Raw genomic sequence first — 72,089 nt, forward strand, 5'->3', positions numbered from 1 at the left:
AAGCTCTGTCAGGGAAAAAGTAATACTTTATTTTTATTTCCTACAGTAACGAGCAGGGGAGGACTGCTGCTGCTGCTGCTGCTGCGTCGCTTCAGTCGTGTCCGACTCTGTGCGACCCCATAGACGGCAGCCCACCAGGCTCCCCCGTCCCTGGGATTCTCCAGGCAAGAACACTGGAGTGGGTTGCCATTTCCTTCTCCAATGCATGAAAGTGAAAAGTGAAAGTGAAGTCACTCAGTAGTGTCCAACCCTCAGCGACCCCATGGACTGCAGCCTTCCAGGCTCCTCCATCCATGGGACTTTCCAGGCAGGAGTACTGGAGTGGGGTGCCATTGCCTTCTCCGAACAGAGTGCCTAGGGGGCAAAATTTAAGAGCCAGGCATTCTCAGGTTCCTGTAATTACAGAGTTTGCACTTAAACTTTTATCACATTTGCCTCACCCTGGCCCTGCCCTGTAACTAGGGATGTCTCTTTGATACAGATTGAGAATAAAAGAATCTAAACTGATGAATCAATGAATGAATCAATGGTGTGTAAGAACTTTGGGTGATAACTATTCATCTTTGTTGGAAATGAGATTGGAGCTGATATATATATAGTGCAATCACGTGAGACAGGAAAAGAAGTTTGCTAAACAGTTTCTAGCAATATAATAACACCCAGGAAGATAGAGGCTCCCTAATTCTTACATAAATAAGATGCTGCTGTATCTGAATATAACACCCGGATTTATTTATTGCAGTCAAGCTGTGAGAAATCTGAGGATGAAGTCAATAGAAGAGAATAACAGAGCCAAGACAAGGGATGTAGAGCCCTGATCGGTCATACTTGGGGCCTGCACTTCTTGTGGAGATGATTAGTTATCTGATCCTTGAAGCCAGCTGAACTGGGGTTTTAAGTTATTTCAGCCAAAACAAGACTAATATGGCATCATTTCCCAGGATGGAGTAATGTGTGTGGAAGAATAGCCAGGTTACCTCTGCACCACCCTCCTCTCTTGCTTCTTCCAAGAGGAGGATGAGTGGGTCTGGTGTAAAGGCCCCAGGCCCACCTGGGACTTACAGCTCTTGCTCCTCAATGTCTTAGCCATCCAAACCAACCAAAGACCCTCTGTGCTTTCATCTCCCCCTGAGAAGCCAACAGACCTGGCTCTCCACCTGACACAGACAGAACTGCAGCTCCCCGGCTGCTTTTCTTGAGACTAACCAGGAAGAATGAAACACTCTGTTTTGGCCCGGTGTCCAGAGGGCACTCTGATGAAATTAACATCTGTGAAGTCGATTCTTTGGCCCCTTATGCCTGGTTTCAAACAGGATAAGAGAAATAAGTCATTAGGTACATTCAGGACCCCTAAAGTCCTCAGAAAATAATCACACTAAACTTCATAAAATTAAGAAAGATGAGTATAGCAAAGGAACAGTTTTTCATGAGAAAAAGTCTATAGGGTTTGATCTTTGGCTTCAAGCCAGACTGGCGTAAAAGGGACAGGTCTTGCACATGAAACAGAACCAGGACAAAATACCTGAAACAATACATTTCAAGACAGCGATGGCTGAGCAGCAAGGGACAGTAATCACTGAGAAATAAGGAAAAAGTATTCTCTACTACAGTGAGGGAGAGGGATGTATATGAAGCCTGGTGTCTCCTTGACTGAAGGAAAAGGAACTGAAAGCACAGGGGAACCTACAGAGGGTCCTCTTTGGGTCTTCAGCTGGGTAATAAATGCCTGTGTAAGAGGAAATGACACAAAGCTAAAGAAGGAACCCCCTGAAATGATTAGACAGCATGGCTCAAAAAGACTCAGGAAAAAGTTGTCTTCCTGTCAATCACACATCAATAAAATGGTTTTACTATATGCAAAAAGAATGTGAAAAAGAATGAATATATGTGTATGTAAAACTGAATCACTTGACTGTACACCTAAAACTAACACAAATTGTAAATCAACTATACTCCAATAAAATCGAGACTATTGCCTTAGCTGCAGGGCAAAATTAGACCAAGACTGAATGCTCCCTTGGTCCCAATTTACAAAGCTTCTTAAAACTAAGACCTGAAAAGATATCAAACTATTTCCAAGTAACTTAATTGTACCTAGGTAAAAAGCTCGAAAATATTTACTGTAGGAATAAAAATGCTCAACATTCAAGAAGACAAAATTCACATAAAATGTTACCAAGCAAAGAAGAAAAATAACCTATATAAGGAAAAAATAAATCAAAATTGTCCCAATGCAATGACAGAATTAGTAACATTAGTAACATTAATGCAATCATTCTAATTGTCTCCTATACATTTTAGAAGCTAGAGGAAAGAGTGAACATATTAAGTAGAGGATGGATGATATTATAAAAATAATAAATATAAATGCTAAATATACCAGACAGGATTAACAGTAGATATCGCAGAGAAAAAAAAAATCTTTAGCAACAGAAACTTTCAAAACTGAAACATGGAGAGGCAAAAAAACAGAAAGAAGGGAATTACAACATCAGTGAGCTCAGTTCACCCTTAGAAGATAGTGAAAGAATACTTAAGAAATAAAGACTAAAACTTTTTTCAAATTTAATAAAAACCTAAGCCAAGAAACTCAAATAAACCTAAGGCATACAAAACATGAAGGAAAGTACACCAAGGCACATCAAAATCAAATTGTTCAAAACCAGTAATAAAGATAAAATATTAAAATTAGAGAAAATAGACATATTACATAAGAACAGCTAAGGGTGATATTAGACCTCTTATCAAAAACAAAGCAAATGAGAAAAGAGCAAGAAATCATCCTTAAAATACTGAAAGAGAAAAAACTATCAACTAACAATTTTAAAAGCAGTGGGAAACTGTTTCAAAGACAAATGTTAAAATCCAGAAAACATTTATATACAAAATTCAAAGGCTTACATCTCATATCATTTACATGATAGATGATTATAGATTTCATTTAATGTTAGAAAGAAATGTACCATTTTGGCCTATCTCACTTGGATGCCTAAGAACAAAAATAAACAATTTTAAAATAAAGGTAAAATAAAGATCTCTAAAAATAAAGATCTCCAAAAATCCTCTTCTCCATAAAAACAGTAACAATACTGGTATAAACTGTCAAAACCAACTTTTCAGAACTCTTAAAATTAACCAAAGACTGGCAAAAATTCAGGGAATGTTCATTCAAGAAAAATAGCTGAATCTCAAGAATAGCATGAACCTTGTGGCTACTTACCTTTCTCTATTCCCATTCCCCTACTCCCAAGTCTATGGTAGTCTTGAAAACCAACAGAGCTTTCATGTTGAAACCATGGTGAAAATCAATGACCTATTAGCCAAAAAAAAGGCAGAATCAGGATGGAACTTATCTAAAGGCCAGTTCCCAGAAAATAGTCATTATTTGACTTGTTTGGAAGTTCCATGGAAAATCCCACTTGAAAAACTATATTTGACATGACTCAAAGTTCACCTATTGCAAACAAAAAATCAGCACCAACTTTTTTTAACATCATGGCTGACTGATACAGTGATAATGACTGGGACAAAGAACAAGATGATCAAAAACTTGAGTCAAAAAGCTTAAGAAAGAGATTCCATAGGGACTATTAAGAGTTCTGGGATATTGCTAGAAATTGAGAAGGCTACATGTTTGCTGGGTTGCATGCCTAAGGCTATATATACAGTTAAGAAAGACCCAAGAAGACCCTAAGCTCTCATCTCTGGCTGAACTGGAGGAGGCTCAACACAATCGGAAAGTGAAGGTTAAAGCAGAGCTGTAAACTACATACCTAAGCATTGAATGCACACCACAACAAAGTCTGGAAGATTTATCGGTTTCAAACATCTAAAGAAACCTCTGTCAAATCAAAGGCTGACTAAGCAACCCAACCAGACTTCAATGACCCCATATGACAAAACATACAGATATTATAAAATAAATTCAGAAAAGTTACCAAACAAAAAAATAACAAGAAGAAGAACAAACAGCAATAATAAATTCTGGGGAAAGGGTAGAATCTGTTTTCCAGAATTGTCAATACATATGTTTTGAAATACCCAATTTTCAAAAAATTGCAAGGTATTCAAAGAAACAAGAAAGTATGGCCCATATTCAGAAAAAGAAAGGATTATTAGAAATTGTCTCTAAAGAAAAGTCAAGCATAGGATTTATTAGACAAAACCTTAAATCAACTATTTTAAATATGTTCAAAGAGCTAAAATAAACCATAAAAACTAAAAAAAATATAGAAATTCTGGAGTTGAAAAATAGTGACTAGAATGAAAAATTCATATGAGGAATGCAATAGCAGAATTGAGCTGGCAGAAGAATAAATCAATATTGTGGAGATAGGTCAATTGACATTATTCACTCTGAGACAAAGAAAGAAAAAAAGTATAAAATAACAAAGCCTGAAAGACAAATAGAACACCATCAATTATACCAACATGTGCATAAAGGAATTACAGAAAGAAAAAGAAGCTAAAATAATATTTGAAGAAATAATGGTCCCAAACTTCCCAAATTTTATAGAAAAATATTAAACCACAAATCCAAGAAACCCCAGTGTACTCCAGGTAGGATAAACTCAAAGAGATGCATATTGAGGGAAATCATAACCAATCTATCCAAAGATAAGGACTGAATCTTGGGAGCAGCAACAGAGAAGCAACTTATCACATACAAGGGATGCTCAATGAAATTAACAGCTAATTCCTCATCAGAAACCTTGGAGGCTAGAAGGCAGTGGGATTACGTATTCAAAGTGCTAAAAGAAAACACTGATAATAACTCTATATCCAACAAAACCATCCTTCAGAAATCAATGAGAAATTAAAACAAAGCTAACAGAATTCATTGCTAGCAGACTTGCTCTGCAAGAAATACTAAAGAGAATTCTTCAGGCAGAAATGAAACTGGACAGTAATTTGAATTCCCATGAAGAAATAATGAACATTTATACCCATAATTATGTATTTTTTGTTTGTAACTTTTTCTCCTATATTATTTAAAAGCAACAATGAAAAATCTGTGTTAATGGGCATACAAATTTGAAAGTGTTATTTCTATGACAATGATAGTACAAAAGAGGAGGGAGAAAATAGAGCTATGTAGAAGCAGTTTCTGTAAATAAATAAAATTAAGCAGGCATTATTCTAAACCAGAGTATTATTCATTTACATATTTCTTTTAAAGGACAGTGTCTTCAATAAATGGTGTTGGAAAAACTGGATAGCCACATGCAAAAGAATGAAACCACTATCTTACACCACTTACAAAAATTAACTCAAAATTATTAAAGACCGTAAATCATAAAACTCCTAGAAGAGAACATAGGTGGTAAGCTCTTTGACATCATTCTAGGTGATTATTTTTTAAATTTGACATCCAACCAAAGGCAACAAAACCAGAAATAAACAAGTGAGACTATGTCAAACTAAAAAGCTTCTGCATGGCAAAAGAAACCATCAACAAAATGAAAAGGCAACCTACCAAATGGGAAAGAATATTTGAAAAATCACATATCTGCTAAGAATTCATACAATTCAATATCAAAAAAAATTTAAAAATAGGCAGGGGATCCAAATAGACATTTTTTCAAAGACGCACAGATGGCTAACATGAAAAGGTGCTCAACATTACTAATCATCATGGAATGCAAATAAAAACCACAAAGAGATAGCACTTCATACCCACTAGAATGACTTCTATCAAAAAACACAAGAAATAGCAAGTATTGGGGAGGATGTAAAGAAAATGAGTCCCCAGTACACTCTTTTGGGAATTGTAAATTGGTGTAGCCACTATGAAAAATAATATAGGATTCCTCAAAAAAATAAAGTAAAACTATATAATCCAGCAATTCCACTTCTGGGTATTTATCAAAGAAAATTAATACACTAACTCAAAAATATATATGCACCCCATAAAGGATTATAAGGATTGTATGTTAACTCTATGCCAAATTAGATAACTTAGGTGAAATGAACAGACTCCTAGAAAGACATAAACTATAAAAACTGACTCAAAAAGAAACAGAAATACTGGAAGTAAAGAGAATGAATTAGTAATCAATAGCTTCCAACAAAGAAAAGTATAGATCTAGAAGGCTTTATATGTGAATTCTATCAATTAAAAAAATTCTACCAATTAAAGAATAATTAATACCAATCTTTCATAAACTCTTCTGAGAACAAAAGAAAAAGGAATGCTTCCTTACTTATTTTCTGAAACCAGTATTAAACTGATACCAAAGCGAAGGACAACACAAGAAAACTATAGACCAGTATCTGTTTTGAATATGGATACAGATATCCTTAACTAATTCCCAGTAAATTGGCCCTAGAAAAACATAAAAAGGATCATATCATGATAAAAACATTTAACACATAATGAATACATGGAATTTTTCAATTGATAAAAAAAAAACTATAAAACACCCCAGTCACATAATACTTACTTGTGAAAGATGGAAAGCTTTTCCCCTAAAATCAGGAACAAAACAAGGATGCCTGCTTTCAACACTTCTATTTAGTGTTATACTGAAAGTTCTGGTCAGAGCAATTGAGGGAATAGAAAAAGAATAAAAAGGTACACAAATTGGAAAGGAAGAAGTAAAATTATCTCTCTTTGTAAATGACATGATCTTGTGCATAAAAAATTCTAAGCAATCACAAAAAGAAAAAACTACTAGAGCTAATACATAAATTCAACAAAATTTCAGGATATAAGACCAATAAACAAAACCAATTGCATTTCAGCACATAAGTAATGAACAATGTAAAAGAGAGATCAATAAAATAATTTCATTTATAATAGCATTAACAATACTTAGGAATAAATATAACCAAGAAGGCCTGTGTGCTGAAAAATACAAAACATTTTTGACAGAAATGAGGAAAACTTAAATAGAAAAACATCTTGTGTTTGTGAATTGGAAAACTTAACACTGTTAAGATGGCCATATATCCCAAACCTTTCTAAGGAGTCAATGAAATCCCCATCAAAATCCCAGTGTCCTCCCTTACAAAAATGAAAAAGACAATCCTCAAATTCATATGCAATGTCAAGGGGGCCTAATAGCCAAAACATTGAAAAAGAACAAAGTTGGAGGGCTCACACTTTTCGATTTCAAAACTCATAAAAATTACAAAGCTACAATAGTCAAAAGAGGGTATTACTGGGACAAAAACAGTAATATAGATTGATTGAATAGCATGGAGAGTCCATAATGTATGTATGTATGGAGAGTCCACAATGTATATAAACCCATACATATACATTATCTTAATTGATTTCAACAGAGTGCCAAGACCTTTCAATGGAGAAAGAACAGTCTCTTCAATGAATGGTGCTGGGATAACGGAATAGACAAATGCAAAAGAAGGAAGTCGGACCTTTACTTCATATTATGTATAAAATTAACTTGAAATGGATTAAAGATCCAAATAAAAGTTAAAATTATGAAACTTTTCAAAGAAACCATGGGTGTAAACCTTTATGACCTTGGATTTGGCAATAATTTCTTAGATATGACATCAAAAGCACAAGTAACAGAAGAAAAAATAGATGAACTGGACTTTTTGAAAATGAAATCTTTGGAGGATTAAAAGACACTATCAGGAGAGTGAGAGAATGGGAGAAAGTATTTGCAAATTATACAACCAATAAGGGTCTAGAATCCAGAAAATATATTTTTCTAAAAAAAAAAAACTTAAAACTACAAAAAAAATAATAAAAAAATAAAAACAGCCAAAGGACTTGAATGAACATCTCTCCAAAAACATAAATATGACCAACAAGCACGTCTAAAGATGCTTAGCTATTAAGTAATTAGGGAAATACAAACCAAACAACAATGACATATGACTTTACACCCATTAGGATAGCCACACACACAAAAAGAAAATGGTAAATATCAAGTGTAAGTGGGGATGATACATTGTTGGTAGGAATGTAAAATGGTGTAGCTGCAGTGGAAAGTAGCTTGGAGGTTCCTCAAAAACTTCAACATAGAATTACTGTATGACTCACTCCGAGGTATAGACTCAAAAGAACTGAAAACCCATGTCCAAATAAAAGTTTGAATATACAAGTTGATAGCAACATTATGCACAAGAGCCCAAAGGCAGAAATCATCCTAGTGTCCATGGATTGACAAATGGGTAAGTGTGGTATATATCAAAGCAGTAAGTTATCATTCGGTGACAAAAAATGTTCTGATATATGGTACAACTTAGATGAACTTTGAAGACATTATGGAGGCGACAGAAGCCAGGCCATGTATTGCATTTATTTGAAGTTTCCAGAACCGGTAAATTCATAGAAACCTACTCAGTGGTTGGGAGGGGTTGGGAGGGGGAGGAATGGGGAGGGATTACTTAATGGGTGTGTCGTCTCCAGCTTTGATAAGACATCCTGGAACCAGACAGCGAGGATGGCGGCATGATATCAAGTACAGCGATGGTTGACTTTATTTACGGCCACTGAACTATACACTTTAAAATGGTAAAATGGTAAATTTCATGTTATGTGCATCTTACCACAATAAAAAGTAAAACATATACTTAAAAAGTCTAATTCTTTATGAACATTGAGCTATACAAACAATTGTTTCAGATCTTTTTAAAAAAAAAAATTACTTTCAATTTTCTTGTCCCTATCCAGAATCCAAATAGTGAATTGACAGAAAATACTGACTTTGATAGAGAAGGAAATGGCAACCCACTACAGTATTCTTGCCTGGAAAATTCCATGGACAGAGGAACCTGGCGGGCTACAGTCCATGGGGTTGCAAAGAGTCAGCCACGACTGAGCACATCAGCAGCACTGACTTTGAGGCCCAACAAAGGCCCAGTCCAAGTCAGCTCTGTCACTTATCAACTGTTTAAAATGAGGCAAAGCCCCTCTCTTCGTGCCTCAGTTTCTTCATCTGCAGACTAGTGAATAAGATCAATTATGCAGGGTCCTGAGTAGTGGCAATACCATACATAAGGAATAAAGGAGCTTACTCACTTACCCAGGTGATGATAATGAAAAATAACTAATGGGTTGAAAGACACTGCTAAATCAAAGAAGTACCATGAGCCCATAATGATAATCAATTAAAAGAAATGCAGGAAAAAGTGCCACTATTCATAGCTACTTGAATTCCTTACTTTTAAGGTTAGTAATTAAGGGAAAAGAAACATTGATCTCTTTTTCGGAAAAATTACTTTTGGGGGTAACCGAATGATTCTCAGTAATTATGAAAAACTTTTCAGAAGAATGCTGGACATAAATGTAAAAGGAAAATAGAATTAACAATGAATTTCACAAACTCCAATGCAAAGTTTGATTTGGATAAAAATTAGCAACTCATATTAAAATGATTAGGATTGGATGGTCATATTGTAACCATACAAATTACTTCAGAGTTGCAAGAGGGGCCACAGAAGACTGGAGGCACAGACTATCATCACCCTAACCCAAAAGTTATTCTTAACTATACTGATGGTGGATCAGATGCTGTGTTTTCTGACATTATACAGAAAAATTAGATTCAGTTCAGTCGCTCAGTCGTGTCCGACTCTTTGCGACCCCATGAATCGCAGCACACCAGGCCTCCCTGTCCATCACCAACTCCCGGAGTTCACTCAGACTCCATCGAGTCAGTGATGCCATCCAGCCATCTCTTCCTCTGTCATCCCCTTCTCCTCCTGCCCCCAATCCCTCCCAGCATCAGGGTCTTTTCCAATGAGTCAACTCTTTGCATGAGGTGGCCAAAGTATTGGAGTTTCAGCTTCAGCATCAGTCCTTCCAATGAACACCCAGGCCTGATCTCCTTTAGGATGGGCTGGTTGGATCTCCTTGCAGTCCAAGGGATTCTCAAGAGATTAGTAGTTGCCTAGAGTCGAGGGGGAAGGATCTGGGTGTCATGACCACCAAACCAGACAGTTTCTTCTTGGGGTGATGAAAATGTTCTAAAACTGATTGTGGTGATGGTTGTACAGACCAGTGAATGCACTAAGAACCAACGAATTGTAAATTGTAAAACGGTGATTGTGAATTTTATCTCAATAAAGCTGTTATGTCCCAAAAATATATACAGCTGGATAAGTCATCTTCAATCCCAACAAAATTAAAAAATATAGCATCTACAAAGCAGAAAACTGAATTGGAGAAAAATTAGGTATCCAGAAGTATCAAACACAAATGAACAATAGAGAGCTTAAAGAAAAAACACATTGGGGGAAAAAGTACTGAAAAGTATCTTCTTTCTCTATTTTAGCTGAAAATAAACACTTACATAGTACCAAAATTGTGTGGCACAGTGACCACAAAAGTTCCAAGAATTTAAAAATGTTTAAAAATCACTGCTCAAGCATCATAATATTAAACCAAAATTTTAATAAAAGTGTAGTTTTAAAAACTGCTATGTCTCAGAAGTTAACCTGTAACTTCAGCCTTAAATTGAGCTGAACAGTGAACTTCATACTTGGCTATTCAAGATTCAGCCAAAACGTCTATTTAACTGCATGATGCCACTTACATGTGGAATCTAAAAAACTACAACAAACTAGTGAGTAAAGCAAAAAGAAGCAGAAACCTAGAGTTTATGTTTAGATCCTTTATGACTCTCCTTTCTTTCATTTCTTCCTTCTCTTTGCCTTCCACTAAGAACCAGATCAGGAGGAAAACCTAGAATACTTCAACCAAAACAGGATCTTATCTAGCTACTTAAAAGTACACCAGAACAGGAGGCGTCCCCACCCCACCCTTTCTTGTCACTGTTTAGCCTTTGCTACCCCATGAACTGTGAGGCCCACCAGGCTTCTCTGTCGATGCAGGAGATGCGGGCTTCATTCCTGGGTTGGGAAGATCCCTGAAGAACTGACAACCCACTCCAGTATTCTTGCCTGGGAAATCTAATGGACAGAGGACCCCATCCTTTGGGTAGGTCTAAAGTAAGTCTTGCTGCCATTAGCAAGAAACTCTGAGACTCAGATTCAAACTCAGCATAAGTGTCTGCCCGAGGATGACAGCCTTGCCCTAGTCCCAGTGGGCATCTGCTGTATCTGTGAGTCATCTCCTGATGGAGATGGAAGACTCTTCCCTTGCACCCTGATCACCAGCTGAATCCTCCTGAGGGCTCTCTCCCCAGACAAAGGTTGAACACCTTTCATCTCCTTTCTTATCCCATTCTACCTTCTTCCTCTTATGCCAAGCTCTAGCTGGGGACTCTTCACACAAGACCACCCCCTAGCCCAGAGCTACAAAGCTTCACCTTGTAACTAACACTCTTGAGTGTTGACTAACACTCAGAAACTCTTGCTGCCAAATCCCAGGGCCAGACTGCACTCTTTGGGGAGTGGCATGGGCTGACCGAGTCCAAGGTGCCCTCTGAGCCTGTCTTTCCACACCTAGCCCTCCTTGATGGTGCCACACTGGTTGAGGCCGAGGCTTGAAGGACACTCTCCTGCTGCCTTCAACACTTCTGCCTGGGTGCAGTGAACACAGGTCATTCATATGTGGGGGCAGAGTGCCTGGCAGCCTGATTGACAGAGAAGTTATCAATGGCTCCCGGGCACCTGGAACTTTTTTCTCAAAAAAAAAAAAAAAAGTACAGAACTGGACTTCCCTGGTGGTACAGTGGTTGAGAATTCACCTGCAGATGCAAAGGACACAGGTTTGATCTCTGGTCCAGGAAGATTCCACATGCTACAGGGCAGCTAAGCCCCTGCACCACAACTACCAAAGCCCGTTCACGTAGAACCTGCGCTCCTCCAGGAGCGCAGGAGAAACCACAGCAACGAGAAGCTCGAGCACCAGGATGGAAAGTGGCCCCGCTTACTACAACAGAAAGCCACCCGTGGGCAGCAGTGAACACCCAGCGCAGCCCCAAATTCTTTAAGTTTTTAAAAAAAGTACAGAACTGATATAACGTTTCTCTTCAATGAAATCTGTATTCTTTCCCATAATTTTTTTCCCTTTTTCTTTTCCCATTTAAGCCATTAGGTTGTTCTCTTCTCATTGTGTCAGAAAAGGTATATTATAATTAAAACTAGAATTTTTTTTTTTTTTAGAAGAAGCCTCTTCTTGGCATAAACATAGATCTGGAAAAATTTCTTATAAAAGCAAATTTCTCCCTAAAGTTCAAAGCCAGCCCTGAAACTTAAGAGGCCAAGAGTGCAGTCAGGGTCCACAGACTGCCCAGCACCCACTGAAGGAAGAGAGATCTTTCCTTCAACAGCAGCACATCGTCCCTCTGCCCAAAGATTGTTCCAAAAGAAACAAAGCTTCCCTATCCAGGGACTCGGCATCCCTCCCCACCCCAGCCACATCAATAAGCATGGCTTAAGTGGAACTGCAAAGCATCAGTTCCCAGCAAACTGGGGAAGTCTTTGCAGTGCACTCCCAGGAGGACATCATCATATCTAAAGCATGTTGAATGTTCCTGAGCCCTACAGAGTGGCAGCCTCTTTCACTTCTCACAGACCAGTAACTTTCACCTCAGGCAATCTTGTTACACTCTTTTCAGCTGGTCTCCCACTTGCTCCTTTTGGCTGCTTTGGGAAAAGTTCTCTCCTGTTCTCTCAATGACGTCATACACGTAGCCAGTTACATTAAGAAAGCAATATTTTAAGGCCACACTTGAAACTCATTTATAAAGCTGTGGTTAGAGGGAGGAAAAGCAGAGTACAAGTTTGGAGGGGAAAAAATACAACCGGAGACCTCCTATTTTGAAACTTGAAACAAGAAGAAAAATGTATTGTTCTTTGGTTGAGTCTACAAATCTTGATCAATGTTTAATGCAACCTAAAAACAAAATAAAAAGTAAATATGCTTTAATACAATTATAAATTTTAATTAATACAATTATTAATTATATGCTTTTGTATTAAAATTAATTAAAATTAATTGTAGCATATTATATTAAAATATGCTTTAATACAATTAGAAATTTTATTATTTTATTTTTACTTTAAATGTTTTTTTTTTGTTGTTTTTTTGTTTTTTACTTTACAATATTGTATTGGTTTTGCTGTACATCAACATGAATCCGCCACGGGTGTACACGTGTTTCCCATTCTGAACCCCCCCTCCCACCTCCCTCCCTGTACCATCCCTCTGGGTCATCCCAGTGCACCAGCCCCAAGCATCCTGTATCCTGCATCAATTAGAAATTGTAATTAATACAATTAGAAATACAATTTTCCTTGGAAGAAAAGCTATGACCAACCTGCTGCTGCTGCTGCTGCTGCTAAGTTGCTTCAGTCATGTCCGACTCTGTGCGACCCCATAGACGGCAGCCCACCAGCCTCCCCCGTCCCTGGGATTCTCCAGGCAAGAACACTGGAGTGGGTTGCCATTTCCTTCTCCAATGCATGAAAGTGAAAAGTGAAAGTGAAGCCACTCAGTCGTGTCCGACTCTTAGCGACCCCATGGACTGCAGCCTACCAGGCTCCTCTGTCCATGGGAGTTTCCAGGCAAGAGTAGTGGAGTGGGGGGCCATTGCCTTCTCCATGACCAACCTAGAGAGCATATTAAAAAACAGAGACATTACTTTGCCAACAAAGGTCCATCTAGTCAAAGCTATGGTTTTTCCAGTAGTCATGTATGGATGTGAGAGTGGGACTATAAAGAAAGCTGAGTGCTGAAGAATTGATGCTTTTGAACTGTGGTGTTGGAGAAGACTCTTCAGAGTCCCTTGGACTGCAAGGAGATCCAACCAGTCAATCCTAAAGAAAATCAGTCCTGAATATTCATTGGAAGGACTGACGCTGAAACTGAAACTCCAATACTCTGGCCACCTGATGCGAAGAACTGACTCATTAGAAAAGACCCTGAAGCTGGGAAAGATTGAAGGCAGGAGAAGGGGACAACAGAGGATGAGATGATTGGATGGCATCACTGACTCAATGGACATGAGTTTGAGCAAGCTCTGGGAGTTGGTGATGGACACACAAGCCTGGTGTGCTGCTGTCCATGGGGTCACAAAGAGTCGGACACAACTGAGTAAGTGAACCAACTAAATACAATTAGAACTGTGAAATGTACAAGCTACACAAACTTAGAGCTTAGGTAACATCTATGTGACTATGTAAATGAAGTTTTTTGATAGTTTTGGATTATTTCACATAAAATCCACATTCAACATAATAATAATATAATTGTATTCTCAATGTATTTATTAACCCATCCTTTCTTCTACTTCTCTTGCTATTCTCTTATTGTTGTCTGTATCCTTCTTGCAGATTCCTGTACCCATCCCTTAGATGTTGAAATTTCTCATGGTTTCACCTGAGAGGGTTTCCCAGGTGGTTCAATGGTAAATAATCCACCTGCCAATGCAAGAGATACAGCTTTGATTCCTGGGTTGGGAAGACCCCCTGGAGAAGGAAACAGCAGCCCACTCCAATAGTCTTGCCTGGGAAATCCCCTGGACAGAGGAACCTCGTGGGCTATGGTCCATGAAGTCAGAAAAGAATTGGACAAGACTTAGCAACTAAACACACACACATACACACACACACACTTCACTCTGAGACCCCTCCTTCACATTCTGCATTCTCTCTTGAGCATCTGACTCACTCTCCTAGCTTCACTCAGTATATATGACTCAAGTCCTCTTTCCTGCCTGGACTTCTCTCCTGTCCTCCAGACCCACCTGCATATCTCACAGTGACCTGGAACTCAACATGTCCACAATTGAAGCCACTGTTTTCACAAAACCTACTTTCTCTTCATATGTTCCTCAATTCAACAAACGGTAAAGTTCAAAAAATGGTGACGAGTCTAGTTGTCCAAGGCAGAAATCTGGGCTTCATCCTTGATTTCTTTCTCCCCCTTATCCTCCCAGCTAATAGTGAATCCACTCAGCTGTCCCCATCTGTGCTGTGTGCATCCTGGTCCTATTCACCTTGCACCTGAATGACTATGATAATTTCCTAAGTTGTCCGCTGTTCCCACTCCCACCCACTCAGATCTTCTCTCCACCTTCTAAAAACACATATCTAATCCTCACGTATACCCTTTTGATGACTTTTATTGCCCCTAAGTCCAAAATCCCTAACATGACACACAGAGCCTAGTATGATCTTGCCTGTACCCACATCTCCAACCTTCAAATCACTTCCTTCTAGCTCCATGCAACTCAAACCAAAATATTGGACTATTCCAGTTCCTTGAAAGCATCTTGCTCTATCTGCTAGACTTATCTCAGGTTAATTCTTTAAATGTCATTTCCTGCATAAGACTCACCCAGGCTAGGTCAGGTTTCCCTGCTCTGTCCTCTCAGTGAACTTTCCCCACCAGCCCATGGATCCCAAAGAGCAGAAACCCAATCTGTTTTGCTCTCTGGTATTTTCTAGCTCCCTGCATAGTACTGAACCAGAGCAGCCATTTAAGAAAAATGTATCCACTGACTGATTAGAACCAAATTCACCCAGCTGCACTTTCTGAACAGCTCTTAAAACACCATTTACTATTTTCAGTCATCAATGCTATCTCTCCGTAGATTACAATAGCCCCCTGGTGGGTCTTCTCAAACCTACCACTCCATTTTCTTCTACACGCTATAGCCAGATGGCCTTCCTAAGACGCAGCTCTGAGTATGTTGACCTCCACTGCCTTTAGGATAAAATATATATGTCTGAGCACAAATTCAGGTCCTTTAGTGGTCTGGCCCCTGATTTCTCCACTGTCCCAGCTCTGATCTCTCCCTGCCTCCCATTCCCTCTCTCTTCACCCTGAGCTGGGTCTTGATACTTTCTGTGCTCCCAGACTCCCACCTCACCACTGACTGACAAAGCTGACTTTCTCCACGAAGCTTTCCCTGATCCAGGGTCTTCAGCCAGGCAGCTGTTCTACTTTGTCAGTGCCCACTGATGCAGGTGACTCAGTGCAGCCTCTTTCAGGGCAGTCCTGGGTTACAGCTGCTGATGGCATCGGATATCAACAGCTCCTCCTCTCGCTCTCAAAGCATGCTGCTTTAGAGGACAAATTACCTGGCCACTCTAACACTGACAATTACTTGCTTGTCCAGTTGTTTGTTTCTTTCCTAGACAAGGTCAGAACGACCTGTTTTGGCCATAAAAGCACTGGGCACAATATGTGTGCACAGGAAACAAGGTATGATTATTAAATAAGCCAACGTACATAAATACTGTAAAAACACACACTTTCATCAGGTTATTCACTTGGCTCCATGGTTTACTACTGAGAACCAAAATATCAGCCCCCAAAATTTAAAGATTATGTATTTTATCACATGATTTTAAATATACGTTTTGAAAAGATTTTGAAATTTTCAAAGCCTCGCTTCCGAACAACCGTATCACGCTCTGCGCAGGAGGGCACACTGCTCACTCCACATTAACACCAGCTACCTCCCCATCGGCGCCCACACTTCTGTGTGGAGCCAGACAAGTGCCTGCCCTCACGCTCGGGCCCAGCAGCAGACTGCACAGAACACCAATTAGAAAACAGTTGGCACCCAGAAAACGGATTTCTTTCTGTGAAGCGAAAGACCGATTTTGCCATCCAACCCTGGCCTGAGAGACACTGGGCTTTCCCAAGTAAAACAAGAAACTCTGCTGTTCACAAAACACTTTCCTAAGGATACTCACGTCAGAGAGCATTGGCTCATCGAGTTCTTCCACTCTGCTCAAGTTTGGGGCCCCATATCGATCACTAATTTCAGCCAGCGTTTTGCCTGAGTCGGCTCCATCCTATAATCATACGATCATAAATGAATCATATAATTCATTTTCACTTTCAAATGACTCTGAGATTAATACATTAATTTGCTTTCAGTTCTGCTAAGGTATTTCTGAATTACAACATCAAAATTCAACACTGTCAGTTAATAGAATGAACCAATACCTATTAATGACAAGAGAATTCTAAAAACAAATGCTAAAATGTGTTTTTAAAAAAATACATCAGGAATTTAAAACGTATCACTGCATGTAATCATATGGTCAATAATCTCAGAATATTCTGGTTTTTAAAAATACAAAAACAAACTGAATATTCCAGTTTTACCCACTTAGAGATTTGGCTTTAAAGTACACCCTATTTGTGACTTGTTATTACTAGATTATGTATTTGAACTATCAGTTTTGATAATCTCCATATTAAAACTTTAGCTACTGGGCTTCCCTGGTGGCTCAGTGTTAAAGAAGTTGCCTATCAATGTAAGAGACATGGGCTCGGGAGGACCCAACACGCTGCAGGAGCAGTTAAGCCTGTGTGCACAACTATGGAGCCTGGGCTCTACAGTCTGGGAGCTGCAGCTACTGAGCCCATGTGCCCTACAGCTTGTGCTCCACAACAAGAGAAGCCGCCACAGTGAGAAGCCCGGGGACCTCAACTAGAGAATAGCACCCACTCACTGCACCTAGAGGAAAGCCTTGTGCAGCAAGAATACCCAACACAGCCAAACACAGATACATAAAATTGTTTTTAAAACGTATCTACTAATGCATCAAAATTTAGCGTCACACTCCAGGATACTTATTCGTATCCCATAACAGAGTAACTTTTTGTTCTCACCTCTCCATGTAAAATATCTTCCTTAGCCATATTTTCCATGCTCATTCTCAACTCCTATAATATATAAAAATGGAGAAAAATATTTTGAATATGCTCTTCATTTTTATTCCATGTTTAATTTTTAAGCATTTTATTTTTACATTATGACCCATTTAACAGCAAAAATGCTGACCTTCTTAAAGGAGAACTCTGAATACAAAACTACAGATACAGTCTCATTTAATACTCTATTATAGGTGACTACCATATTTTGTTTATAATTAAATAGAACGTTCCCTGGTGGCTCAGACAGTAAAGTGTCTGCCTACAGTACGGGAGACCTGGATTCAATCCCTGGGTCAAGAAGATCCTCTGGAGAAGGAAACGGCACCCCACTCCAGTACTCTTGCCTGGAAAATCCCATGGATGGAGGACCGTAGTAGGCTACAGTCCATGGGGTCGCAAAGAGTTGGACATGACTGAGCGACTTCACTTCAAGGAGAAGGCAATGGCAACCCACTCCAGTACTCTTGCCTGGAAAATCTTATGGACAGAGGAGCCTGGTAGGCTGCAGTCCATGGGGTTGTGAAGAGTCAGACACGACTGAGCAACTTCACTTTCACTTTTCACTTTCATGCATTGGAGAAGGAAATGGCAACCCACTCCAGTGTGCTTGCCTGGAGAATCCCAGGGACAGAGGAGCCTGGTAGGAGGCCATCTATGGGGTCGCACAGAGTTGGACACGACTGAAGTGACTTAGCAGCAGCAGCAGCAGCAGCAGCAGAATGTTTTAAAAAATGAAATAGGTTGAAACACTAACCCTGAAGCCAAATTACTAACAAAAGTGAAAAGTGACAAAATAAAAATCTTAATAAATGCTTAGCATAAGAGATTTTGAAAGAACTTTTAGTTAAGTAGAATTTTATACATAGTAGAAAAGAAGCAAATATTTCTAAAGCAATTAGTCTGGCCCAAGGCACTACCTAATACATGTGACCTCGCCACAGCACCTGGGCAATGCCCTCTATAAAGCACTCTGAACACATAGGACACTGCTTTCTGAATGTGAAAACCCAGAATCTTCTAACCAAACCAAACCTTGCTGTGGCCTCTATCTTTTCGTTCTAAGGCAGCAAGCTAACTTAACTGCTCTTGAGCTGATTCACTTCAGCTGTCCAAAGGTGAGTCATCTCGTGACTGTTTATATAATGGCCCTGATGATTAGGGACACATGTGGTACATGAGAGTCCCTTGGACTGCAAGGAGGTCCAACTAGTCAATCCTAAAGGAAATCAGGCCTGAATATTCATTGGAAGGACTGATGCTAAAGCTGAACTCCAATATTCTGGCCACCTGATGCGAAGAACTGACTCACTGGGAAAGACCCTGATGCTGGGAAAGATTGAAGGCAGGAGGAGAAGGGGACGACAGAGGATGAGATGATTAGATGGCATCACCAACTTGATGGACATGAGTTTGAGCAAGCTCTGGTAGTTGGTGATGGACACGGAAGCCTGGCATACTGCAGTCCATGGGGTTGCAAAGAGTCGGACAAGACTGAGCAACTGAACTGATGGGCTTCCCAGGTGGCGCTAGTGGTAAAAAACCCAACCTGCCAATGCAGGAGATGTAAGAGACATGTGTTTGATCCCTGGGTTGGGAAGATCACCTGCAGGAAGGCATGGCAACCCACTTCAGTGTTCTTGCTGGGATAATCCCATGGACAGAGAAGCCTCGTGGGCTACAGTCCATAGGGTTGCAAAGAGTCAGACACAACTGAAGCAACTTAGCACCATATGCTTTTCTCCAGATCACTCTCTTCTCCTGCACACATCTTTTCCCACAACTTCGTGGTTTTGATGGAAAAATCCATGTCTTCATAGGACTCTGTTCCCCAACCAAGGGATGGATACTTGACACAAATTCATCCAGTCAGAATCCTTCCCAAGATTCTTTTCTTAACTGAAACCTAAAAGAAGGGAATCCATTCCTTTCAGACGGTAGGAGCCACAGCATTATAAGACGCAGGAACCATTAAGGGCCATGATGATCCCCACCCATGTGCAGCAAACCAGGCCACAGTGAGAGGCAACAGCAGAGGTGTGAGCCCTGGCAGCACTGATTCTCTTGCTCCCAGAGGTCTAGAAGACCCAGCTCAACCAAAGCCCTTCACAGCTTAGTTGTAAAACCCTTGCTTCAACCCAGGGTCCTTCCAATAAATTTCCTTTTGCAAATGATAGTTTAAGTCATGTCTCTGAAGCCACAAGAAGGCCAGGACGAAAAGACTTGGATGAATCTGCCTCTGAGCAAGGCAGTATGTTGCAGGGAAGAAAGGGGTGATAAGCCAGTAGGAATGTGGATTATTAATGTTACTACAGCTCTGGACACTCAGTCTGATAATGCCCAGAAAGTAAGTAACATGAACTGGGACCCTTTGGAGCCAATCCCTCTTATGAAATCACAGACTTTCTATATCATTCAGCTGTAACTAACAGAGCATCTCAATAAAACACACTTTCAATTCTTTTATCATTTTGATCACTATCTTCTTGATGTATTCTGAGTTTTCTTCTTTTATTTGCGATCACTGAATCTTAACTGAAGTGGAAGGGTGTGTGCATTTACATGTGTGTGTGCATGCATGGATGTCCATGTGCCCTACCCTCATTCAGACAAAGATAACATCAGCATTTCTGTTTTTAAAACTCTGTATGGGTATTTGATTTTATCCTTTTAAAATCTCATCTTTTTGACTCACAAAAGTAGTCTTCCAACACTTGGACTACAATAGGACTAAATGATTTCACTTTGTAAAGAACAATTCTTATTCATCTCTTTTAGAATGATAAGCATTGTTCATTGATGGGAAAAAATAGTAAATTAATTAAATCTCATTTTTAAAAAATTTAACTTACCCTTTAACTTACTTTTTAAAATTGCTTTAAACAATGATACCCTCATCTGAGCCATTAATAAATATATTCTACAAAACCTGCTTTTATTTTAAATTTTTAAAATTTTAATCATGGAATAAGTAGAGGAATAACATTTGAGTAACAATTGATAGTTGTAAGCATACAATATGAAATATCCAGTTGAAAAGTATAACTCAGTCATGCAAAAGTTTGGTCTATACAACATACACTTTTTGGATACAAGGAAACATTGACCAAGCAGGAGGCTTCACATAAAACAGACACAGTCAAGGGAGATGGACTTTTTTGGCTTAAGTTACTGAAAAATTTAAAGACATGAAAAATCCAAATAAGAACATATTTTAAAATGTAAGTTATTGTTGACAATACATCCAGTGTGAAGAAAAGAGACAAACTATTGTCTCAGAGATCAGAATACCCCCAATACTACAAAGAACTTTGCCTTCAGTATCAGCTACCATAATTAGGAGGCACTATCTCTTGACTAAAATGTTGACCGTATCAATATTAGAGGATGCCACTGCTCACAAAGCAGTTGCACATACATAATCTTATTTGATCCTCACAACCGCCCAGTGAGATATTGCCAACAACATTATACTGTTATCCCTATTTTTCTAAAAGGTAAACTGAAACTGAAAAGGGACATAGGACTTGCTTAAGTCACACAAATAATGCGCGGCAGGCCTTTAGACTGTGACTCCCCTGCCATAACAACCGCAAGTAACAGTCAGCATTCTAAGAGGTTTTCAATAAAACAAACATTTATAAAACTTTAATTTACCTTCTCAGATTGTTCTTGAGCTCTCTGCAGTTCTTCTATTCTCTGTCTCTCCTTTTCTTGCTCTTCCAACTCCAGCTGGAATTCCAGCTGTTGCTGAATATTCAGATATAAATAAGTCATATTAGAGTTTAACGCAAGGAATTCACTCGATTACTCTGAAGTATCCCAGGATAATTAAGGTTACACCCACCTAAATTTCAGAAACGTAAGAGAATAAATGGTCACAGGCTCCCAGTACTTTAGCTTTTACAAATATTTCATGATGTACAAAATTTAAAAGGAAGCTTCCTTAATTGCTAATTTTAGAAAAGCAGTATTTGTACAGAATTAAATCATTTTCCCTATTCTTCTAGAAGCTACAAATGAGACTGCAGTGATTTTTCTCAGATAAAATTTCTTTAAAAACAGATAGATCTTCAGATAGCCAAAATCTGGTTGTAAAACAATAGAGGAGAACATTTTAAGTATATCACCTGAACCCAGAGATGATCAGCAACATATTTGGCCCCATCTCAACATATATCCTAGCTCCGGGAGAACAGAAGTCCACAGACTAAATTCCTCTGGCCAAGCCTGACCCAACTCCTGTTTTTTTATAGTCCACAAGTGAAGAAAGGTTCTTATACATTTTTATGGTTGAATAATACCAAATGAATAATATTTTATCACATGAAAATTATATGAAGTCCAACTGTCAGTGTCTATAAATAAAACTTTCTTGAAACACTGCCATGCTCACGCTTGCTCACTCATTCCCTGTGACTGCTTCTGCCCCATGACAGCAGAGCCGAGTATGTGCAGCAGAGGCGGCAGGCGGCGCTCTCACTGCCTTGCACCGCTGCTCAGCACAGTACATACAAGCTCACCGATACATCAGAACTCACAGAGCTTGGACTGCCATAGTATCACTGGGCTATTTTTTTAACCAGTGCATTACCCATCAAGAAAAGAAGCGAATTTTGAATGCTGCTCTTTTAAGACAAAGAAGAATGTGGGTTATTTTACTATCAAATTATTCAACAGTAAAGGATGTTTCTCATTCAATGACACTGTACTAAAAGAATACACTAAATATCAATATTATCAGAGTAAGCACTCATCACAATGGTCTCAACTCGCATGAACACAAAGGTTGGAAATATTAGATAATTTAAAACAAAATTATTTCACCAGAACAGAATTTCTTCACAAAAATTAAAAGTGAAAAGGAGGTCTCAATGAAAGTGAGCTCCCAAGTGGCTCCTCTGTTAGCCAAGCAAAGAAACACATTCATCAATGGTGATTTAATCAAAACAAGTTTGATTTCAGTGTCTAAAAAAAAACAAATAAGGTTATTAGCCTTTTGGTGAGAACAGCTGCTCAGAGTGGATGACATGAGGAGCAACTTCAGCAGCCAATTAAAGACAAGGGAAATATTGATCTTCCTTGCCCTTGATGAGTAGACAAATGCTCTCAGCACTGCTTAGCTATTGTTTATCAAAGGAGCTGATGATGAGTTTGTAGTGACTGAAAAGTCAACCACCATGAGCAATCTTCCTGGGACAGTACTATAGGCAAGAACATCTTCAGACATTGAGGAACATTAATTCAGTACAACCAGATATGAAATCTGCTAAGATGAATAACAACCTGCCAAAAAAAGTGTGTGTGGAACAGAAAAAGGCCTAATTGGACAAATTTACAAAGTTTGTGAAAACATAGCGTTTAAAGCCTATGAGTTTTCACTGCATGATTCAATAGCAGCTACTCTTCAGGAAATATTTGACTCTATCATGTGTTAGAGTTCCAGATGAAGTTCCAGATATTCAAGCTGGATTTAGAAAAGGCAGAAGAACCAAACTGCCAAATCCATTGGATCATCGAAAAAGCAAGAGAGTTCTAGAAAAACATCTACTTCTGCTTTATTGATTAGGCCAAAACCTTTGACTGTGTAGATCACAACAAACTATGGAAAATTCTTAAAAAGCACCAAAGAATTGATGCTTTTGAACTGTGGTGTTGGAGAAGACTCTTGAGAGTCTCTTGGATAGCAAGGAGATCAAACCAGTCAATCTTAAAGGAAATCAGTCCTGAATATTCATTGGAAGGACTGATGCTGAAGCTGAAGCTCCAATACTTTGGCCACCTGATGTGAAGAACTGACTCACTGGAAAAGACCCTGATGCTGGGAAAGATTGAAGTCAGGAGGAGAAGGGGACGACAGAGGATGAGATGGTTGGATGGCATCACCAACTTAATGGACATGAGTCTGAGTAAGCTCTGGGAGCTGGTGATGGACAGGGAAGTCTGGCGTGCTGCAGTCCATGGGGTCGCAAAGAGTCGGACACGGCTGAGCAACTGAACTGAACTGATCATGTGTTATTGAGCCAGCAGTGTTGAAACTGAGACCCCCTAAAGTTGAGTTCCTGTACTGAGTTTATGATTACTCTCTCTATCCAAAACTTTATTACCTTTGTTGCCCTCTCTGACCTCAATTCTGTGCTAACTGAATACTATAATCAACCAGAGTCAGATGACTAAAATTGCTATTGTCAGTAACATCGTTAATGCACTAAAATTGCTATTTTATCATTAATGTACAAATTCAGATCATTTCTCTAGGACAAGATGAGCTAACTGACCAATGAGCCATGGACCACCTGGCCAGAGAACTGTAAGTGGGCGACTTCCAAAGGAGTCAATGCTGAGTTCAAAACGACTGAAAAATCAATCACTGACTGAAGAAAAGCAATGATTAAGAAATATCACAGAAGTATTGAAGCAACATGGATAGTCCTAGAGATTATCATACTAAGTATAAGTCAGACAGAGGAAGACAAATATCATATATCACACTTGTACATGGAAACTGAAAAATAGTACAAATGAACTTAACATAAGAAAACAGAAACAAACTCACAGAGATAGAAAACAAACTTTTGATTACCAAAGGTAGGGGGAATTGGAGTAGGGGTTAACAGATGCACACTGCCATATATAAAATAAACAAGGATACTGTATGCCACAGAGAACTATATTTAATATCTTGTAATAAACTATAATGAAATAGAAAAAGTATATATCGATATATATATATAACCAAATCACTTTGTTACACACATGAAACTAACATAGTTTGTAAATCAACTATACTTCAATTTAAAAAAATAGAAAATGTCACAGAAATGTCACCAGATTAATCCCAGCCTCTTTACTTTTCCCCTTTAAGAAAATCACTCACTCAAACACTAAGTGAGAGTGGATATGCAGTTTTTCTCCTACTCCCTTGCTTGTTACCCTGCAGTAAACTCCGTGCCTGCCTTCAACACAACCCAGTGTCAACAGATTCTGCTTTACTGTGCGTTGGATGAACAGATTTGAGTTTGGTTCAGTAACAGTGTCAACAGTGACCTTCATTTACCCTTATGAATGTAACCATCATCTGTTCTATGAATTTTCATAAGAAATAGAAGCTGGGGACTTCCCTGGTGGTTCAGTGGCTAAGACTCCATGCTCCCAGTACAGGGCCTGGATTCAATTCCTGGTCAGGGAACTCCAGGTCACATGCCACAACTAATAGAATTCACAAGCCTCAGCTAAAGATCCTGCACACCACAATTAAGACCCAGCGCAGCCAAATAAATAAATAAAAATTTTTACAAAGACCATATTTTTTTTTTTAAAAAAGAAATAGAAGTTGAACATATCCTGACATGCTCTACCACTTGATAGTTTCATGCCTAATAGCTTTGTTGTGAATTTTTGAGCTCAGGGACAAGACTGAGGTATTTCTGAATGAGAAGGCCATTTTCAACCACAATTATCAAACATTAAATAACTTTGGAAATTAGCTTCTGCTGTAGACTAAACAATTTTTAATCAATTCAGTCTAAAAGTACAAGGCAAAATAGCACTTATATGTAAAACTTAACACTTCAGTAAAATTTCAACAACAGCTAATACCGTGTGAACCACGTCAAGCTGCTGTATACACTCCCAGTGCTGTCAGAAATGAGATTTCCATTCCCATACAAATTTGTGCCAGATACATTTTCCAAGTTCAAACTACAGTTTCCGAGTGTGTTTAGGCCTGATGTAAGTGCAAAAGAAATTCCCACATTTCAAAATCCATTTTCAGTGGATTTCAAACTGTAACTGAGAAGCTTTCACCAACCTTCAACTGGAAGGGATTAATTTACCAGGTAGAGATATGCTGAAAGACAAATATAAAGAGGAAAATTGAGCAGACTTCTACAAGTGCCTTCCAAGAGATCGATACACTGAGTATTATAGGCACAGGGACTAATTATCAATAGTTGGTAGGACCTATGAGTGAAAAGATATTTTCACAGATGAAACACATAAAATCTCATTACAGATCAGCATTAACAGAAACATTTCCATCCATTTTGATGAGAGGGAACATTATCTTTGAAGTCCAACTAGGTGAACTCTTATCTTTAAAGGGAGAGTGTAATTCTTCTCAATAGTAAGCCCACATTACAGAAAAAAATTGTATTTTTTAAATTTTTTTATTTCATTGATAAAACATTTGTAGACATTTCTCTCTTGCTATGGCTACATAACATACCGTAATCCCCACACAATATCCTCAGTTTTGCCTCTTAGCCTGAAAATATCCACCTTTACAGGAAGAGTTTGTTAACCTCACTAGAAAATAATTTCTTACCATCAGTCCAGTGCCACCCCATAAACAGGATAATAGAAGCTCATTCCATTAAGAGAATTTTAAAACTATATTAAGGATTTTTAAAAATACATTTTTTACAAACAAAGAGATAATAAACAGTGATTAATAGTTATTCACAAAGGGCTGTTAATTAATTTCTTTGTATTCTTATGTCATCCCCACTAAAATAAAAGTGATGGGCTAGCTAGCTGAAATGCAGGAATGTTATCATTCAATCATTTCAGACATCAGTACAGAAAGTGAAATAACTCTAATCGGTCAATAATAATGCAAAATGCAGTTGTTAAATACCAACCACACTGATCAACATAACCAGTTTCTTAACATTTTCAGGAAATGTTTGAAACTCAACTGCTTTCTTCACATGTGACCAAAAACCATTAGCAAAACATTCAAACAAATAGAAAAGCTATCACTTCTAAAATGAACTCTTAAGTAAAAAACACCAATAAAAATGTTTCCCTGTTCACAAGGACCTCGGCTTGCTGAAGAGTGTCTAAAATTTCAAAGAATTTCAAGTCAGCTATACTATGAGGACACTTGCTTTTGCAACCAAAAGGCAGGTGACCAGAGTCCTGACCTCCAGTTTATTTGACTCAAAGGGCACAGAGAGCCTCTCTGATTTTTCTTCACCTTAGCCTCACTCTGTTTTAAGTGCTTCTCTGCTGGTCCATCTCTCCACACATCCCTTCTCCTCTTCTCATCTCTCTGCCCATCAATCCACTTCTTTAACCAGCCACTGTGCCTTCTGCAGGATATCACTGTATCTTCCACCCAATACAATGCTTAGGGTTCGATGCACAGTGGGTGGCTTCATACTGATACAGCCAGAGCAAAGTTTCTAGTATTGTCAAACTTTATTGAAGTAATGTAAAGAAGATAAGTCAATGAAAGTTGGGGTATCTCCACAGCTGTGATCTAATTGTCTTAGGGAAGGAGAACTGCTAAGAAGTTCCCTTTATTCAGATAGACAGGGGACAGATGCAGCTCCAGGAGCTGGAAGAGGCAGGGCAGATGCCCACTCAAAGTTGGGGAGACTGCAGCAGACACTTGCCCATTTGGATGGGCATTTGACATCCAACACTTTGCAACCTCCCCACAAAAATAAGCCCAATGATTGAAAAATGAAGACTCAGAAGCATTAAAGGCCTCTACAGCCATACCCATCCAAGGTGCCTAGGATGTTTTACCAAGTATTGAGGATGGGAGACAAGATAGAGAAGCTATTTTCCATGTCTACATTTTCCTTTTTATCCACACACCCAAATAATCCCTTCTTAAAATATGTAAACTGGAGTTGAGTCTCTAGAGTTAGGTACTATATGGTAGAAGTATAGATCAGATCAGATCAGTCGCTCAGTCGTGTCCGACTCTTTGTGACCCCATGAATCGCAGCACGCCAGGCCTCCCTGTCTATCATCAACTCCCAGAGTTCACTGAGACTCATGTCCATCGAGTCAGTGATGCCATCCAGCCATCTCATCCTCTGTCATCCCCTTCTCCTCTTGCCCCCAATCCCTCCCAGCATCAGAGTCTTTTCCAATGAGTCAACTCTTCCCATGAGGTGGCCCAAATACTGGAGTTTCAGCTTTAGCATCATTCCTTCCAAAGAAATCCCAGGGCTGAGCTCCTTCAGAATGGACCGGTTGGATCTCCTTGCAGTCCAAGGGACTCTCAAGAGTCTTCTCCAACACCACAGTTCAAAAGCATCAATTCTTCGGCGCTCAGCCTTCTTCACAGTCCAACACTCACATCCATACACGACCACAGGAAAAACCATAGCCTTGACTAGACGAACCTTTGTTGGCAAAGTAATGTCTCTGCTTTTGAATATGCTATCTAGGTTGGTCATAACTTTCCTTCCAAGGAGTAAGCGTCTTTTAATTTCATGGCTGCAGTCACCATCTGTAGTGATTTTGGAGCCCAGAAAAATAAAGTCTGACACTGTTTCCCTATCTATTTCCCATGAAGTGATGGGACCAGATGCCATGATCTTTGTTTTCTGAATGTTGAGCTTTAAGCCAACTTTTTCACTCTCCTCTTTCACTTTCATCAAGAGGCTTTTGAGTTCCTCTTCACTTTCTGCCATAAGGGTGGTGTCATCTGCATATCTGAGGTTTTTGCTATTTCTCCCGGCAATCTTGATTCCAGCTTGTTTCTTCCAGCCCAGCATTTCTCATGATGTACTCTGCATAGAAGTTAAATAAGCAGGGTGACAATATACAGCCTTGACAAACTCCTTTTCCTATTTGGAACCAGTCTGTTGTTCCATGTCCAGTGTATAAGGGTGACTCAAATATGGTTTAGAAGTGCTCCATAAATTAAATTAGTCCAGAAGTCACTCTAGGACTTTCTTCTATCTGGTTTATAGTTTATAACCCACCTCTTCAACCACTCCCATACCAACATCTTAGTTCCCCAATCCTACTAACCCAAACTCACTTCAGTCTGTCTGTCTCCTCCACATCTTTACCAGTATACCTAGGTCTAAGTGGAGAAAATCACATAATAAGAAAATCAAACCAAAAGGCCCATTATGACTGGTTGGACTCAGGGAATTCAGTGCTACCAAGTTGACCAAGGAACTTGAGTTCCTTGGTCAACTCTAGTTCTCCAAAGTCACCATTTCAAACCTTCACCACTCTGCCATCACTTCCTACCTTAGCACCTCATTCTGGGTAGATGATCATGGTCCCTACTTTATAAAAAATAAACAGTCACACAGAAACTGCTTTCATCTTTGCTCCACAAAACCTACACACATGTACTTAATGTCATTTTCTCTTCTTCCCTTGAATCAAAGGACACTTTCACCTGCCTAATCTTCATTCCAGAAACAGTTTCCTCTGGTCTCCAAGAAAAGCTGACCCCAGTAACCATCCCCTTCATTTCTTTATATCAACCACTCCCCTTCCACTCTGTTCCTTAAAGCAAACAAACAAAAGAAAGCCCCTTCCCTGAAAATCTCCTTGAAAGCATTACACCTACTCACCATCTCCATGTCCCCTGCTTTACCCCACCCCACACAGCTGCTCCCACCTAGGTCAACAGTGGCCTTAAGTGAGCACTTGGCAATTCTGTTCTCACCTGACCAACCACAGACATGACTGACCACTCAGGTCTCACTGAGATGCTGTCCCCTTGGCTTCTGTGAAAGCAGACTCTCTGGGTTTTCCTCCTACTTCACACTGCTTCTTCCCCAGTAAGGAAGCCACATACAGGGACTTCCCTGGTGGTCCAGTAGCTAAGACCCCATGTTCCCCATACAAGAACTAGATCCTGCATGTCACAACCAAGAGTCTGCATGTCTCCAGTGAAGATCCCCCCTGCCAGCAACTAAGACCTGGTGCAGCCAAGTAAAATAAATAAATTAAAATAAGTATTAAAAAAGAAACCACATAACAGACATAACACTGAAGATACAAGAAAGCCGCATCTAAGCAACCAGAGGTGAGAAGTTTTCTGCACCTTCGTGTGGGAGCACCGCACCAAGGGTGCCACCGCTGGGGCTCCAGGCACCACTGAACTCTCTGGTCTCACCTGCTGGAAGAGAAGCTCCTCTGCTTTAAGTCTCTCCATCATCTCCTGCTCCATCAAAGCTACTTCTCTCTCATGCTCCAATTGGGCCATTTCCTCTTGTCTCTCGCATGATTTAAAGAAAAGCATCACATTACTAATTACAGATAAAACAATTTGTAAAACACATTTTTGAAAGCATCTTAACTGCCACCAATAGGGAAAGGAAAGCAAATTATAGTCTATGCATTAGGAAACTATATAATTGGGGAAAATGTATTATTTCAACAAAGAGCATAAAATTAAAATTACACATTGAATGTGGTCACAATTGTGTTAAAAACAACAACAACAACAACAACAACTCCAGACAGTATGTAGAAAAAAGATTAGACTACCTAAAAATACCTAAAAATCTAAATAGAGGTCTTGTGTTTTCTTCTACTTTTTCATGTTGCCCAGTTTTGTATAATAAACATACTATTTTTATAATAAAAAGAAATGATAATATTGAACTTCTTTTAAAAAGCAAAGACACTGGGCCAATTATTTCACTCATATAATTTTATAACAGACGATTCAAAATGCAACAGGATAAAAAGCCCATAAATAAACCCAAACATCTTTGGTCAATTAATCTATGACAAAAGAAGAAAGAATATATAATTGAGGAAAGACAGTCTTTCAATAAATGATGCTGTGAAAACTGGACAATTACATGTAAAAGGATGAAATCAGAACATTCTCTAGTACCCTACACAAAAATAAACCCCAAATGGATTAAAGCCCTAAATGTAAGACTGGATACTATAAAACTCCTAGAACAAAACATAGGCAGGACACACTTTGACCTAAATTGCAGTGATATCTTTTTTGACCCATCTCCTAGAGTAATGGAAATAAAAATAAACAAATGGGACCTAATTAAACTTAAAAGCTTTTGCACAGCAAAGGAAACCATAAACAAAATTAAAAGACAACCTACAGAATGGGAAAAAATATTTGCAAATGATGCAGCCAACAAGGAAATTAATCTCCAAAATATACAAGCAGCTCTTATAGCTGAATATCAAAACAAACAAACAACTCAATCAAAAAATGGGCAGAAATTCTAAATAGACTTATCTTTAAAGAAGACACAGAGATGGCCAAAATACACATGAAAAGATGCTAAACATCACTATTAGAGAAATGCAAAACAAAACTACAATGAGCTATCACCTCACACCAGTTAGAATGGCCAGCATCAAAAAGTCTACAAACAATGTTGGAGGCTGTATTGAGTAAAAGGAACCCTTCCCTACACTGTTGGTGGGAATGTAAATTGGTACAATCACCATGGAGAAAAGTATGGAGGTTCCTTAAAACATGAAAAATAGAACCCACATGATCCTTCAATTCCACTCCTGGACATATATCTGTAGAAAACTCTATTTCAAAAAGATACATGCATCCCAATGTTCACTTAAGCACTGTTCACAATAGTCAAGACATGGAAGCAACCTAACAGTTCAGTGATAGTTAAATGGATAAAGAAATGTGGTGCATATATACAAAGGCACACTGCTGCTGCTGCTAAGCCACTTCAGTTGTGTCCAACTCTGTGCGACCCCATAGATGGCAGCCCACCAGGCTCCCCCGTCCCTGGGATTCTCCAGGCAAGAACACTGGAGTGGGTTGCCATTTCCTTCTCCAGTGCATGAAAGTGGAAAGGGAAAGTGAAGTTGTTCAGTTGTGTCCGACTCTTCGAGACCCCATGGACTGCAGCCTACCAGGCTCCTCCATCCATGGGATTTTTCCAGGCAAGAGGACTGGAGTGGGATGCCATCGCCTTCTCAGACAAAGGCATACTACTCAGCCACAAAAAAAGAATGCCATTTGCAGCAACATGGATGGACCTAGAGATTATAATACTAAGTAAGTCACACAAAGACAAAGGTTATACAATATCACTTATATTCAAAATCTAAAAAATGATACACACAAACTTATTTATAAAACAGGAACAGACACAAAGACATAGAAAACAAAGCTATGGTTACCAAAAGGGAAAGGAAAGGTTCGGGGAGAGGGGAGGGATAAATTAGGAATCTGGAAGTAATGTATACACCCTACTACGTATTAGTAAAGAAGGACCTACTGTATAGCGCAGAGAACTATACTGACTATTTAGTAATAATCTATATGGGAAAAGAATCTAAAAAATATATATGCATATAATACATACATGGATCTGAGTCACTTTACTGTACATCTAAAACTAATATTGTAAATCAACTATTCTTTGATAAATAATAAATTTTTAAAACTATATCCATATTTACCTGTTTCTCCATGGTCACATTTTTCTTATACTTATAAATCCACAGTGCTAAATATTCTATTGGATCCACTGGACGCATCCTTGCCACTTCTGCAAGACCTTCAGTTAGACATGTCCCAAGAAACTTTTGAAGATATGCTGACTCCATTTCTAATTGCTAAATAAAAACTTCTAAAAGATAAACGTTTTGCATTAGTGCAGGAAATTTTCAATGAAGGCACAGTCAAGGCAGAGTCCAGTGAGGCCAACAAAGCCTTACCTTCTGTCACTAGCCATGGGCACCTGCCATCAGCACATCAGGGCAAGCTGGCTCCAGGATGCTTCTAGCAGTTTCCAAAATGGCTCCACAAAAGTTGCCACAACTAGAATAGTTTCCAAATCCTGAAGGACCCTGGAGTCCAAGAGTCAGAGAAGGGTTACTTTCATTATTGTGAGATGTCCATATGACAAGAGATGCATGTCTTACTAAATCCTCACAGCATACCTAAACATGGTATCCTTAGCCCCACTGTGCAGATGAGGATGACCAGGCACAAAGAGTGTAAGCAAACAGCCCAGGATCACACGGGTTGTGCATGATGGAGAGGGAATTATAGCCAACTCTTAATTCCAGAGCTGTTATCCTACATGACTTAAGATGTTCGTTACAAGCCATGAGAGTTATTTCTTGAAAATATCACAATCGTCCACCTCAAATTTTTTAAAACTCCAAATATCTCAAGGCCAAAGAATTAAAAAAAAAAAATCCAACCTTCCAAGAATAGCATATGAAGTTCCTCGTGCTTTGGCTCCACTTTTCTTTCCAGGCTCACTTCCAGATATCAATTCTGGCTCCTGGGCTTTAACTACACAGAAGATCTTGCCATCCTGCTGCTCATGTCTTGCATGTTCCCGTCTCCATGACTTTTGCATGTGATGGCACCCTCAATCCCCCTCAGTTTGGAAAATACTTCCTCACCTGCAAGACATCAATCCCCTCTCATTTCTCCCTGCTGTGGCTCATACAACTGTCTCCCAGGCAATGCAAAGACGGTCCTCCTTCCCCAAGCAGTTCACACAGCATTTGTCACACTACCTGAGCACTCTCTGTGTATGCATATGTCTGTCCTCCCACAAGAGGACAAGTTTCTCTAGCTCCTCAAAAAGTATGGCTCACTCACACTGTGGACACAGCTGGCCCTCCGTGGGCAAGTGAATGAGTTTCTCCACTCTCTCAGTAATGTCCCAATTTACTAATGAATCTGGACAAGAATAATCTTAGACAAGAAAGGAAGGAAGAATAAAAGAAAGAGGGAGGGTGGGAGGAATGCAGTAACCATTCTGTCTCAGGTGCTTTGAAAACAGTGATCACCTTTGAATTACCCATATGGAATTCAGATTCCTCTGAGAATATGATGAAATGTATTTTCAAAAAATACACACTAAATATGTTATATTCAGACATGAGCAATTTCAGGGGACAGAATGCATGTCTAGACCTGTCCCTAAACAATTGCACCTAATATTCTGCACAAAATTGTAGAAACAATGACCCCTTGATTTCCATTCATAGATCTCAAACCTACTCTCTCTCTCATTGATAGGAGTACAAAATGGCATAACACCATGGAGAAGGATTTGTAAATATCTTGAAAATTACACATGTATTTACCATTGGACTCATCAATTTCACATCTGGGATCCTATCTTACAAAAATATGAAGTGATATTATTACTGAGATCCAAGTCCATATGCCTGTCACACAGTGAGGCCAAAACAATACCAAAGCGTCAGAGTTTGGAACCGAGAAAGGTTTATTGCAGGGCCATGCAAGGAACTGGGTGGCTCATGCCTTAAAAACCCCAAAGTCCCCAAAAGCTCTCGGCCAAGCCCTTTTCTAGGAAAGATGAGAGAGGAGTGGCGTTAGTTGTTGCAAACTTCTTGGTATCAGATCATGGTCAGGTAACGGTGTTCCTGTAAATGTTCTGCCCAAAAGTTGCGGGGTGTGGGGAGGAACAGATTCCACAGGCAGCCACCGCTAGTAGGAATAGGGGAGAGGCTCACTGCTGCCTCAACCCAGGGCTAAGGCCAAGGGGTGGCCCTGGCAAGGGCTCTGAAACTTTGCAGGACAGAGCCCCCGGCCTGTTCCCTGGGCCCTCCAGCCCGCCCATTGGCCCGAGGCCAGGTGAACTGGAGGGCTCCATGGAGAAGGCCTGGATCCGCCTCTTACCGCACTCTGCACCTGAGGACCACCACTCCACAGATCACTACTCCACCAACAGATCCTCGGCTGTGTTCCTGAGAAACGGTAGCTGACAGTTGGCTGCTTGTGGGTGGAGCCCACTGCAGCAACAACCAATGGTTAAGCAGGACCGCTAACGGTCACTCACTGATGGTTGGTTGGTTGGTTATGGGCGGGCCCACTACCTGTACTGACTAATGGCTGAGCCGGACCAATGCCCGCTAAGGGGTGTCCAGAGCAACTGCTGCATTCTAAGGGCTGAGCTCCCTACGCTCTGCTACAATACATACACAGAGTTGTTTTGCACTATCACTAACAATAACCAAATTGGGAATCCATCGTTAAGGTACAGCCACACAATGGATTATTGTGCAAATAAAAAGAGAATGAGGAAGGTCTCCAAAACCAGGAGTGAGGACATACTGTGAAGGCGTGGCGTGGGCGGGGGGGAGGGGGAGATGCAAGATGCAGAAATTGCATCTAGTATGCCCTCTTTGGTATTAACAACCGCTATGGGGAAAGGAATGTGTACTTGTGTATCCACATTGTCATAAAGACAAACCAAAACCCGGCACAAATTTAATGCCCTACCTAGCTGGCACTGGCATCTTACCCACACAGAAAAAAGAATGATTATAACTGAGTATGGAACACAGTATCCTAATTGCACTTCTTCAATGGGATAATACTCTAAAGACAAGAATAACTACATTGACATCTCAATTCCATTTGAAACACACTAGCAATTTAAAGGACTTTTTCCTGGTGGCTCGGGCAGTAAAGAATCTGCCTGCAGTGCAGGAAATCTGGAACAAATTCCTGCTGCAACTCCAGAAAGCTAACACAAGAGAAGACGACCATAGTCTCGGTAAGCAGAAACGGCTGCATCGTCGCAACAGAACCCAGGTGAAACTCGTTACTTCCTTTGGCTTGCTTCCTCCCCACGAAAGAGCAAAAATACCCAGCCTGTTGTAAGGCATATTTTTCAGACACACCAACAGGCATCTTGGCTCAACATAAGAAAGCCCATTTCCACAGAAACAGCTGCCTTAAGCCTGGCGAAGCTGTCCGAAGAAACAGAGGTTCCTCGCTCACGTTTGGGATAAGCCGGCCGAGTGGGAGAGGAAGGGATGGAATACGGTGGCCAGTTAAATTTAAAATTTCGGATAAACAAGAAACGATTTTGTATTATACACTCTACTATACTTGTGCTAAACAGTGATTTCTTATTTCTCTGAAATTCAAATTTAACTGGGTACCCCGAATTTTACCTGACCTGGATTCCGAGAGCTTCGGTAGCTTTTCTATCCCAGACCCGCCTCCCCCGCCCCTCCAAAAGGCGCGGCGCTGCTCAACAGTGAGGAGAAGGAGGAGGACTCAGCCATAGAGGTGCCGCCCTGCGCTGAGCTATTCCTCTCTCGCACCACTGGCAAGGTCCAAGGGCCAAAGCTGCCTCTGCCCGCTGGAACCCAGCCCAGCACCGGAAGCTGTTTTTCCCAAAAGGCATTCTAGAGGCTGGCGCTTGACGCATGCGCCTACCTACCTGCAGAGAGCGTCCCGTTGCTACGCAACGAGCTCGCGCGCCCCTGGGCTGAAGACTGCCTGGGTCAGAGAGAGAAGAGTGCGCGCTGAGAGCTAAGCTGACAACGCTGGGCCGAGGTTAGACGAGGGGGCGCGCGGGCCGGGGCGTGAGCGATGATGGGGGTTGAGGGGGGAGGGGAGTGTACGGAGGAGTAGATGCTGCAGAGAGAAGCTGGAGGAGTGGGGTGAGGTAGGATGCGCAGCTGAGAGGAAGCTGCGCCCGAGGTGTGCAGGGTGCTGGATGGAGAGCCGGAAGTACCAGGGTAGGTGAGCCGAGACAGGATGTTCAATTTAGAGGCTGTGAGGAGGGGCCAGCCAAAAGGAGGAATCGACAAAGCGAGACTGGCAAGCGCAGTGCACACGGAGAGAGCAAGGACAGAGGCTGACCTTGGCGGGGCGGGGCGGGGCCGGGAATGGAGGTGCGCAAATGCTACCTGTAGGTGAAGCCCGCACTGCTTAAGGCCAGAGAAGAGTGTAGCAATCTAACATCCTGGTATTTTCTAAACCTAGCGCTTTTGCACCTGCTGGTGACTTCTGCTTGGATCCTGTCCACTGGGCGAGGGAGGGGGAGGGGGAGGGGCGGGAATAACATATCTAAGAGCTGTAAATTCAGTTTTATTTGGGGACTTAACTGAGGATTATAGCCCTACAGACAGCCTCTCAGACAACTCTGAGAAACTGCTTCAGCATGGAAGAGGTGAGGGCAGAGGTCAGCGTATAGGAGATTTGGAGAACGGGTACCTGCAGTCAAACACATATCTAGGTAAAAGTTTACTGCTAGTTATCAAGCACACAGTTTAATTATTTTATTGCTTTTCTAAGTATGTAAGATGCAAGAAATTGGGTTTATAAATTTTTCTCCTGAAAATTTCTATCTGAAGGTGTATTCTGTCAGTTTTCCCAGAGAGTAGAGTATCTCATCCCTGACTTCCACCCTGAACTCTTTTCAGGCCGTGTTAGTGACTCAGTGAACAACTGCTAATGACTCAGTCCTTGTGGAGCCAGCTGGCTGGAAACATTCTTTAGTTGGCACTCCTTTCAGAACGAGCGCGGGTGCCCCCACCTCCAGGAAGTCTTTCAACCTTTTTCATCTCCCCCACCATCTGCAGCCTTCCCTGGGCTAGTTGTTTTGCACAGTTCTTGACTAGCCTCTCCCATGTCTTGTTTCAGTTTATGTGGGGCAGTGCTGGGCACGAGATGCTTCACTAAATGTTGGTTGAGATAGTAAGTGCCAGCATGAGCACTGACAGATGGAAGGCTCGGCAACGTTTGGTCCTCAGTGGCTGCCACACTGCGATAAGTGTGGCAAACTGGATGAACTATTTTTTCCAAACTTGGTGATTCTGCCACCTGGGAAGGGTAGTTGTACTGGGATTAAAGCAAAGGAGACCTGTAACTGTGTATCACCTGGGGATTCTGTTAAAATGCAGACTCTCATTCTGTAAGTCTAAGGTGGGACCTGAGAATCTGCATTTCAACAACTCTCAGGTGATGCAATGCTGCTGATTGTGGGCCATACTTTGATGAGATGGGGTGTAGAAAGTAGTTTATTTGGGTGCTTTGGTTCAGGTGCATTAGTCACAGATTGGCAGAAGGAGCCACCACATATTCCCATCCCGCCCTTCACCACTATCCCAAACGTAGTGACTTTAAACACACATTTATTATCTTACAGTTTTTGAAATTTGAGATCCAAGATGAATCGTACAGGGTTAACATCAGAGTGTTTCAGCAGGGCTGGTTCATCCTGGATGCCCTAGGAAAGATCCCTTTCCTTGCCTTTTCCAGCTTCCAGAGGCCACCCACCCTCCTTGGCTCATGGTCCTGAATCACATCTCCTTTTCTCCCTCTGCTGCCATCACCACACCTCCTTCTACCCTGTCTGACTTTACTGTGTCCTTCTTATAAAGACTCCTGTGATTACATTGTGCCTACCTAGATTTGTTGTTATTTTAATGCCTAAATTGTGTCTGACTATAACCCCGTGGTCTATAACCCACCAGGATCTTCTGTCCACAGGATTTCCCAGGCAAGAATACTGAAGTGGGTTACCATTTCATTCTCTAGGTAATCTTCCAGACCCAGGGATTGAAGCCATGTCTCCTGCACTGACAGGCAGATTCTTTACCACTGAGCCACCTGGAAAGCCTGCATATCTGGATAATCCAGTATAATTTCCCCAAAACAAAAAAATGCTTAATTTAATCACATCTGCAAACTCCTCTTTGTCATATAAGGTAACGTAGTTCATAGATTCCAGGTATTACTTTGTGAACACCTTTGGGAGCCATTATTCTGCCCTGACACACTGTATATCTCCTAGGGACAAGGACATTTTCTTACTCATATTTCAATTACCACAACCAGGAAGTTTAACCTTGATACAATTCTATTATGGAACTTAGAGTTCACATTCAGTTTTCCCAACAACGTCCTTTACAGAATTCTATCTTCTGGTCTACATCCAACTATGGATCATATATTGAATTTAGTTGGGATGGCTGTTTAGGCTCCTTTGATCTGGACCAGTGCCTCATCTTTTTTGTCTTTCCTGATGTTGACATTTTAAGAGTATACCCCAGTTACAGACTTTCTCTCAACTTGGCTTTGTTTGATGTCAGATTCCATTTTTGCATTTGGGGCAAGAATCTACAGAAATGTATTGTGTCCCAGGACAAAGTGCATCACATCAGGAGACACATAATGTTATTTTGTCCCTTTATGGGTGATGTTTGCTTTGATCATTTGGTTAACATTGTGCCTGTCAGGTTTTACCACTGTAAAGTTTCTGTATTTCTTTTTGGAGTTAATCCATAATTTGTGGAGAGAAACTTTGGGACTATATAAATATCCTACTTCTTGTCAAATATTCACCAAGTTTTAGTGTTCACTGATGATTGTTCAGTTATACTATGATCATTACAAAATATTTTAAAATTTCATTTTTCTTTCCACATTTATTAGTTGGCATTCTTCTTTATGAAAGAATTTGCCTGCTCTCCCATTCAGTAATTTATTCTTTTATGGACTCATGGATTCTTACTTTATTCAGTTGATTATAATCCATTACAGTCATTATTGTTGAAGCTAAAACTCCAATACTTTGGCCACCTGATGCAAAGAGCCAACTCATTGGAAAAGACTCTGATGCTTGGAAAGATTGAGGGCAAGTAAAGAAGGGAGCAACAGAGGATGAGATGGTTGGATGGCATCACCAGCTCAATGGACATAAGTTTGAGCCAACTCCAGGAGCTAGTGAAGGACAGAGAAGCCTGGTGTGCTGCAGTCCATGGGGTTGCAGAATCAGACACGACTTAGCAACTGAACAATAACAACAGTCAAACAACAGTCATTACTAATTTTGGTGGCCAAATTACTTCAGATTTGGCTAGTAATAGCCCCTTCAACGGAGAAGGCAATGGCACCCCACTCCAGTACTCTTGCCTGGAAAATCCCATGGATGGAGAAGTCTGGTGGGCTGCAGTCTATGGGATCGCTAAGAGTCGGACACGACTGAGCGACTTCACTTTCACTTTTCACTTTCATGCATTGGAGAAGGAAATGGCAACCCACTCCAGGGTTCTTGCCTGGAGAATCCCAGGGATGGGGGAGCCTGGTGGGCTGCCGTCTATGGGGTCGCACAGAGTCAGACACGACTGAAGCGACTTAGCAGCAGCAGCAGCAGCAGCAGCCCCTTCAAGCTGACTCCTCTGTCCCCAACCATTTTATTTTTTAGCATTTTCTTATTTTGGGGGGACAGCAAAATATTCCAGGTTTATTTGACTTTTCCTGCCTTGATCTTGGTCCTTTCTCCAAGGAACCCTGATTCCTTTTAAGTTGTTAGGCTATTTAAAAGCAAATTCTATCTGAGGCTAGGTGGGTGGGGTGGGTGGTGGGTGGAAATGAGCTGGGAGCTTGGGGTTAGCAGATGCAAACTATTATATATAAAATGGATAAACAACAAGTCCTATTGTATAGCACAGGGAACTATATTCAATATTCTGTGGTAAACCATAATCGAAAAGAATATAAAAAGAATACATATTTTAATGTATGTGTATAACTGAATCATTTTGCTGTATAGCGGAAATTAAAACATTACTAATCAACTATATTTCAATTACAAAAAAAAGCAGACTGTGTGTTCATTGCTACTGAGGTGTTTTGGGTTCTAGGCCTTTGCAGTGGAAAGAGCTAGGAATTTTTTTCCATATTCATATCTATCAATCTACTTACCTTTCCCTCCTTAAACTGAAAAGTGCCTCCAGAAAATGTTAGGACTTGATCTAAGCCTATTATTCACTTTATTATTAGCTCTTTTGAAGTTAAAATGTGTCAGCTTCAGAAATATGAAGATGGTCAGGAAGAGGCTGGGTGCCAGGCGATTTCATGTCACAATCTTCCACTGTAACAGCTAATAGTAAACATTTATTACTCACCAAGCTATGTGCTTCACATGTATTTAGTATCTCTTCTAATCCTCACAATTATGAAATACATATTGTTGTTATTCTGTTCCTAGATCAGAAAGCTGAGGCTCAGAGAGACTTGGAAACTTGCTGAAGATCACACAGCTAATAAACAGGAGACCCAGGACTGGAACTTGGTCTGTTTGATCTTGGAGTCTGTGTTCCTACTGCTGCATACACCTCTGTTCAGGTAGCCCTGGGCAGCAGCTACAGTGCCAGGCATTTTCCCTCCCTCTCTGCCTCAGGGCTTCTCAGTGGTCCGTGGTGAAATATATAAGCCTGTCTTATCTATGTCATAGATGACTGTAGCTTTTAACCTCACAATAGTGTGCTTGCTAGGTACCCAGAGACCCTCTTACACCCTCCTGCCTGCTCAGCTATTTCCTCCCTACTCAAGAGTAGAGATGTGTGGATAAGTGGAGGCCTCAGCCACTCTTAAATACCCATCCACCAAGCTCCTGGCCAGATGAACCCCAGGACCTATTTTGTGACCTAGGACAGCTGGAAAGCTTTAGAAAAGGTTCATTTGAATGTAAGAGCTATTGGCAAGTGCATATATATTTATTGGTAATTTGGGGGAAGGATGGGCTCCCAGAAACATCTCACTTTTGTCCCCAAATGAATCTCCATTGGTTAGAATGTGTCTATTTGTTTTTAAGTCCAATTAGATTGTGACCCTCTTTTGATGTTTCCCAAGCCCGCCAGGATGGAAACCAATTACCTGAAGAGGTGCTTTGGAAATCACCTGGCCCAGGCTCTGGCAGAAGTGGCGATGGTTCAGCCCAGTGACCCCATAGAGTACCTGGCTCACTGGCTTTATCATTACAGGAAAACGGCGAAAGCAAAAGAAAAGGTGTGTGCATGAGGGCTAGGTCAGTCTGGGGAGGGCTGTGAGCTTTCTCATAGTAACCTGAAACCCAAAGCAGGACTCTAGAGATGCCCTGGGGAGGGTCCATGCCTCCGGGGACTGACCAGACTCTACTCTGTCATATCACCCCAGGATAGACAAGAGAAGATCCAGCTGCAGAGAGAATATGAAAATAGCCTCAAAGAAACCAGAATGGCAGAAATGCTGAAGCAAGAAGAACGTGCGATTCAAGAGCAGTGTGAAAAGTATCGCCACCAGCTAGGGAGGAGAAACTCGGCAGTGGGCACACACCCACATCCCATGGTGGGTACCAGGAAATGCACGAAGTGCACTGAGGTTCCCCAAACCTACTTTCCCTCCACAGCCATATGTTTGTGTGTAAATCAATCTTACTGACAATTCTTGCCAATAAAATCCTTGTCAATGAACAAAATGCTTAAAGGCATTTTAGATTTCAGGAAATACCTTACATGTTACTGGCTTAAAAAACCAGAGTTTAGAAAAATCTAAAACATCACTTGGAACAAATATATTTTCATACAAGATTCTTTGAATTCTTTTAAAAAATTACTAAATATTTTTCAGAAACCAAATATGGTTTCCAGTATATACTTCAGATATATTATTTTATGTTATATACTGTTTACTTAACTAATTTAATATATGATACTTATGTATCTGGAGAAGGCAATGGCACCCCACTCCAGTACTCTTGCCTGGAAAATCCCATGGACGGAGGAGCCTGGTAGGCTGCAGTCCATGGGGTCACGAAGAGTCGGACATGACTGAGCAACTTCCCTTTCACTTTTCACTTTCATGCATTGGAGAACGAAATGGCAACCCACTCCAGTGTTCTTGCCTGGAGAATCCCAGGGACGGGAGAACCCGGTGGGCTGCCATCTATGGGGTCACACAGAGTCGGACAAGACTGAAGTGACTTAGCAGCTTAGCAGCAGCATTTATGTATCAAGCCACAAGATGTCTCCTGTGATGCTCTAATAGTGGTCGTGAATTATTAGAATAGTTAGCAACAACTCTGTGTTTATTAGTCTGACAAGCTTATCTTTTATCTCCCACAATTTTTGCCACAGTCTTCTGAAAAACACCATCTGTTATTTTGTGCTTTCTGCAAAGTACATGACACCGGGAGAGCAGATTGACTTCTTGAACTTGATATCTGACATCTTTGTAACGATCACTATATTCCTATGCATGAAAATCTTTAATGTAGTCTTATATAATTTATTAGCTTTTGCTAGTTTCCAAAGCCAATTTTGATGAAGACATGAAAATATTAAGCTTTATATACATTTATATCAACATGCTCAGCTTTCCTCAAAATTAATAGATTTATTTTTAAGTCTGGATACTTTACATGTAGATCAAAAGAGATAATTTCCTACTATAGTCTGAAAGCAGTAATTGAAGGAACCCTCCCTCAGGAACAGTTCATCATTTGAGCAGTTGTTGGGAGATGGTAGAGGTGAGATCATTAAGCAAAAGTTGTCATCACCTCGGTTGCCCACGCTAATCCTTTTCTAACACCTTGCTTCACTGTTAATAGAAATGTAAATATATAAGGCAAAGAAAGACTCCCAAAACTGTACCCTGGTTTTATGATGGAAATTTTTGCTCACATCAGTATTTTGAGTTGTCCCTCTGTGTTGCACTCAGGAGGTTTCACACTCTGTAGCATATTCCTTAGCAAGATTTGGATGAACAAAAGGTTTGCTGTTCTTTTGCCAAGTGTGAGACAATTGGCAATTGTCAGGGAAATGAGAGCCAGCCTGATGCCTGGATTGTGAGCAAGTTCTCAGTTTTAGGAAAGAGTTCACACGCAAATTGTAATTATGGAAATTTATTCCCCCTGTTAGAAGGAAGCAAAGGGAACCCAACAGGGGTCTAAAAGAAAGCTTATTGCTTACAGGGCAAGGGAGAGCCACATCCTGGTACACATTGAAAGAGCTAGATAAAGGGTGAGGAGGTGGTGACGTGAAAGTCACTCAGTCGTGTCCAACTCTTTGTGACACCATGGACTATACACTCCATGGAATTCTCCAGGCCAGAATACCAGACTGGGTAGCCTTTCCCTTCTCCAGGGGATCTTCCCAACCCAGGGATCAAACCCAGGTCTCCCGCATTGCAGATGGATTCTTTACCAGCTGACCCACAAGGGAAGCTGTGGAGGTACGTCAAATAGAATAGCAGTCTAAGTTCTGATTTCTTTTTGGCTCCAAGTGAACTGCAAACTATTCCTTGCTGCTGTCACCTTTAGATTTCATCACTAGAACTGTAAAACTTACCTGAAATAGGCCCAGAATGGGTGGCATTGGGTTTCAGAAGGCCTGCTGATTTAACTGATGGATTTTAATGCCTGTACTCAAAGTTTTGCAAGATTTTCCTAAATATCTTAAAACCATCATTGCTTTTAGTGCCCCAGATTGAATACTGTTGGTCTAGTGCATGGGTCAAAAGAGAAGTAGAAACAGAGCACTCTGTGTGGTAGAGATCACATCAAATTATGGGAATCAAGAAGAGACTTACAGAGAAGATAGCATTTGAGTCAGACCTAGAAGAAAACAGGCTAAAGTTGTCCTTGTATTGGTTTCTCTTCATTAAGCAGAGGCATCTTTTAGTTAAGTAAGTCATTATTCTGTTTCTAAGTCTGAAAACCCCATTGTTATAAAGATCTGAGCCATGTTTCAGATCTTTATGTTTCAGGAATACGTTTTTATGGGAAACAATATATAGATTTGCTGCACAGATTCATTCATAGCACTTTGGAGTTAGAAGGGTCTTAGAGATCATGTGGGCAAGTGCTTCACAGACCTCTGCAGTGCCTCACAGGGTCCACTGTTGACTGGACAATGGACGAAGTTGAGGATAGAACTTCAGCTCCAAGGTTTCCTACCTCACCAGGAACTGCAATTACATGCATGCTTGATGTCTCCTTGAGTCTCATAGGTCACTGAGACTGTATTCATTTTATCCATCTTTTTTTTCTCTGTGCTTCAATTTGGATAATTTCTATTGATCTGTCTTCAGGTTTACTGATCCTTTCTCCTGTAATGTCCAATATCCTATTTAGGTATTTAATGATTTTTTTTTTTTCATTTTGGATAGTTTATTTTTCAGTTCTAGAATTCCATTCTGGCTCCTATCTACTCTGCTGATAAACCCTATCTTTTCACTCATTATGGCCATTTTTCTCCTTTAAATCTGCAATCATTTTTAAGTTCTTGTCTGCCAATCTCATCATCTTTGTCATTTTGAGGTCTGTTTCTGGTAAATATTTTTTATCCAGATTATGGTTCACATTTTCCTACTTTTTCACATGTCTAGTAATTATTTACCTGTGTGCTGAACTTTGTATGTGATACTGTGTAGGCCATCTAGACTGTGTAGTTTTTCTTTAAAAGGTGTTGAATTTTGCTCTGTCTGGCAGTTAAATTATTGGTGAATTATCTTGAAACTGTCAGATTTGTTTTATGCTTTTCTGGATAATGTCTTTTTCAGTTTTGCTCAGGCTTGAGCATGAAAATGGCAATATTGTATTCCTACTATGCCGAGAATGTTTAGTCTCTGTGAATGACTTTGTTTGCTCTTCTGCTTTTTATTTAGCCACTGATATCTATAGCAAGTTCCTTGGAGAAGACTAAATTCATGCAGGAGAACACAGAACCCCTTGAGAAGGAAGCCTTGAAGCAGGAATCCCTGCCAGGAACTTCCGATATGATTCCAGGAATGCCTCAACAGAGCCCTTCTTCAGAGCCATCTGTCTCCAGCCAGGTCGACTTGAACACTGGAACTCCACAAGAAATAAATTACCAGGCTGTTCAGCATGAAATTGCTCTTGAAATTCATCCTGGCTCCGAATCTCCTCCCTAGGTTGTAGAAGGTGGATGATTCTAATGATGCTTTTCTCAAAGCTGCAAGCTGAGAAAGTGGCCAACTCAAAGAGCTCTTACTTGAAGATGATTAGCTATGTGGATTAAACCAAGATATGAGAGGTTGTGGAAGGAGGTGTCTACAGGGACTCACCAACCCAAGTCTCATCCTGATAACCATGAAAACCCCTTAATTGTGTGAAGATTTGAACTATGTATAGGGTAAAATAAACTCATAATAAAGATTTTAAATAAGTAACTAAACTGATGAGAATTTTTTTCCTCTTGCTTTATCATTTTTTGGAGACTAGACAGTAAAGACACATCCGTTTCAAATGTTTGTATACCTCAGCTTTAGCTGAATTTTGCAATTAGGCCCTTCAGGGTGTTTACATGTCCTTATTTTTGAAACAACTCCAGTGACAGTAAAACTCAAAGGTTTGAGATTTTTTCCATCATTTTCCATCTGTATTCATTCAGATATCTATATGCTGATGATCTGATATTTATATCTTTAATCAAGATTTCCTTGAACATGACTCCCAGTTTGCTACCTCCACCTGGATAAACAATGGATATCTCCAACCTAACCATGGTTGACTCTTGAACAATGCAGGGGTTTATCCACATATAACTTACATTGAGTTGGCTATCCATATCTGAGGTTCCTGCACATCCTTGGATTCAATAGACCACTGACTGTGAAGTACAGTAGTATTTACTCTTGGAAAATAACCACATGTAAGTGAACCTGTGCAGTTCAAACCCATGTTGTTCAAGGAACAACTGTAATCCAAATGGAATCCCTGATATTCTCCCTGAATTGGTTTCTACTATTTTTTTTTTTTTTTCAGTTTGCTCAGGTCAGAACTCTTGGTGTCATCCTGGGCTCTACTATTTTTATGTTAGCCCTAAATCTGGTGTGTTGCCTTTCCATTTAAAATAAAGACAGAATTCAACCACCTAAATGCATAAATCACCATCATCTTTTGCCTTGATTGTTACAATAGACTGCTAACTGATCTCCCTTCTTTTGCCCTTGACCTTTTCTAGTCTAACCTCAAGATTAAAGTAGGATGATGTTGGTAAAACATTAAGTCTGATCATGTCTAACGAGTAGCTTCCCATCTCAGTCACAGAAACATTTAAGGCCCGCACCATGACCTGCCCGACTCTATAAGAGTGATTCTGCATCACCTTTTTTATTCTCCATTTTGTTCTTTCCACACCAGCCATGCCAACTGTCTGTTCTTCAAACAGGACTAGCATGGTTTAGTCTCAGAACTTTTACATTCTCTTCCCCTCCACTTGGAAAGCTCTCGCCTCCCCACACCCCTGGATTTCTGCAGATTCTCTTATAGAATTTAAAAAAAAACCTCAGTCAAAGTTGGAGCTGGGACAGGCCAGTAGGGAGAATTCTCATGCCCCTCCACACATCATCAATTGCTCCAAATAGTGCCTACTTCTCCACCTGAAGGTGCCTCTACTTTAGCATCCAGCACAGAGAATAAAGGGCTTCCCAGGTGGCACAGTGGAAAAGAATTCTCATGCCAATGCAGGAGGTGCAAGGGATGCAAGTTTGATCCCTGAGTCAGGAAGATCCCCTGGAGTAGGAAATGGCAACCCACTCCATGGACAGAGGATCCTTGCAGGCCACAGTCCATGGGGTTGCAAAGAATTAAGACTTGACGGAGTGCACGTGCGTGCGTGCGCACAAACACACACACGCACACACACACACACACACACACACGGAATAAAACTTCCCTCCACCCCTAGTTCCAGCTAGTAAGAGACTGTAGTAGAACAACCAATAAGAAGCATCCATAGTTGGGGCTCCCAGCTTCTTCCAGTAAGCTCTTTGATTACTGCAGCCCCTCCCAATTCCCCCCTTTTCTCTATAAAAGCAAGTTCCTTTTCCTCCTTCTCTGGATTTGCTTATGGTCTGAATTGAAATTCCTCTGCTATTCCTTAATAAACACTGTAGCTGGTAAAATAATTGCCTATTCTGTTATTAAAGTGGCCACTCTCTTCCTTTACATCTTCATTCAAAAGTTGCCTTTGCAATGAGGTCTTTTCAGCCATCCTATCAATGCTTCCTATGTGCGTGCATGTGTGCGTGCTCAGTCTCTTCAATTCAGTTCAGTTCAGTCTCTCAGTCGTGTCTGACTCTTTGCGACCCCATGAATCGCAGCACACCAGGCCTCCCTATCCATCACCAACTTCCAGAGTTCACTCAAACTCACGTCCATCGAGTCGGTGATGCCATCCAGCCATCTCATCCTCTGTCGTCCCCTTCTCCTCCTGCCCCCAATCCCTCCCAGCATCAGAGTCTTTTCCAATGAGTCAACTCTTCGCATGAGGTGGCCAAAGTACTGGAGTTTCAGCTTTAGCATCATCCCTTCCAAAGAAATCCCAGGGCTGATCTCCTTTAGAATGGACTGGTTGGATCTCCTTGCAGTCCAAGGGACTCTCAAGAGGCTTCTCCAACACCACAGTTCAAAAGCATCAATTCTTTGGCACTCAGCTGTCTTCACAGTCCAACTCTCACATCCATACATGATCACAGGAAAAACCATAGCCTTGACTAGACAGACCTTTGTTGGCAAAGTAATGTCTCTGCTTTTCAATATGCTGTCTAGGTTGGTCATAACTTCCTTCCAAGGAGTAAGCATCTTTTAATTTCATGGCTGCAATCACCATCTGCAGTGATTTTGGAGCCCCAAAAAATAAAGTCTGACACTGTTTCCACCCTTTCCCCATCTATTTCCCATGAAGTGATGGGACCAGATGCCATGATCTTCGTTTTCTGAATGTTGAGCTTTAAGCCAACTTTTTCACTTTCCTCTTTCACTTTCATCAAGAGGCTTTTTAGTAACTCTTCACTTTCTGCCATAAGGGTGGTGTCATCTGCATATCTGAGGTTATTGATATTTCTCCCAGCAATCTTGATTCCAGCTTGTGCTTCTTCCAGCCCAGCATTTCTCATGATGTACTCTGCATAGAAGTTAAATAAGCAGGATGACAATATGCAGCCTTGACGTACTCCTTTTCCTATTTGGAACCAGTCTGTTGTTCCATGTCCAGTTCTAACTGTTGCTTCCTGACCTGCATATAGGTTTCTCAAGCGGCAGATCAGGTGGTCTGGTATTCCCATCTCTTTCAGAATCTTCCACAGTTTATTGTGTATTCAGTCATGTCCAACTCTGTGCGACCCTATAGACTGTAGCCTGCCAGGCTCCTCTGTCCATGGGATTCTCCAGGCAAGAATACTGAAGTGAATTGACATGCCCTCCTCCAGGAGATCTTTCCAACCCAGGGACTGAACTCATGGTCTCCTGCATCCCCTGCATTGCAGGCGGATTCTTTATCACTGATCCACCAGGGAAGTCCATGCTTCCTATAGATACATCCTGTTTATACTGCCACCCACAACATTTCACACAGTCTCCTCTGTGAGTCTCCCTCAAGAGAGTGTGAGCTCCAAGAGGGCATGGATTTTGTCTGTTTACTTTGATATTTCCATTGCTTCTCGGCCTTTTGGCTAAGATCAAGTGTACCTTGATATATCCAGCACCTAAAAGAGTGCCCAGTGTGCAAAAAGTGGCCAGTAAATATATGCTGAATAAGTAAATGAATCAAAGTACATAAGGGCTGGCAACTCATGGCAGACATGTGAAAAGGGCATGCTAGCCAGTTTTGATTGGCACAAGGATTAGGTTGCAATTCCAGATTGCTGACCCCTTCCTCTAGGCCCAGAATTGGCTGCATAATATGCAGAACCTAGTGCAAAAGGAAAATAAGGGCTGCCTTGATCAAAGTTATGTGCTTCAAGATGACAACAGCAGAGCATTAAACCAAGTGTGCAACCTTTCCAAATTTGGTCCTGTGTAACTGTACAAGTTGCACACTCATGAAGTCATCCCTGCTGTAGCCAGAGCTTCTGCCTACATTGAACATCTATGATGAGGCCTTTTTTTTCCTACATTGAACATCTATGACGAGGCCTTATCTTCCCCAGCCATGAGGTCAGACCTTAGGATGGGCAGATTAAGTGTATCCAAGTTCACACTACTATTCTTTTAAGGGTGAGAGCTCCCACTGGCCTTCCCCAACACTCACACACATAAATCAGTCCATAGCTGCCACACACAGGACCACATGTGCCAAGCTTGAGGGCAATGCTCAGAACCTTGGAACGCACTGCTATTGGGGTTTGTCTCATGGGTGTGGATGGCTAGCCCAGGTCTGAGATGGAAACATACTCTCCTTAGAAACCAGTGCTAGGGACTTCCCAAATGGTTAAGACTCCACATTTCCAATGCAGGGGGCAGAGGTTGCATCCCTGGTCAAGGAACTAAGATCCCCATGTTGCACAGTGCAGCCTAAAAACAAAACAAAAATTATTTCTAAGGGGTGGGCAAAACACCTAAGCCATCCCTCTGGCCTGTCCCCTGGACACAGCTCTATCCTCTCCTCATACAAGGAATGAGTTCACCACCCCACTCAGGGAGTGAGCAAGCAAGGGAGCCCGTCATTTGTTCTTGCTTCCCCCTGCTGCAGCAGGGGCCCCAGTAAAGTCTTTACTTAAAAAAAAACAACAACTCATGCTTATAATTAATCAGAATTCTTGGAGCCTCTGGAAAACAATACTTTCACACTGACAATGAGAAAGAATAAATAACAAGTGTAAAAGCAACACATTCAAAGCTTTAATGTGCTTATAAGTCACCTGGAGATCTTGTTAAATGTCACTTGTTAAAATGTCTTGATTTTCTAGATTTCCAGTGCGATATGAGATTGCCAACAATTTTCTCCACTGTGCCCAAGCTGCCGGCCCAAAGACCACACTCTGAGTAGTCAAATCTCTCAGTCTTAGCACTACAGACATTTTGGGCCTTCTTTGTTGTAACGAGCTGTCTTATATATTGTAAGATGTTAGTAGCATTCATGGCCTTTACTCAATAGACATAGAGAAATGCAAATCAAAACTACAATGAGGTATCACTTCATACTGGTCAGAATGGCCATCATCAAAAAATCTACAAATAATAAATGCTGGAGAGGGTGTGAAAAACAGGGAACCCTCCTATGTTGTTGGTGGGAATGTAAATTGGTGCAACCACTATAGAGAACTGTATGAATTTTCCTTAAGAAACTAAAAATAGATTTACCATATGATCCAGCAATTCCACTCCTAGACATATATCTGGAAAAGATGAAAACTCTAATTTGAAAAGATACATACATCTCAGTGTTCATTCCAACACTATTTATAATAGCCAAGACATGGAAGCAACCTAAATGTCCATAGACAGAGGAATGGATAAAGAAGATGTGAATGGATAAAGAAGATGTGGTACATATACACAATGGAATATTCAGTTCAGTTCAGTTCAGTCGCTCAGTCGTGTCTGACTCTTTGCAACCCCATGAATTGCAGCACGCCAGGCCTCCCTGTCCCTCACCAACTCCCGGAGTTCACTCAAACTCACGTCCATTGAGTCAGTGATGCCATCCTGCCATCTCATCCTCTGTCTTCCCCTTCTCCTCCTGCCCCCAATCCCCCCCAGCATCAGAGCCTTTTCCAATGAGTCAACTCTTCGCATGAGGTGGCCAAAGTACTGGAGTTTCAGCTTTAGCATCATTCCTTCCAAAGAAATCCCAGGGCTGATCTCCTTTACGATGGACTGATTGGATCTCCTTGCAGTCCAAGGGACTCTCAAGAGTCTTCTCCAACACCACAGTTCAAAAGCATCAATTCTTCAGCGCTCAGCCTTCTTCACAGTCCAACTCTCACATCCATACATGACTACTAGAAAAACCATAGTCTTACTCAGTCATAAAAAAAGAATGGAATAATGACAGTTGCAGCAACATGGATGGATCTAGAAATTATCACACGAAGTGAAGTAAGTCAGATAGAGAAAAATATCATACAGTATCAGTTAAATGTGGAATCTAGTAAATGATACAAATGAGCTTATTTACAAAACAGAATTAGACTCACAGACATAGAAAACAAACATATGGTTACCAAAAGGGAAAGATGAGGGGAGGGATAAATTAGGAGTTTGGGATTAACAGATACACACTACTATATATAAAACAGACAAATAACAAGGTCCTACTGTATAGCACAGGGAACTATATTCAATATTGTGTAATAATCTAAAATGAAGATTCCGATGTATGTATATATCTGAACCACTTTGCTATGCATCAGAAACTAACACAAGATTGTAAATCAACTATACGTCAATGAAAAATATAGATGTCAGTAGTACACACCCATATACCCTAGTTTAAAAATAAAAAAAATGTTTCCAGATGTCAAATGTCTGCTGCTGCTGCTGCTGCTGCTAAGTTGCTTCAGTCGTGTCCGACTCTGTGCGACCCCATAGACGGCAGCTCACCAGGCTCCCCCTGGGATTCTCCAGGCAAGAACACTGGAGTGGGTTGCCATTTCCTTCTCCAATGCATGAAAATGAAAAGTGAAAGTGAAGTCGCTCAGTCATGTCCTACTCCTAGCGACCCCTTGGACTGCAGCCTACCAGACTCCTCCATCCATGGGATTTTCCAGGCAAGAGTACTGGAGTGGGTTGCCATTGCCTTCTCCCAAATGTCCGCTATACACTGTCAAATGTCCCCTGGGGGAAGGGTGACCCATGGTCCTAGTTTACTTCGAAAAGTTACCTAGGACACAGAATTTCAGTGCTAAAATCAGGAAATACGTGTGCGTGTGTGCTCAGTCATGTCCGGTCAGGTCACTCTTTGTGACCCCATGGACTGTAGACACCAGGGTCCTCTGTCCATGGAATTTTCCAGGCAAGAATACTGGAGTAGAGTAGCATTTCCTACCCCAGAGGATCTTCCTGACCCAGGAAGATGTCTCTTGCATCTCCTGCATTGGCAGATGGATTCTTTAACTTTGTGCCACCTGGGAAGCTCAAAATCTGGAAAGACCTGGGAAAATTTGAACTACTGGTCACCCCACCAGGGAGACAACATTGCCTCTGTTTGAGAAGCACTATTCTAGATGAAAGTGAAATTTTTCTAACATAGGTTAAGGTGGCCATTTCCTTTTATAGAAAGTGGTGGGGTGGGGTTGGGAGAAACAAACCATTTGTGGGCAAAGAAATGTGAAATATTGTGATTTGTGTAATCAACTCCTCATTTACTTCAGGTAGTCCCCACGGTAATGGAAAGGCAATTTATTTTGCTTTCTACCTGAGAAGCAAAAACATTTTATTTAAGAATTTTTTTAAAAAGATTGGACATATTGGTTCCTAGTGAAAAAGTACTAAGTCCTAGGTCAAGGATGGGTTATAGGAATAGATCTCAGTGATGGGTTATAGGAAAAGGGCCTCAGGCATGGACTTAGATCTTCAGGGTGTTGCGGCCACATAGCAAGGAGGTATGAAAAGATTTATTACTCACATAATGAAGCTTTCAGTCTTCCCAAGCTGGTTTGAAAATGGCTTAATGCTGGGGGGAATGTAAAGTGGTACAGTTACTCTGGGAAACATTTAGTAGTTTCTTATGAAACCAAGCATATAATTAACTGCTATACATCCCAGCAAGTGTACTCTTGGGCACATATTCCAGAAAAATTAACACTATGTTCACACACAAATCTTATGTGAATGTTTATAAAAGTTTCATTCATAATAGGAAAAATTGGAAATAACCCAGTTACTTATTCTTCAGTGGGTGAATAAACTGTGGTAGAATGTCATAGAATATTACTCAGCAATAAAGAGGAATGAACAGTTGATACACGAACACTTAGATGAATCTGAAGGAAATTAGGCCAAGTGTTTATACATGCTAAATCAGCCCACTTATATAACATTCTTGAAATGACAAAATTACAGAGATGCAGACTAGGTTAGTGATTGCCAAGGCTTAGGTCAGGGGTTAGGGAAAGTGGGAGGTGGATGTGGTTATAAAAGGGCAAGAAGAAGAATTTTTGTGGTGATAGAACTATTTCATATTTCAATCGTAGTGGTGGATACACAAAGCCACACATTTGAAGGAAATTACTTAGAATTAAATACACACATGCACCCATACTCATATACAAATAAGTACAAGTTGACTGAAGAAATCCGAACCAGATTGGTAGATTGTACCAATGTCAATATTATGAGGTTATGCATGCCAAGTTGCTTCAGTTGTGTTCAATTCTATGAGACCCCATGGACTGTAGCCCTCCAGGCTCCTCTGTCCATGGGATTCTCCAGGCAAGAATACTGGAATGGGTTGCCATGCCCTACCCCAGGGGATCTTCCCAACCCAAGGATCGAACTTGTGTTCCTAATGTCTCCTATACTAGCAAGTGGGTTCTTTACCACTTGGGAGTGGTAAAGAATCACTTAGCGCCTCTTGGGAAGCCCACAGTTGTACAAAATGTTACCATTTGTACATGGGATCTCTCTATATTATTTCATAGAACTGCGTGTAAATCTACAACTATCTCAAAATTAGTTATTAAAAGTTTTAAAATTTTAAAGTTGTAAAATTCTTACCTTATCTATAGTCCATTTTTAAACCTCCTCAGTGTCCTTGCTGCTGCTGCTGCTGCTAAGTCGCTTCAGTCGTGTCCAACTCTGTGCAACCCCATAGACGTCAGCCCACCGGGCTCCCCTGTCCCTGGGATTCTCCAGGCAAGAATACTGGAGTGGGTTGCCATTTCTTCTCCAATGCATGAAAGTGAAAAGTGAAAGTGAAGTCGCTCAGTCATGTCCGACTCTTAGTGACCCCATGGACTGCAGCCTACCAGGCTCCTCCATCCATGGGATTTTCCAGGCATGAGTACTGGAGTGGGGTGCCATTGCCTTTTAACTTTTGTTTATTTATTATTTTAAAAATAAACATTGATTTTAATTGCAATCAATTTTGCCAAGCTTTCACCTGCAAAGTATAGACTAATTTACACTCCTACGTGAAAATGGTCATTTCTTTATACTCTTGCTTCACTGAATTATTTTACTTTTATTTTCTTCCAATCATGCATGAAAAATAGTAAAGTTCCTTATGTAGATGTGCATGCTAATTCGCTTTAGTTGTGGCCAACTGTGTAACCCTATGGACTGTAGCCCACTAGGCTCCTCTGTCCATGGGATTCTCCAGGCAAGAATACTGGAGTGTGTTGCCATACCTTTGCCCAGGGGATCTTCCAGACCCAAGGATCAAACTTGTGTCTCTTACGTCTCCTGCATTGACAGGTGGGTTCTTTACCACTAGTGCCACCTGGGAAGCCCCTTTATGTATGGATACTAAACCCTCAGATATATGTTTTGCAAATACATACTGTTTTTTCCCCAGTTTAGCAGTGAAGAAACTGAGAGACAAGGACATTAGGTAGCCTGCCTGAGCCCATGGAGCTAGAAGAGGGAAAGCCAGTGCTCAAATCCCAACGGGAGGGCTTGAACTTACTCACCACCACTGTCCTCAGAGGAGCAGCCATGGAAGCATAGGGCTAACGGCACTCAGCTCAGAAGCCTCATCCCTCTCCCAGCTGAGAAGGCTTTATGCTGCAGTCCAGGACAGACCAAGCTGTGACTGGTTCCCATATGCATAAGCTTTTCTGCAGCTAGCCTGGGCCAGGGATTGAAGATGGATGGCTAAGTGAAATGTCTTCTCCCACTGAGAGAGTGCCTGGAAGTCACAGACAGTGCTCATGCTGCCCCCCTTCAGACAGACACATTCTTTCTAAAGGGAGCTGAATGCCTTCACTCAGCTTATAGTCTTTCTCACCTCTCTAAGATTGTGTGCCTCACCTCTGACCAGGCTTGCTTTACTCGTCCTGAACAGCTGACAAGCAACTGAAGACAGACTCTTATTTTCCTCACCCTTTGGTTCTTGTGGTTGGCAGCTCTCTTCACCTGTCCCGTTTACTGATAAAGGGCTGCTTGTTGGACAAGAAGAGTAAGGAATTCAGCATCAAGTGCACAGGAGGTGTTCAGTGACTGCAGAACGGTCCAGTGCAGAGAGAGATGTCAACATAAACAAAGGCAGGTGAACGACACAATAGAGAGCATTTCAGAGCAAAGGGGCATGTACAATGGCGCAGAGACAGGAGTGAAAAGTCTCCGAAACATAAGCAGATATGTGTGAGATGCTGCCAGAGAGGCTCAGGGTGCAGGGGAAGGGCTAGATCTGAGAGGAAGCCACAGTGAATGGAACAGAGCAATCTAATACAGCTTCCAACTTTTATTTGTTCACGAGAAATTAAGACGTTGAGCAAATTCACCCCAAAATATTATGCATACTTTTGAAGGGACTTTAAAATCAGGACCTCTCCCGAAGAGCTAAGATCTAGGATGGAGCACGTGCATGCATGCTGAGTTATTTTACCGTGTCCCACTCTTTGCGACCCCATGGACTGTAGCACATCAGACTTCCCTGTCCCTCATCAACGCCTGGAGCTTACTCACACTCAAAGGGTATATGGTCATCAGATTTCTCATACCTTTTGAATGGGAACATGGAAATTCCCACTTCCCACTCGAGTTCATTCCTCCACACATGTTTCAAAGGACATACTTTAAAAGCATGATCATCATTGTCAAGAATAATATCTGACTTCTATTTTTGGATGTTGACTATGAGCCAGGCCCTATGCTAAGTGCTTAACTGCATTATCTCATTTAATTCTTACAACACTCCATGAGAAAACGACTAAGGTTCAGAAGTTGATGACTGTCCCAAGGTCAGAGGGCCAGGAGGTGGCGCTCGAGTCTGTCTGTCAGGAACCCACATGCCTGCCAGGTAGCGCTGCCTGATGCTGTCCAATAAAGAAAGTTCTGTTCTCCTCTCTGTGGATCAGTTCAGTTCAGTCGCTTAGTCGTGTCCAACTCTTTGTGACCCCATGATCTGTAGCACTCTAGGCTTCCCTGTCCATCACCAACTCCTGGAGTTTGCTTAAACTCATGTCCATTGAATTGGTGATGCCATCCAGCCATCTCCTCGTCTGTCACCCCCTTCTCCTCTCGACTTCAATCTTTCCCAGCATCAGGGTCTTTTCCAATGAGTCAGTTCTTCGCATCAGGTGGCCAAAGATTTGGAGCTTTAGCTTCAGCATCAGTCCTTCCAATGAATATTCAGAACTGATTTCCTTTAGGGTGGACTGGCTGGATCTCCTTGCAGTCCAAGGGACTCTCAAGAGTCTTCTCCAACACCACAGTTCAAAAGCATTAATTCTTTGGTGCTCAGCTTTCTTTACAGTCCAACTCTCACATTCATACATGAACACAGGAAAAACCATAGCCTTGACTAGATGGATCTTTTTTGTCAAAGTAACATACCTGCTTTTTAATATGCTGTCTAGATTTGTCATAGCTTTTCTTCCAAGGAGCAAACGTCTTTTAATTTCATGGCTGCAGTCACCATCTGCAGTGATTTTGAAGCCCAAGAAAATAAAGTCTGTCACTGTTTCCATTGTTTCCCTGTCTATTTGCCATGAAGTGATGGGACTGGATACCATGATCTTACTTTTTTGAATATTGAGCTTTAAGCCAACTTTTTCACTCTCCTCTTTCACTTTCATCAAGAGGCTCTTTAGTTCTTCACTTTCTGCCATAAGGGTGGTGTCATCTGCATATCTGAGGTTATCGATATTTCTCCCAGCAATCTTTATTTCCAGCTTGTGTTTTATCCAGGATGGCATTTTGCATGATATACCCTGCATATCTTTCCTTTTCTTCTTTGCCTTTCACGTCTTTTCTTTTCTCAGCTATTTGTAAGGCCTCCTCGGACAACCATTTTGCCTTTTTGCATTTCTTTTTCTTGGGAATGGTCTTCATCACTGCCTCCTGTACAATGTCACAAACCTCTAGCCATAGTTCTTCAGGCACTCTGTCTCTCAGTCTAATCCCTTGAATCTATTTCTCACTTCCACTGTACAATTGTAAGGGATTTGATTTAGGTCATACCTGAATGGTCTAGTGGTTTTCCCTACTTTCTTCAATTTAAGTCTGAATTTGGCAATAAGGAGTTCACGATCTGAGCCACAGTCAGCTCCTGGTCTTGTTTTTGCTAACTATATAGCTTCTACATATTTGGCTGCAAAGAATATAATCAATCTGATTTCAATATTGACCACCTGATGATGTCCATGTTTTTACTCCAAGGCTAAATTTGCCTGTTACTCCAGGTATCTCTTGACTTCCTACTTTTGCATTTCAGTCCCATATAATGAAAAGGACATCTTCTGGGGGTGTTAGTTGTAGAAGGTCTTGTAAGTCTTCATATAACTGTTCAACTTCAGCTTCTTCAGCGTTACTGGTCGGGGCATAGACTTGGATTACTGTGATATTCAATGGTTTGCCTTGGAAACTAACAGAGATCATTCTGTCTTTTTTGAGATTGCATGCAAGTACTGCATTTCAAGACTGTATATTGTCACCCTGCTTATTTAACTTATATACAGAGTACATCACGAGAAACACTGGGCTGGATGAAGCACAAGCTGGAATCAAGATTGCCGGGAGAAATATCAATAACCTCAGATATGCAGATGACACCACCCTTATGGCAGAAAGTGAAGAAGAGCTAAAGAGTCTCTTGATGAAAGTGAAAGAGGAGAGTGAAAGGTTGGCTTAAAATTCAGCATTCAGAATACTAAGATCATGGCATCTGGTCCCATCACTTCATGGCAAATAGATGGGGAAATAATGGAAAGAGTGACAGACTTTATTTTGGGGGCTCCAAAATCACTGCAGATGGTGATTGCAGCCATGAAATTAAAAGACACTTGCACCTTGGAATAAAAGTTATGACCAACCTAGACAGCATATTAAAAAGCAGAGACATTACTTTGCCAAATAAGGTCCGTCTAGTCAAGGCTATGGTTTTTCCAGTAGTCATGTATGGATGTGAGAGTTGGACCATAAAGAAAGCTGAATGCCAAAGAATTGATGCTTATGAACTGTAGTGTTGGAGAATACTCTTGAGAGTCCCTTGGACTGCAAGGAGATCCAACTGGTCTATCCCAAAGGAAATCAGTCCTGAATATTCATTGGAAGGACTGATGCTCAAGCTGAAACTCCAATACTTTGGCCACCTGATGCAAAGAACTGACTCACTGGAAAAGATCTTGATCCTGGGAAAGATTGAAGACAGGAGGAGAAGGTGACGAAAGAAGATTAAATGGTTGGATGGCATAACCGACTCAATGGACATGAGTTTAAGTAAACTGCAGGAGTTGGTGATGGACAGGGAGGCCTGGTGTGTTGCAGTCCATGGGGTCGCAAACAGTCAGACACAACTGAGGAAATGAACTGAACTGAACTGAACCGCATTTCGGACTCTGTTTTTGACTATGATGGCTACTCCATTTGTTCTGAGGGATTCTTGCCCACAGTAGTAGATATAATGGTCAACTGAGTTAAATTCCCTCATTCCAGTCCATTTTACATGATATACTCTACATATAAGTTAAATAAACAGGGTGACAATGTACAGCCTTGATGTACTCCTTTCCCGATTTTGAACCAGTCTGTTGTTCCATGTCCAGTTTTAACTGTTGCTTCTTGACCTGCATACAGATTTCACAGGAGGCAGGTAAAGCAGTCTGGTATTCCCATCTCTGGAAGAATTTTCCACAGTTTGTTGTGATCCACACAGTCAAAGGCTTCTGTGTAGTCAATAAAGCAGAAGTAGATGTTTTTCTGGAACTCTCTCACTCTTTATATGATCCAGTGGATGTTGGCAATTTGATCTCTGGTTCCTCTGCCTTTTCTAAATCCAGCTTGAACAACTGGAAGTTCATGATTCACGTACTGCTGAAGCCTGGCTTGAGAATTTTGAGCATTACTTAGCTAGCATGTGAGATGAGTGCAACTGTGCGGTACTTTGAGCACTCTTTGGCATTGCCTTTCTTTAGGATTGGAGTGGAAACTGACCTTTTCCAGTCCTGTGGACACTGCTGAGTTTTCCAAATTTGCTGGCATATTGAGTGCAGTACTTTGACAGAATCATCTCTTAGGATTTGAAATAGCTCAGCTGGAATTCCATCACCTCTACTAGCTTTGCTCACAGTGATGCTTCCTAAGGCTCACTTGACTTCACACTCCAGGATGTCTGGCTCTAGGTGAGTGATCATACCATCCTGGTTATCTGGGTCATTAAGAGCTTTTTTGTATAGTTCTTCACTGTATTTTTGCCACCTCTTCTTAATATCTTCTGCTTCTGTTAGGTCCATACCATTTCTGTCCTTAATTGCACATATCTTTGCAAGAAGTGTTGCCTTGGTATCTCTAATTTTCTTGAAGAGATCTCTGCTGCTGCTGCTGCTGCTAAGTCGCTTCAGTCGTATCCAACTCTGTGAGACCCCATAGATGGAAGCCCACCAGGCTCCCCCGTCCCTGGGATTCTCCAGGCAAGAACACTGGAGTGGGTTGCCATTTCGTTCTCCAAAGCATGAAAGTGAAAAGTGAAAGGAAAGTCGCTCAGTCATGTCCGACTCTTAACGACCCCATGGACTACAGCCCACCAGGCTCCTCCATCTGTGGGAGTTTCCAGGTGAGAGTACTGGAGTGGGGTGCCATTAGTCTTTGAATATTTTGCTCCAAATCAATTGCAGTCTTTTTCTTACCTCTCAGATAGAAAGTGAAATCTTCAAAGAGCTTTCCAGTGATCATTGTTATCCAGAAGCATTTAAGCTCACTTATGCCTATTTTATTGTCTTGATTATCAACCAAAATTAATTGACACTCTAGGCATTTACAATCCAAACAGGATACTTCAAAAATTCATGTTAGATCCTTTAGAGACACTGTTATAAGTGATATAAGTGATAAAGTCCATCACTAAAGCTCTTCTTATTGACAGAGTAACATTTTCCAGTGAAAATATTCTTTTGAATAATCAGTACCTAGTAACATCATTGTTATATTTTTATGTAGATTGTAAATATTTTTCAAAAGGTTGAATAGTATTCTGTAGGGTAGAATAGATCCCCCTTTTCTATCTTTGGAAAGACAACATGAAGAATGACTTTGGGGGAACAAATGCAACAGCTGTGATGTCACAACCACATATTTTCAGAATATGAGAATGAAATGGCCTAAATCAGCTAATAATGTGGCTATAAGAGGATTCCTGTCGGCAAAGAAACACCAGTGAGTGACTTTTCTGGGCAGGATTAAAGTTATGATTTGTATGAAGAGAGTTCAATGCATGCGCCAACAGTTCCCCAAGGACGGCTCACAGTTGAGCCCTGTTGCATGTCTCATGTTGGCACAGGGGAGGTTCTCTGGGTCTTTCTATGTCCATGTTCAAGTTCTATTTGACAAGAAGAAACTCCTTCTGATAACTTTCAACAAAAGGCAAGTCTGGATGTCACAGATGGAAGAAAGTCCTATTAAGTGTTCCCAGAAAGTGGACTTTTGGAAGATATGGTCAGAAGTTATCCTGACACTGGATGGAATTTCTTAGGTCTTTCCTCCTCAAATAAATTATTAGAAAAGAAAAAAAAATTTTTTTCTGGTTGCCATCGTCAAAAAGGATGACCTCCCTGATGAAAATGATGGCATCCAAAGATAATGTATAAAAAATATTACACTTGTAGATAAGTTTAGCCAAAGTGAAATGGAATAATCAAATATTTTATGAGGAAATACAGTTCCAAGACACCAAATATTGGGGCAAAAATTGCCCCACAAGAGGTAACATAAAAGAAAAGTCTGCATACATAATGCCAAGAAGGAAGAAGCTGATCAGAAATCATTGCCTCTATGATGAAACACATGTCTGTTTTCAGTCAGACTGCAATTATTCCCTACTACCCCAAAAAAGCCACCACTGGGCTTTTTCAAGACCATAATGGGCCAGAATGAATTACCTCCAGGTCATTTATCTGAAAAACGAACTACATGGATGCAACTAGCTGAGGAGAGACTTTGCAAGAATTATCACTGGGGAGATAAATTCTGCAGATGAGCCTGGCTAGGGAAAATGCTCATGAGTAATGGCCAATAGAAAGTAATTTCATGAGAAAAGTTAGCCAGGGGAAAAAAAATTTCTCAATATTCATCACTGTCACAATCAGTGCATAAAACTGGTGTTTATGAGATGCCTCAAAAATCGGTTGCTGACTTGAAAGATTCTATGAATAAAATTAGCCACAAAATAATTAGGCCAAGAGCCCTGAGATCCTTGGATAAGGCTATTTATGAAATAGGTCTTCAAAAAGCAATGTTTAAAATATGTACATATAATATATTTAATTTAATTAATATATACATGATTTTATAAAGAATAATTAAGACACATTTCCTCAAGTGATATCAATAGATATTTCATCAACAGACAAATGTAAATGGGGCTCAATTTCCCACGCAGCTCCTTCAGGGGGATTACCATTTAGAAAAGAGGTTGACCAAGACATTATTCCTCAAGTCTATTAAGGAGCATCAGAGTCAAATTGACAGAAATCAAGAGGGAAATTCCCAAATAGCTTTGATCTGAAAGAAGTACTTCCAATGATACATTTAGAGGCAATGGCACCCCACTCCAGTACTTTTGCCTGGAAAATCCCATGGACAGAGAAACCTGGTAGGCTGCAGTCCATGGTGTCGCTAGAGTCAGACACGACTAAGTGACTTCCTTTTCACTTTTCACTTTCATGCATTGGAGAAGGAAATGGCAACCCACTCCAGTGTTCTTGCCTGGAGAATCCCAGGGACGGGGAAGCCTGATGGGCTTCTGTCTATGGGGTTGCACAGAGTTGGACACGACTGAAGCGACTTAGCAACAGCAGCAGCAATAGTTACCAAGAGAAGGCCTTAGAAAGAGAAGCTTCCATCAATGGGATTGGCCAGAGAAGAGATGTTCAGAGAGTTCATTTAGAAAAATAATGCCCAAAGGTCAAGATGTTTAGAGGAAAACTCCCAAAAGAGGCAGGATCCAAAGAGTAGTTTGTTGACTCAATGAGAAATGGTAAAACTAAGCAAATCTTGATATCTGGAAAATATAACCATTGCATAAGGGCAAGCTCTAGGGCAGAGGTTGTTAGGTGTATTTCTCATGAGTAGTCAGGTTTCCTGAAGAGTTTCTGCAGGGTAGTATTCCTGGAGAACATGCCTTGGGGCACATTAGCATTTGTCACTAGATCCCTTCAAAATACCAAAAGCAGCTGTCATTGTCATGGCTAAAGCTCCCAAACCGAATAAGGAACTTTAAACAAAGAACAAATGTCTCAGGAAATGTCAGCGCAAATAATAGTAGGTAAGTCTAGTTAAATAATGCCATCTGGAGATAAAAAGTTTCAAGCATTCGATTAGTCAGGATAAAAGTCTTGCAAACAGTTCTCTAGGAGAGGAACAAGTAATGCATACTCTGAGCCAGGAAATTCTACTCAGCAAATGCTATCAGGAAATCTATGGAGAGGATCCAGCTCAGTGTGGCTCCATGGCAAACACTAGAACATCTTTAGAAAAAGTTAGCCAAGACAAAAGGTCTTAGGAATCGTGAGCCATTTGGAGCAAACCTGACCTGACACTAGCTCGTGATGTCGTAATATCTGTAGCCCATCAGAAAGATGTGCCCTGCACATTCTCGCCTGAGGTAGACACCATGATCTCAATTCATTTCTTTTCAGGAAAAACAGATAGCCACCGTAAACTAAATCCAGGCCAAGTAGTCCCACAGATGTCATCTTGTGGTGCAAGCCCTGTAGTCAGTGCCACCCAAACTAAACTTTAGGTCTTCTTTCTGTATTCTGTGACCCACATTTAGTTAGCCAGGAAAGCATGAAGATTTTCTCTACTTCAAGTTTAATTTGCTTGCCTTCAGTGATTCAAAAAAAATCTTTTCAGGGGCTTCCCTGATGGTCCAGTGCTTGAGACTCTGCACTTTCAATGCAGGGGAAATGGATTCAATCCCTGGTTGAGGAACTAGGATCCCACATGCTACTCAGCTAAAAAAATAAAAGAATCTTTTTTTTTTTTTACTTTACAGTATTGTATTGGTTTTGCCATACATCAACATGCATCCACCACGGGTGTACATGTGTTCCCCATCCTGAACCCCCTGCCCACTTCCCTCCCCATACCATCCCTCTGGGTCATCCCAGTGCACCCTTCCTGTATCCTGCATCGAACCTGGACTGCGATTTGTTTCTTATATGATATTATACATGTTTTAATGCCATTCTCCCAAATCATACCCCCCTCCCTCTCCCTGCTGCTGCTAAGTCACTTCAGTCATGTCCAACTCTGTGTGACCCCATAGACAGCAGCCCACCAGGCTCCCCTGTCCCTGGGATTCTCCAGACAAGAACACTGGAGTGGGTTGCCATTTCCTTCTCCAATGCACGAAAGTGAAAAGTGAAAGTGAAGTTGCTCATTCAGGTCTGACCCTCAGCGATTCCATGGACTGCAGCCTACCAGGCTCCTCCATCCATGGGATTTTCCAGGCAGGAGTACTGGAGTGGGGTGCCATTGCCTTCTCCGCCTCCCTCTCTCAGAGTCCAAAAGACTGTTCTATACATCTGTGTCTCTTTTGCTGTCTCGCATACAGGGTTGTCGTTACCATCTTTCTAAATTCCATATATATGCGTTAGTATACTGTATTGGTGTTTTTCTTTCTGGCTTACTTCCCTCTGTGTAATAGCTCCAGTTTCATCCACCTCATTAGAACTAATTCAAATGTATTCTTTTTAATGGCTGAGTAATACTCCATTGTGTATATGTACCACAGCTTTCTTATCCATTCATCTGCTGATGGACATCTAGGTCACTTCCATGTCCTGGCTATTATAAACAGTGCTGTGATGAACATTGGGGTACACGTGTCTCTTTCAATTCTGGTTTCCTTGGTGTGTATGCCCAGCAGTGGGATCGCTGGGTCATATGGCAGTTCTATTTGCATTCCTATACACTAATAATGAGAAACTAGAAAGAGAAAATAAGGAAACAATTCCATTCACCATTGCAATGAAAAGAATAAAATACTTAGGAATATATCTACCTAAAGAAACTAAAGACTTATATATAGAAAACTATAAAACACTGATGAAAGAAATCAAAGAGGACACTAATAGATGGAGAAATATACCATGTTCATGGATCAGAAGAATCAATATAGTGAAAATGAGTATACTACCCAAAGCAATCTATAGATTTAATGTAATCCCTATCAAGCTACCAATGGTATTTTTCACAGAGCTAGAACAAATAATTTCACAATTTGTATGGAAATACAAAAAAACTCCAATAGCCAAAGCAATCTTGAGAAAGAAGAATGGAACTGGAGGAATCAACCTGCCTGACTTCAGGCTCTATTACAAAGCCACAGTCATCAAGACAGTATGGTACTGGCACAAAGAAAGAAATATAGATCAATGGAAAAAAATAGAAAGCCCAGAGATAAACCCACGCACTTATGGACACCTTATCTTTGACAAAGGAGGCAAGAATATACAATGGAGAAAAGACAATCTCTTTAACAAGTGGTGCTGGGAAAACTTGTCAACCACTTGTAAAAGAATGAAACTAGAACACTTTCTAACACCATACACAAAAATAAACTCAAAATGGATTAAAGATCTAAACATAAGACCAGAAACTATAAAACTCCTAGAGGAGAACATAGGCAAAACACTCTCTGACATACATCACAGCAGGATCCTCTATGACCCACATCCCAGAATATTGGAAACAAAAGAAAAAATAAAAAAATGGGACCTAATTAAAATTAAAAGCTTCTGCACAACAGAAGAAACTATAAGCAAGGTGAAAAGACAGCCTTCAGAATGGGAGAAAAAAATAATAGCAAATGAAGCAACTGACAAACAACTAGTCTCAAAAATATACAAGCAACTACTGCAGCTCAATTCCAGAAAAATAAACGACCCAATCAAAATATCGGACAAAGAACTAAATAGACATTTCTCCAAAGAAGACATACAGATGGCTAACAAACACATGAAAAGATGCTAAACATCACTCATTATCAGAGAAAGGCAGATCAAAACCACAATGAGGTACCATTTCACGCCAGTCAGAATGGCTGCTATCCAAAAGTCTACAAGCAATAAATGCTGGAGAGGATGTGGAGAAAAGGGAACCCTCTCACACTGTTGGTGGGAATGCAAACTAGTACAGCCACTATGGTGTGGCGATTCCTTAAAAAGAATCCTTTCAGAAGTTTTCATGAACGATAACTCCAGACTAAAGTTAACGAAGATGACAGATTTCAGCAAACAGAATTGAAAGCCACAGCATCAAAGAATGAGTTCAGTCAGGATTAAGTTACCCAAGGAATAATTCCCAAAGACTTTCCTTGAAATTCCCCAGTGTTTCTTCCTTCAGAGACAAGACAGCAACTGAGAGGGGGTGTTTACCAAATTGCCACTAGGGCGAGGTGGATACTGGTGAATGGTGAACGGACGCCATGGAGAAGAGATAAAAGAATCCAGCTATACTTCACGAGGAAGTTTCATCACAAGAGATGAGTACCCTGGAGGCTGTTCATCAGAACTGAATTGCTCCTGATAGCCACCAACCTGAGTCAAATTTCTTCTTGAAAGTGGTTATTTTATGGGTAACTGTAACTTTCCCGCTAGGGTTCAGTGTTATTCCTTAGAGATGAAAGATGAGGGTGAAATTATCTAAGAAGCTATTTCTTAAGAGATTATTAACTAAAAATATAACAAAATATCAGGTCTAAAGATTCATCAAATATTTCAGAAACTCCAGAAGAAAAAGCAAATGATTATATGGGTACCTAATGCATAAATGAAAAGAGTATAGCCCCTTCACTCAATGAATAATAGAGATAAAACAAACCAAACGAACCTCCCCTCTGCCCCAAAAAAAGAACTGATGATAAAATTGATCAATTTCTACTTGATTTTCACCGCAAGTGAATTGTTATTTAACTGGAAAGCAAGCAGTATAACCTAAAGATAAGAGCAAGAATTTTGACCTCCACAAGACTAGTTGCAAATCCACACCCTGGCACTTACTAGCTGTTTGGCTATGAACAGGTTACTTAACTGCTCCATGCCCCATATGCCTGCCCTCCCTAAGATTAAAATACTAAGATGCTTCACTATGTAACATTGTTTTGGGGTTTCCATGAGGCAGTATATACAATAAACAATAGCTATGGGCCATGTTTCTGCAGCTAAACACTGACTTCTGAAAACCATTACATTAAAAGTGATTATGCATATTTTATTTCAGTGGTGGACAGTAAGGAGATCGAACAAGTCAATTCTAAAGGAAACCAACCCTGAATATTCACTGGAAGGACTGATGCTGAAGCTGAAGCTCCAGTACTTTGACCACCTGATGCAAAGAGCCAACTCATTGGAAAAGACCCTGATGCTGGGAAAGATTGAGGACAAAAGAGAAGCGGGTGGCAGAGGATGAGATGGTTAGATAGTATGATTGATTCAATGGACATGAGTTTGAGCAAACTTCAGGAGATAGTAAAGGACAGGGAACCTTGGCATGCTGCAATTCATGGGGTTGCAAAGAGCTGGACATGACTTAGCGACCGAACAACAATTCCACCTATTCAGATTCTTCCCTAAATTGTTTTTGTCATCTCTAGTGGGTCCACCGTAAGAGCTCTCACACAGTACCATGTAATGTGTCTCCCACTCAGTGAGTTTGCTCCCCGGGCCTCTGCTCTCTGAGGAGTATTCTGAAGGTTTCAGCTGCCAAGCAGGTGCTCCCGTCTCCCAGTGCCATGGCCACTGCTGCCACACTGCTCACCCTCAAAGGGCTAAGGGGGCACCATGCCCCCAGAGGCAGAGCCCTGGGCTGTGGGCATCTTGGCAGGAGTGAACCTTTTGCCACTTTGTGAGACACTGTTTCACCTAGTCATGAGAGCAGGTTATTGTTGCCCTCAGTCGCAGGTTATTGTTGCCCTCAGTCTGGAAGAATTCTCTTTGGGAATAGCTCTTCCAGCTTCTAATAGCAGCCTCTCTGCTCCCAACAAAGTAAAAAAGAGCTTTTAAATTTAGCAAGCTGTATAAAGATATACATACAGAGTTGTTCATCAAAATAAGTTCATAAAAATGAAAAACTCGGAGCAATAAGAATGTCACCAACAGGGAGAATGTGCTACAACTAATGATATGATTTTGGTATGTATGTGTGAATGTGTGGTTGGGGGCGGGGCGGGGCATGGGGAGAGAGAGACGTGGGAAAAAGGAGAGGGGTTTGAAAGGATGCTGTAAACAGGGGTGGATTTCTTCTCCTTATTAAAAACTATTTTATTAGACTCAGAATCTACATGGCTAAAAAGAAGGCTTCTCTCCCTTTTAATATTTCTTCCTCCTGCTTTAGTAGTGCCCTTCAAGAACCCAAGTGAAGGGGAAAAGGAAAAGATAGACAAGACTACAGCGGGCAGGGTGCAACCTTGACAGCTCACCACCACCAGAGGGCAGCACGAGAGAGACAAGCGCAGGTGGGCAGAGGAGCAGCTCCAGGTTTCTGAATTTGATTTCAAGTGCGGTATGCCTACCTTTCGGAGAAGGCAATGGCACCCCACTCCAGTACTCTTGCCTAGAAAATCCCATGGCTGGAGGAGCCTGGTAGGCTGTAGTCCATGGGGTTCTGAAGAGTCGGACATGACTGAGCAACTTCACATTCACTTTTCAGTTTCATGCTTTGGAGAAGGAAATGGCAACCCACTCCAGTGTTTTTGCCTGGAGAATCCCAGGAACGGGGGAGCCTGGTGGGCTGCCGTCTATGGGGTCGCACAGAGTCGGACACGACTGAAGCGACTTAGCAGCAGCAGCAGCAGCATGCCTACCTTTCGGAGAAGGCAATGGCACCCCACTCCAGTACTTTTGCCTAGAAAATCCCATGGACGGAGGAGCCTGGTAGGCTGCAGTCCATGGGGTCACTAGAGTCCAACACGACTGAGCGACTTCACTTTCACTTTCACTTTCATGCATTGGAGAAGGAAATGGCAACCCACTCCAGTGTTCTTGCCTGGAGAGTCCCAGGGACGGGGGAGCCTGGTGGGCTGCCGTCTATGGGGTCACACAGAGTTGGACACGACTCAAGCGACTTAGCTGCAGCAGCATCAGCATGCCTACCTTTCCACTTAAGTGGCTAAATGAACTCCAAAATCTTGTGTTATTCTATCCCACGTTCCAATCTGCTTAGCATCTAACCTTTCCTTAAAACAAAGAGTTGAACATTTCTCAAAGAACTTCACAGTACAAAAGCAATAACACACAAGCATAGGCTGACAATTTTAAGAGCCGGCTACAAAAAGGGTACTTTGATCCAACATTTAATTTCTCAAATACTTCAGAGATAGATAGATGGGCAGGACAAAAGACATTTCTGGAATCCATTGTGAAAACATTCCCCTATGACTACTGCTGCACGTGTGTGTGCTCAGTCACTTCAGTCCTGCCTCGTTGCAACCCTATGGAACGTAGCTTCCCAGCTCCAGGCAAGAACACTGGAATGGTTTGCCATGCCTTCCTTCAGGGTATCTTCCTGACCCAAGGACTGAATCCGTGTCTCCTGTGGCTCCTGAATTGCAGGTGGATTCTTTACTGCTGAGGCATCAGGGAAACCCCCTGTGACTATTCAGTTCAGTTCATTTCAGTCGCTCAGTTGCATCCGACTCTTTGCAACCCCATGGACTGCAGCACGCCAGGCTTCCCTGTCAATCACCAACTCCCGGAGCCTACTCAAACTCATGTCCATCCAGTTGGTGATGTCATCCATGTCATCCTCTGTCGTCCCCTTCTCCTCCCACCTTCAATCTTTCCCAGCATCACGGTCTTTTCCAATGAGTCAATTCTTCGCATCAGGTGGCCAAAGTACTAGAGATTCAGCTTCAGCATCAGTCCTTCCAATGAATATTCAGGACTGATTTCCTTTAGGATGGACTGGTTGGATCTCCCTGCAGTCCAAGGGACTCTCAAGAGTCTTCTCCAACACCACAGTTCAAAAGCAACAATTCTTTGGCGCTCAGCCTTCTTTATAGTCCAACTCTCATGTCCATACATGACTACGGGAAAAACCATAGCCTTGACTAGATGGACCTTTGTTGGTAAAGTAACGTCTCTGCTTTTTAATATGCTATCTAGATTGGTCATAGCTTTTCTTCCAAGAAGCAAGTGCCTTAATTTCATGGCTGCAGTCACCATCTGCAGTGATTTTGGATAATAATCTGGATAATTTTGGATAATAAAATAAAGTCTGTCACTGTTTCCATTGTTGCCCCATCTATTTGCCATAAAGTGATGGAACCGGATACCATGGTCTTAGTTTTCTGAATGTCGAGTTTTAAGCCAACTTTTCCACTCTCCTCTTTCACTTTCATCAAGAGGCTCTTTAGTTCCTCACTTTCTGCCATTAGCATGGTGTCATCTGCATATCTGAGGGTATTGATATTTCTCCCAGCAATCTTGAGTCCAGCTTATGACTATGATTATTAGAGAGCCACTAAAAACAATAATGTAGAAAGATATGTTTTAACACAATAAATGTATTTTCTTAGACTATGCGTGTATGTCTATGCACAGAGAAATACACAGGATGATGGTCAAGTGACAGGAACATTGCTGAATTTATATTTTGTATTACTTTTCTGCACTTAAGCTTCTTTATAATGATCATAAATTTTTTATAAAGTTAAAATGAAATAAAGCTATTCTCTCCATTGGAGGAATAAATGTTTTTTTTTAAGTAAAATTTATCAATATGAACCCAAGAAGCTCACTGCACACTTAAACACGATCTTTCTCTGTGAGATGTGATGCTTACTTCCCAGTCTTTGTGTTGCCACAGAATTCTTCTAGATCAGCCTCCAGATGGGCCAGTAATGGAGTGAGTTCTGATTACTTGCTCCACCAGTCCTCTCTCTCGTGGAAAACTGACCTCTCTGTTTGTAGAGGTTGTTAGGGTCTGCTAGTCATGGTTTTGCCTTTCTCTGCGAGGCTGAGGCAATGTATTAAATGTCACACTACTTGGGATTTTTCTTTCTCCCTGGTATCTCGAACCTGCTTGGTACTTATCAGGGGCTCAGCACATCTTCACACTCTTGGTTTCAGCTTCTGTACCTACAGTTTGGTGGGAAAGTTAGGCTTGCAGAGGCAGATGTGAGACACTGCCACAACTTCACTTAGCTGCTCACCTGTCTCTCTGAACACAATCTTAAGGAATCTATTGCTCCACTGAAATTCAAGGAGAACCCACTGAAACTGCTCTCTTGTCATAATGCTGCCCTTCAGATTATCATTATTATTATGACCTTTGCAGTTGCTATTATTCATTGCTCATGGCTAGTATAAAGATCACTAATATAGCCATGATTAGCTAACTGCTTCTAACTCTTTCCTACCAGGCATAGTCCTTCAGAGTCTCACGTTCAAGAAGTCAGTCTCTGCGAAATCAACATTTCTCCAAAGAAGATATGAAGATGGCCACTAGGCACATGAAAAATGCTCAACATAGCTAATTATTAGAGAAATGAAAATCAAAATGATAATGAGATATCACCTCACATTGGTCAAAATGGCCTTCATTAGAAGGTCTACAGATAACACATGCTGGAGAGGGTATGGAGAAAAGGGAACTCTTCTATACCGTTGGTGGGAAAGTAAGTTGGCACAGCCACTGTGGAAAACAGTATGGAGGTTCCTTAAGAAAAACTAAAAATGGAGTTGCCATATGATCCAAAAATCCCATTTCTGGGCATATATACAGAGAAAACTCTAATTTGAAAAGATGCAGACACCCCAATGTTCATAGCAGCACTATTTACAATAATCAAGCCATGGAAGCACCCTAACTGTCCACCCACAGAAGAATAGATAAAGCCGACGTGGTATATATATCAATATATATCCATAGATAATGGAATACTACTCAGTCATAAGAAAGAATAAAACAATGTTATTTGCCAGCAACATGGTTGGAACTAGAGAAGATTATAATACTAAGTGAAGTAAGTTAGACAAAGACAAATATCATAATATATCACTTATATGTGGAATCTAAAATACGATGCAAATAAACTATCTATGAAGCAGAAACAGGCTCACAGACATAGAGAACAGACTTGTGGTTGCAAGAGAGAGGAGCACTGGGGAGGGATGGCTTGGGATTTGGGTGTTAGCAAACACAAACCGATACATATAGGGTGGATAAACAACAAAGTCCTACTGCATAGCAGGCAACTATATCCAGTAGCCTATAATAAACCATAATGGAAAAGAATACGAAAAAGGATAAATATATGTATATCCATATATATATAACTGAATCACTTTGCTGTGCACCAGAAACTAACACAACATTGCAAATCAACTATAATTCAGTGAAATGCATTTTTAAAAAAAAAGTCAACCTCTGGTTATTCCACCTGTGAACATCCACCTGTGACTCTGTATCCCCTGTGACTCTTAAATGAGCTCTTAGAGTGGTTTGGCTGGAACATAGGAAATCCTCAATAACATCAGTTGGTGATGTTGTTGTCACTATGGTTGTGGTTGTGCTAGAACCATGTAATTCTAAACTTGCAGTTGTGTTACTGTTGACGGTTTCCCCCACCTCCCCACCACCTCCACAATTTCTTTTCTACCTTGACAAAAGCCCAGACTGTGTTTCATCTCACAGCCACATGGTGTCACCAGCACTTCACGAAAGTTCATCTGAAGTGGCTGGTTGCTAATTTCAGAAGAATTACGATCATGGATCTGCTGATACATAGTTGTTGCTCAGTCGCTCAGTCAGGTCCGACTCTGCAACTCCATGGATTGCAGCATGCCAGGCTTCCCTGTCCTTCAACCTTCTCCCAGAGCTTGCTCAAACTCATGTCCATTGAGTCGGTGATACCATCCAACCATCTTATCCTCTGTCAACCCCTTCTCCTGCCTTCAGTCTTCCCCAGCATCAGGGTCTTTCCTAATGAGTCAGATTTTCACATCAGATGACCAAAGTATTGGAGTTTCAGCTTCATCATAGTCCTTCCAATGAATATTCAGGATTGATTTCCTTTAGGATTGACTAGTTTGAGCTCCTCACCATTTAAGGGACTCTCAAGAGTCTTCTCCAACACCACAGTTCAAAAGCATCAATTCTTAGGCACTCAGCTTTCTTTATCGTCCAGCTCTCACATCTGTACATGACTACTGAAAAAGCCATAACTTTGACTATATGGACCTTTGTTGGCAAACTGATGTCTCTGCTTTTTAATATGCTGTCTAGACTTATCATAGCTTTTCTTCCAAGTAGCAAGTGTCTTTTAATTTCATGGCTGCAGTCACCATCTGCAGTGATTTTGAAGCCCGAGAAAATAAAGTCTGTCACTGTTTCCA

General features: G+C 41.0%; 2 protein-coding genes across 15 annotated transcripts; one reads left to right on the forward strand and one right to left on the reverse strand.

Annotated features, from left to right (window-relative positions):
- Positions 1–3,220: 3,220 nt before the first annotated feature.
- Positions 3,221–35,644, reverse strand: DYDC1 (DPY30 domain containing 1). 9 transcript variants are annotated; one of them, XM_055537599.1, is made up of 10 exons: positions 35,248–35,385; positions 32,501–32,707; positions 32,234–32,380; positions 32,009–32,140; positions 31,751–31,920; positions 29,451–29,552; positions 21,221–21,313; positions 17,522–17,575; positions 16,594–16,695; positions 3,221–3,313 (listed from the first exon to the last, which is right to left on the reverse strand). In XM_055537599.1, the coding sequence occupies exons 5-10, from the start codon at positions 31,895–31,897 to the stop codon at positions 3,227–3,229; spliced, it is 585 nt and encodes a 194-aa protein (XP_055393574.1). In that variant the 5' UTR covers positions 31,898–31,920; positions 32,009–32,140; positions 32,234–32,380; positions 32,501–32,707; positions 35,248–35,385; the 3' UTR covers positions 3,221–3,226. The 9 variants fall into 9 exon arrangements, with proteins under 9 accessions (XP_055393574.1, XP_055393565.1, XP_055393540.1 ...); XM_055537590.1 differs by lacking the exons at positions 32,234–32,380; positions 35,248–35,385 and adding an exon at positions 35,515–35,625; XM_055537565.1 differs by lacking the exon at positions 32,234–32,380.
- Positions 35,491–45,040, forward strand: DYDC2 (DPY30 domain containing 2). Of its 6 annotated transcripts, XM_055537533.1 has the most exons (6): positions 35,495–35,630; positions 37,620–37,789; positions 40,075–40,158; positions 40,719–40,874; positions 41,022–41,192; positions 44,511–45,040. In XM_055537533.1, exons 2-6 carry the CDS (start codon positions 37,745–37,747, stop codon positions 44,775–44,777), a joined length of 723 nt encoding a protein of 240 aa, XP_055393508.1. In that variant the 5' UTR covers positions 35,495–35,630; positions 37,620–37,744; the 3' UTR covers positions 44,778–45,040. The 6 variants fall into 6 exon arrangements, with proteins under 6 accessions (XP_055393512.1, XP_055393531.1, XP_055393508.1 ...); XM_055537537.1 differs by lacking the exon at positions 37,620–37,789 and having other exon boundaries at positions 35,491–35,630; positions 40,075–40,211; XM_055537556.1 differs by lacking the exon at positions 37,620–37,789 and having other exon boundaries at positions 35,491–35,630.
- Positions 45,041–72,089: the final 27,049 nt, after the last annotated feature.

This window comes from Bubalus kerabau, chromosome 1 (genome assembly GCF_029407905.1).
Source record: "Bubalus kerabau isolate K-KA32 ecotype Philippines breed swamp buffalo chromosome 1, PCC_UOA_SB_1v2, whole genome shotgun sequence".
In the NCBI taxonomy this organism is placed as follows: Eukaryota; Metazoa; Chordata; class Mammalia; order Artiodactyla; family Bovidae; genus Bubalus; species Bubalus kerabau.

Excerpts from the sequence above, each read along its gene's own strand:
- DYDC1 (XM_055537620.1), bottom strand. The coding sequence starts at position 31,897 with ATGGAGTCAGCATATCTTCAAAAGTTTCTTGGGACATGTCTAACTGAA. Across the intron at positions 29,553-31,750 it reads ATGTGACCATGGAGAAACAG|AGACAAGAGGAAATGGCCCA; the intron begins GTAAATATGGAT and ends AAATCATGCGAG. Across the intron at positions 21,314-29,450 it reads AGGAGCTTCTCTTCCAGCAG|CAACAGCTGGAATTCCAGCT; the intron begins GTGAGACCAGAG and ends CTGAATATTCAG.
- DYDC2 (XM_055537533.1), top strand. The coding sequence starts at position 37,745 with ATGCTTAATTTAATCACATCTGCAAACTCCTCTTTGTCATATAAG. Across the intron at positions 40,875-41,021 it reads CGGCGAAAGCAAAAGAAAAG|GATAGACAAGAGAAGATCCA; the intron begins GTGTGTGCATGA and ends ATATCACCCCAG. Across the intron at positions 41,193-44,510 it reads GCACACACCCACATCCCATG|CCACTGATATCTATAGCAAG; the intron begins GTGGGTACCAGG and ends CTTTTTATTTAG.